This window comes from Salmo trutta, chromosome 13, assembly GCF_901001165.1.
Source record: "Salmo trutta chromosome 13, fSalTru1.1, whole genome shotgun sequence".
Lineage (NCBI taxonomy): Eukaryota > Metazoa > Chordata > Actinopteri > Salmoniformes > Salmonidae > Salmo > Salmo trutta.
Window position 1 is genome coordinate 31,232,327 of NC_042969.1, and position 71,597 is coordinate 31,303,923.

The 71,597-nt window shown below is 43.7% G+C and overlaps 4 protein-coding genes and 1 pseudogene across 4 annotated transcripts; 3 read left to right on the top strand and 2 right to left on the bottom strand.

Moving 5' to 3' along the window:
* The first annotated feature begins 10,004 nt into the window (after positions 1–10,004).
* On the top strand, positions 10,005–12,902 carry LOC115205635 (60S ribosomal protein L26). The gene is made up of 4 exons (XM_029771819.1): positions 10,005–10,092; positions 10,984–11,159; positions 11,302–11,442; positions 12,737–12,902. Exons 2-4 carry the CDS (start codon positions 10,992–10,994, stop codon positions 12,863–12,865), a joined length of 438 nt encoding a protein of 145 aa, XP_029627679.1. The 5' UTR covers positions 10,005–10,092; positions 10,984–10,991; the 3' UTR covers positions 12,866–12,902.
* A 5,555-nt stretch (positions 12,903–18,457) lies between these two features.
* Positions 18,458–22,896, top strand: LOC115205637 (V-type proton ATPase subunit e 1). The gene is made up of 4 exons (XM_029771820.1): positions 18,458–18,714; positions 19,304–19,351; positions 20,455–20,580; positions 21,872–22,896. Exons 1-3 carry the CDS (start codon positions 18,611–18,613, stop codon positions 20,546–20,548), a joined length of 246 nt encoding a protein of 81 aa, XP_029627680.1. The 5' UTR covers positions 18,458–18,610; the 3' UTR covers positions 20,549–20,580; positions 21,872–22,896.
* A 4,830-nt stretch (positions 22,897–27,726) lies between these two features.
* LOC115206751 (vesicle transport protein SEC20-like) lies at positions 27,727–32,139 on the top strand (annotated as a pseudogene).
* Positions 32,140–35,835: 3,696 nt separating this feature from the next.
* LOC115205638 (homeobox protein Nkx-2.5-like) lies at positions 35,836–37,901 on the bottom strand. Its single transcript, XM_029771821.1, has 2 exons — positions 37,456–37,901; positions 35,836–36,928 (listed from the first exon to the last, which is right to left on the bottom strand). The coding sequence occupies exons 1-2, from the start codon at positions 37,772–37,774 to the stop codon at positions 36,315–36,317; spliced, it is 933 nt and encodes a 310-aa protein (XP_029627681.1). The 5' UTR covers positions 37,775–37,901; the 3' UTR covers positions 35,836–36,314.
* Positions 37,902–47,666: 9,765 nt separating this feature from the next.
* On the bottom strand, positions 47,667–60,020 carry LOC115205639 (stanniocalcin-2). The gene is made up of 4 exons (XM_029771822.1): positions 59,637–60,020; positions 52,201–52,343; positions 49,075–49,286; positions 47,667–48,758 (listed from the first exon to the last, which is right to left on the bottom strand). Exons 1-4 carry the CDS (start codon positions 59,773–59,775, stop codon positions 48,392–48,394), a joined length of 861 nt encoding a protein of 286 aa, XP_029627682.1. The 5' UTR covers positions 59,776–60,020; the 3' UTR covers positions 47,667–48,391.
* Between the last annotated feature and the right edge of the window lie 11,577 nt (positions 60,021–71,597).

A 71,597-nucleotide genomic window follows, 5' to 3' on the forward strand; every position in this document is an offset into this window, starting at 1 on the left:
GATGGAGCGCATCAGATGACCTGGCCTCCACAATCCCCCGACCTCAACCCAATTGAGATGGTTTGGGATGAGTTGGACCACAGAGTGAAGGAAAAGCAGCCAACAAGTGCTCAGCATATGTGGGAACTCCTTCAAGACTGTTGGAAAAGCATTCCCAGTGAAGCTGGTTGAGAGAATGCCAAGAGTGTGCACAGCTGTCATCAAGGCAAAGGGTGGCTACTTTGAATAATCTAAAATCTAAAATATATTTTGATTTGTTTAACACTTTTTTGGTTACTACATGATTCCATATGTGTTATTTCATTGTTTTGGTGTCTTCACTATTATTCTACAATGTAGAAAATAGTAGTCTCAGGAGCTCCTGGTGTCTGTCTGGGCCGTAGTCTCTGGAGCACTGACAGTTTTACTCACCTTTTTACTAATAGCCTGGAAACCTAAACACTAACACACATTGCACTATACTCTACTTGACTATACTATCCTGAACTGAACTGAACTCTACTTGACTATATTATACTATACTATACTGAACTGAACTCTACTTGACTATACTGTATTGTGCTGTACTGAACTCTACTTGACTATACTATACTGAACTCTACTGTACTGAACTCTACTTGACTATACTAAACTGTACTAAACTCTACTTTACTTGACTATACTGTGCTATAAGGAACTCTACTCTACTGTACTTGACTATACTGTACTGGACTCTACTTGACTATACTGTACTGAAATATACCATTTAAAAAAAAAACACCTTTATTTAGCTGAGCAAGTCAGTTAAGAGCATTTTCTTATTTACAACCCGGATGACGCTGGGACAATTGTGCGCCGCCCTATGGGACTACCAATCACGGACGGTTGTGATACAGCCTGGAATCAAACCAGGGTCTGTTGTGACTAGGGTTGCAAAGGGTCGGAAACTTTCCGGGAAATTTTCCGGAAATTTTTCATGGGAAGTTAAGCCTGGGAATTTGAGGAATTTTGCTGAAATTCATCAAAAAAGTTAGCTTATAACAGTGAACCTTTTTTGTGGGATACACATAAGGCAATTCTAGGTCTTGTGGCATATTTTGGTTAAACTATATCCAATTCAATGGAATTGCAACCCTCTGCATGCACAGTGCAATCTTCCATCACATGTGCAGTGCACTCTTCCATCACATGTGCAGTGCACTCCTACATCACATGTACGGCTGATTCTCAAGATCTTGCACACTAATGAGATGCTATTGAGCCCACACTACTACACTGTCTGTGCCAAGGACTACATGCTTTCTGGTAAGTTTTGATTACAATACTGGTTGGGGTGAATATATTTTATACAACATACATGTTTTTCTGTTAACTAGTAAATAGTAGCCTACAGCAAAGTTTGTATAAATAATTTCTAACTTGTTAACAATTTCTGCTAGTTAGTTTTTGCTACCATGCATGAGTGTTAATTCACCTGTTTCCATACCTGTTTCTTTAAAAAAAAGTATCATTCAAATGAGTTGTTTAATCTAACTGCTTAACTATGTATCTGTACATGGAATTGTATTTGGGGTTTTTTACAAAAAAAATTCTAATCTTTACAGGAAATGCCACGGGCACTATCTGATGTGTGGAGACATTTCACTGCAGCTAATGTAGAAGGAAAAGCGGTGTACATTTGCAAATACTGTGCCAAATCATATGTGAAGAATGCAACAAAGGTGCAGAATCATCTGGCCAAGTGCATAAAGTTCCCTCGGCGCTGACAACAAGCAACCTCTTACAAAAGTCCCTCTACTTCTATGCGATAGCAACAACTCATGGTCCTCCTGGAATCAGAAGTTTTTTTGACTCAATGGAGGAACGTAGTCAGATAAATGCTGATGAATGTCTTGCTCAAGCTGTGTATGCAACTGGTTCACCTCTGATGCTCACAGGCAATGTGTATTGGAAGAGATTTCTGAATGTTCTTCGCCCAGCATACACCCCTCCAACCAGACATGCTTTATCTACTCATTTGCTGGATGCAGAGTTCAACAGAGTTCAAGTGAAGGTCAAGCAAATCATAGAGAAAACAGACTGTATTGCAATCATCTCTGATGGGTGGTCGAATGATCGTGGGCAAGGAATAATTAACTACATCCTCTCCATCCCTCAACCAGTATTTGACAAGAACACAGACACAAGGGACAACAGACACACCAGTCTCTACATTGCAGATGAGCTGAAGGCAGTCATCAATGACCTTGGACCACAGAAGGTATTTGCACTGGTGACAGACAATGCTTCGAACATGAAGGCTGCTTGGTCTAAAGCGGAGGAGTCCTACCCTCCCATCACACCCATTGGCTGTGCTGCTCATGCATTGAATCTGCTCCGCAAGGACATCATGGCACTGAAAACAATGGATGCGCTCTACAAGAGAGCCAAGGAAATGGTTAGGTATGTAAAGGGTCATCAAGGGTCATGGACTAGTGCAATGCTCTACTTTCCGGCTACCCGGATAAAGCACTAAACAAACTTCAGTTAGTGCTAAATACGTCTGCTAGAATCCTGACTAGAACCAAAAAATTTGATCATATTACTCCAGTGCTAGCCTCCCTACACTGGCTTCCTGTTAAGGCAAGGGCTGATTTCAAGGTTTTACTGCTAACCTACAAAGCATTACATGGGCTTGCTCCTACCTATCTTTCCGATTTGGTCCTGCCGTACATACCTACACGTACGCTACGGTCACAAGACGCAGGCCTCCTAATTGTCCCTAGAATTTCTAAGCAAACGGCTGGAGGTAGGGCTTTCTCCTATAGAGCTCCATTTTTATGGAATGGTCTGCCTACCCATGTGAGAGACGCAGACTCAGTCTCAACCTTTAAGTCTTTACTGAAGACTTATCTCTTCAGTAGGTCCTATGATTAAGTATAGTCTGGCCCAGGAGTGTGAAGGTGAACGGAAAGGCTGGAGCAACGAACCGCCCTTGCTGTCTCTGCCTTGCCGGTTCCCCTCTTTCCACTGGGATTCTCTGCCTCTAACCCTATTACAGGGGCTGAGTCACTGACTTACTGGTGTTCTTCCATGCCGTCCATGGGAGGGGTGCGTCACTTGAGTGGGTTGAGTCACTGACGTGGTCTTCCTGTCTGGGTTGGCGCCCCCCCCTTGGGTTGTGCCATGGCGGAGATCTTTGTGGGCTATACTCGGCCTTGTCTTCGGACGGTAAGTTGGTGGTTGTAGACATCCCTCTAGTGGTGTGGGGGCTGTGCTTTGGCAAAGTGGGTGGGGTTATATCCTGCCTGTTTGGCCCTGTCCGGGGGTATCATCGGATGGGGCCACAGTGTCTTCTGATCCCTCCTGTCTCAGCCTCCAGTATTTATGCTGCAGTTGTTTATGTGTTGGAGGGCTAGGGTCAGTCTGTTACATCTGGAGTATTCTCTTGTCTTATCCGGTGTCCTGTGTGAATTTAAATATGCTCTCTCTAATTCTCTCTTTCTCTCTTTCTTTCTTTCTCTCGGAGGACCTGAGCCCTAGGACCATGCCTCGGGACTACCTGGCATGATGACTCCTTGCTGTCCCCAGTCCACCTGGCCATGCTGCTGCTCCAGTTTCAACTGTTCTGCCTGCGGCTACGGAACCCTGACCTGTTCATCGGACGTGCTTGTTGCACCCTCGACAACTACTATGATTATTATTATTTGACCATGCTGGTCATTTATGAACATTTTAACATCTTGACCATGTTCTGTTATAATATCCACCCGGCACAGCCAGAAGAGGACTGGCCACCCCTCATAGCCTGGTTCCTCTCTAGGTTTCTTCCTAGGTTTTTGGCCTTTCTAGGGAGTTTTTCCTAGGGAGTTTGTCCTAGCCACCGTGCTTCTTTCACATGCATTGCTTGCTGTTTAGGGTTTTAGGCTGGGTTTCTGTACAGCACTTTGAGATTTCAGCTGATATACAAAGGGTTATATAAATACATTTAATTTGATTTGATTTGATCAAGTTATAGCAGCAATTTACCTCGCCAAGCAAAGTGAGAAGAACAAGAGCACCACATTATTTATGAGAGGTATTGACATGTTGAATGCACCGAGCTGTCTGTCTAAACTACTTGCACACAGCTCAGACACCCATGCATACCCCACAAGACATGCCACAAGAGGTCTCTTCACAGTCCCCAAGAATAGACTATGGGAGGCGCACAGTACTACATAGAGCCATGACTACATAGAACTCTATTCCACATCAAGTAACTCATGCCAGCAGTAAAATAAGATTTAAAAAAACACCTTATGGAACAGCAGGGACTGTGAAGCAACACAAACATTGGCACAGAAACATGCATACACACACATACACACTATATGTGTGGCTGCTCCACTGGGCTGCTCCACTGGGCTGCTCCACTGGGCTGCTCCACTGGGCTGCTCTACTGGGCTGCTCCACTGGGCTGCTCCACTGGGCTGCTCTACTGGGCTGCTCCACTGGGCTGCTCCACTGGGCTGCTCCACTGGGCTGCTCCACTGGGCTGCTCCACTGGGCTGCTCCACTGGGCTGCTCCACTGGGCTGCTCCACTGGGCTGCTCCACTGGGCTGATATTGAGGGTCAGTACCGGCAGGAGGGGATGGGAAAGGGGGGGGGGGGGTGTGAGGGGGGGGTTGGATGAGTGAATGAACAAGCTGGTGTACATATGTGCATGTGTATGCATCCCTGCGTGTCTTTGTGAATGAGTGAGGGATGGAGGGCCAGTGCGCTGTCTGCTCTCCCCATGCCCTGTATTCAGAACAGCTTTGTCTGCTCTGCTTTAGGAAGCATATGGAATGTGGCATACCCCTGTATAATACCAGACAAATTAACAAGAGAACATTGAAACACGGCTGTCACACTGTTCTAATGAAATAGAGGCCTTTTAGGTGTAGTAATATTGTTTACCAAGAAGTTCTCAGAATTATCAGGCTTCTCAGAATGAGCAGGCTTCTCAGAATTATCAGGTTTCTCTGAAGGCTTCTCAGAATTATCAGGCTTCTCAAAATGATCAGGCTTCTCTGAAGGCTTCTCAGAATGATCAGGCTTCTCAGAATGGATTGGTGTCACAGTGGTGCAGATCAGTTATAAACTTCTATCCACTTATGGAGCACAACCAGAGTAAAATCACATGTCAAATACTTTCCTATACTTCAGCTTTGCTTTAGTTTGCCAATAGAATAGTCCCAAACGTGCAAATTCGCGGCAAAATGAAGGCCAAAAGTAGGCCTGTTTCACCCAGGTCTGCGTTACAGTCAATGGTTACGTTTGCATTCATAAGTGTTGTCAGTTGTCCTGCCCTAACTAGACTACATCTTGCTATAAGATAAAACCACAGACTGGACACAGACCCTATATGACACCTCACAATGACAGCTCACACAGTTAAGGTCAGCAGCACGGATAAAGCATATAGGCCTATATGCAGTATAGTTCACCATATGATCAACAACATAACGAGATCTATACTAGACATCTAAACTCCCCTCCCCTATCGACCACAATACACACAGCTCCTGAGTCTCTACCTACCTTCGGTGTGGCATGTGGAAGATAGGATGGTGGTGGGAGGGCGGAAGAGGTACGGGAGATAACGGGAAAAACATTTCATCTTCTTCTCCGGTTAGCAGAAGGCAGTGGTGACTCTACATCCGAACTGCCGCAAGAGAGAGACCGGAGACCGGAGAGGGATGGAACGAGCTGGAACTGCTCGCGCTATGACCGCATCACTTTCACCCAGGCAGACAGTGCAAGCCGAGCATGGTCAGAACCCGTTATAACAGCGCGCTGATGTCCGTGATAACGCCTTTTGCTTCCGTGTTGATCACGTTTTTATCTGCATGGTGTCATTTCATCCCGTGTCGCGCAGGCCAGGACTGGAGGTTGTTGCGCCTCTTTTACCGGTTATCTGATGGGAGTCGGTAGGGAGGGGGCCGGAGAGGGGGGTACGGGGTAGTGTGTAGCGGAGTTGGAAATTGCCTGGTCTCGGCGTGATTCAAATTAACCTGTGCCCTCCGCCCCGTCTTCTTAAATAGCTTATATAATTGTATAATTTAGAGAGCGAAGTGAAGCGAAGTAGCCTGAATAATTGTATAATTTAGGGCGCGAAGTGAATTGGAACTCTTTCATAAAGACAGAGGTTGATAGCCTAACTTATATATAGTTAAAAGTAAAACCCCCGTGTTTCAGCCCTTCATGGGTTTTAGGCTAGGATACAGGAGAAAATATATATTTTTTTTGTTTTAATAAACTGACAAATGGCCTAGATGATGGTGATGAATACTTGTCAAGCAAGCCACAATAAACAGGCTACAATGTATACTGAACAAAAATATGAACGCAACATGCAACAATTTCAACGTTTTTACTGAGTTACAGTTCATATAAGGAAATACATTTATTTCAATTGACTTATTATGCCCTAATCTATAGATTTGACATGACTGGGCAGGGGTGCAGCCATGGCTGGGCCTTGGACGGCATAGGCCCACCCACTTGGGAGCCAGGCCCAGCCAAGCAGTTTTTCCCCACAAAAGGGCTTTATTACAGACAGAAATACTCCTGAGCACCCCTCAGACGATCCTGCAAGTGAAGAAGCCGGATGTGGAGGTCCTGGGTGGGCGTGGTTACACGTGGTCTGTGATTGTGAGGCCGGTTGGATGTACTGCCAAGTTCTCTAAAACAATATTGGAGGCGGCTTATGGTAGAGAAAGGAACATTCAATTGTCTGGCAACAGCTCTGGTGGGCATTCCTGCAGTCAGCATGCCAATTGCACACTCCCTCAAAACTTGAGACATCTGTGGTGTTGTGTGACAAAACTGCACATTCTAAAGTGGCCTTTTATTGTCCCCAGCACAAGGTGCACCTGTATAATGATAATCCTGTTTAATCAATTTCTTGATATGCCACACTTGTCAGGTGGATGGATTATCTTGGCAAATGAGAAATGCTCACTAAAAGGGATATAAACAAATTTGTGCACAACATTTGAGAGAAATAAGCTTTTTGTGCATATGGACATTTTTGGGGATTTTTTTTCAGCTCATGAAAGATGGGACCAACACTTTACAAATCAAATCAAATCAAATTTGATTGGTCATATAGACATATTTAGCAGATGTTATTGCGGGTGTAGTGAAATGATTGTGTTCCTAGCTCCAACAGTGCAGTAATATCTAACAATTCAACAATACACACAAATCTAAAGTAACAATAATGGAATTAAGAAATATATAAACATTTGGACGAGCAATATCGGAGTGGCATTGACTAGAATACAGTAGAATAGAATACAGTATATACATATGAAATTAGTAAAGCAGTATGTCAACATAATTAAAGCCACTAGTGTTCCATTATTAAAGTGACTAGTGTTCCATTATTAAAGTGACTAGTGTTCCATTATTAAAGTAACCAGTGATTCCATTATTAAAGTGACTAGGGTTCCATTATTAAAGTAACCAGTGATTCCATTATTAAAGTGACCAGTGATTCCATTATTAAAATGACTAGTGATTCCATTATTAAAGTAACCAGTGATTCCATTATTAAAGTGACTAGTGATTCCATTATTAAAGTGACCAGTGATTACATTATTAAAGTAACCAGTGATTCCATTATTAAAGTAACCAGTGATTCCATTATTAAAGTAACCAGTGATTCCATTATTAAAGTAACCAGTGATTCCATTATTAAAGTGACCAGTGATTCCATTATTAAAGTGACCAGTGATTCCATTATTAAAGTGACTAGTGATTCCATTACTAAAGTAACCAGTGATTCCATTATTAAAGTAACCAGTGATTCCATTATTAAAGTGACTAGTGATTCCATTATTAAAGTAACCAGTGATTCCATTTTTAAAGTAACCAGTGATTCCATTATTAAAGTGACTAGTGATTCCATTATTAAAGTAACCAGTGATTCCATTTTTAAAGTAACCAGTGATTCCATTATTAAAGTGACTAGTGATTCCATTATTAAAGTGACTAGTGATTCCATTATTAAAGTGACTAGGGTTCCATTATTAAAGTAACCAGTGATTCCATTATTAAAGTAAACAGTGATTCCATTATTAAAGTGACTAGTGATTCCATTATTAAAGTAACCAGTGATTCCATTTTTAAAGTAACCAGTGATTCCATTATTAAAGTGACTAGTGATTCCATTATTAAAGTGACTAGTGATTCCATTATTAAAGTGACCAGTGATTCCATTATTAAAGTAACCAGTGATTCCATTATTAAAGTAACCAGTGATTCCATTATTAAAGTGACTAGGGTTCCATTATTAAAGTAACCAGTGATTCCATTATTAAAGTGACCAGTGATTCCATTATTAAAGTAACCAGTGATTCCATTATTAAAGTGACCAGTGATTCCATTATTAAAGTGACTAGGGTTCCATTATTAAAGTAACCAGTGATTCCATTATTAAAGTGACCAGTGATTCCATTATTAAAGTGACTAGTGATTCCATTATTAAAGTAACCAGTGATTCCATTATTAAAGTGACTAGGGTTCCATTATTAAAGTAACCGGTGATTCCATTATTAAAGTGACCAGTGATTCCATTATTAAAGTGACTAGTGATTCCATTATTAAAGTAACCAGTGATTCCATTATTAAAGTGACTAGTGATTCCATTATTAAAGTAACCAGTGATTCCATTATTAAAGTGACTAGTGATTCCATTATTAAAGTGACCAGTGATTCCATTATTAAAGTGCCTAGTGATTCCATTACTAAAGTAACCAGTGATTCCATTATTAAAGTGACTAGTGATTCCATTACTAAAGTAACCAGTGATTCCATTATTAAAGTGACTAGTGATTACATTATTAAAGTAACCAGTGATTCCATTATTAAAGTGACTAGTGATTCCATTATTAAAGTTACCAGTGATTCCATTATTAAAGTGACTAGTGATTCCATTATTAAAGTGACTAGTGATTCCATTACTAAAGTAACCAGTGATTCCATTATTAAAGTGACTAGTGTTCAATTAATAAAGTGACTAGTGTTCCCTTATTAAAGTGACTAGTGATTCCATTATTAAAGTGACTAGTGATTCCATTATTAAAGTAACCAGTGATTCCATTATTAAAGTGACTAGTGATTCCATTATTAAAGTGACTAGTGATTCCATTACTAAAGTAACCAGTGATTCCATTATTAAAGTGACTAGTGATTCCATTATTAAAGTGACCAGTGATTCCATTATTAAAGTGACTAGTGATTCCATTATTAAAGTAACCAGTGATTCCATTATTAAAGTGACTAGTGTTCAATTAATAAAGTGACTAGTGTTCCCTTATTAAAGTGAATAGTGTTCCATTATTAAAGTGACTAGTGTTCCCTTATTAAAGTGACTAGTGTTCCCTTATTAAAGTGACTAGTGTTCCATTATTAAAGTGAACAGTCATTCCATGGCTTACATGTTGCGTTTATAATTTTGTTCAGTCAGGTTTGTTTGTATTAGGTCTCTTCTCGGGAAATTTAGCCTACTAATTGATCGTCAGGGTGTCAGTCGAGATGGAAAGTCCTATAAGGTCCAGGAGATCCGACTAAATTACATGATGCTTTATGATGCTTTATGGCGACATCTCCTGGTCAACATCCATACTGCTTGTATTCTACTCTAGTATACTTCCATACAGTTCAAAGCCCGCCCTGACGAACACACACACATACACTGACCACCAACCTGTAACGATGCCTCCTCATGAAACGATATGCTTTTCTGTTGTTGGCGTCGGCGTCCCGTACTGGACTTAATATTTTCATGAAATTGTAGGCCTAATCCATAAGCAGTCCAAATACATTCCATTGACTAATGTGAAACTCCAAAGCACAATAACAATCTTGTAGGAACAAATAAACATTTCATATTTGTCAATGTACTACATACACATTTGTACATTTTTATTGCTGATTAATATGGATTATTTTTGATTGATGTAACTTCCAGCTACGAAGTATAAACAGCAGTAACTCTCATTCTGTGTATGTACTTCTCGCGGGACTCATGTGAGAACTAATGCGAGCGGAAGTACAATGAGAGTCTCTTTTCCGCCGGTCATAGAGGAGTAATCGGCAGGGTAAGAATTCCTTGTTGACATTTTCACCAAAGTTATCAACATCCATCCTATGTTATACACTTTTGTTGGTCCCAAAAAGTACTCGTAAAGTCAGGTACCGCTCATATATTTCTATAGTGATCACTATTGGAGCCACATTTTATATTGATTGCTAAATCAAACGTATTGTAATCTTCATCCCTCGACCGGTGCTGGCTTGCTAGCTACCCGTTAAACCCCAGAGGATGGCAGACAGGCTACGAATTGAACTGGGCCTGAACATTCATTTCACGATATGTTTTCATAGTGTCTCATATTTTAGCGAACCCCATGGCATTGAAATGTGTAGTTTGTATGTCTCTAACACTGAAGTGCACTGCGCTTGACAAGCATCAAACATAGCATTTGCAACCTTGCTAGGTAGCTATCTGTGTACCCATGCTATGTTGAAAGCATGGATGTGACGCGTACATAGCAGCTCATAGATTTTTGTGTGAACTTGTAGGTGGTGGTCTCTGATTATCTCTGAACTGTTAAACGTTATTTATGCAGTTGTTGGGTGGATAGCTTGTCTAGCTAGCTAAATGTTGTAGCTATTGACATGATATCCTGAAAATGACTAGCTACCGTTACCCAGCTAACGTTAGCTATATAGCTAACTAGCTTCACCTTAACAACAGTATATTACTTGAGGTGCTCGCTAATAAGGCTAGCGGACAAACGTTACCTTTTAGGTCGAGAATATCTTGGCTTTGGCTTTGTACATTAGCTATGCAGTTGTGTGGGTTTGTTACTGGTAACAAACACATGTTGCCTAGACGACAAATGATTGACATGTAGCAAGTTGTGCTTGATCTGTCGGGCCATCCTTCCGCTCTAGTCTGAATGTTGTCTATTGTGTTTGCCCTACAGTCATCAACATGAAGCTGAATCCATTTGTGACATCCTCGCGGCGTAAGAACCGCAAGAGGCACTTCAATGCACCCTCACACATCCGGAGGAAGATCATGTCCTCCCCCCTCTCCAAGGAGCTCCGTCAGAAGTACAATGCGAGGTCCATGCCCATCCGCAAGGATGACGAGGTCCAGGTAAAGACCCCAGAACCACATAGTTTGACCAGACTTGATACTAATTTTGAGGTTGCCTTACTAGTTGTTACTAACATGCATGAGGAACTACATAAAACTTCACGTGGTTATTAATGATATTTTCCATGTTTGTGCTGTGCAGGTTGTCCGTGGCCACTACAAAGGTCAGCAGATTGGCAAGGTAGTGCAGGTCTACAGGAAGAAGTACGTCATCTACATTGAGCGCGTGCAGAGAGAGAAGGCCAACGGCACCACCGTGCACGTCGGCATCCACCCCAGCAAGGTGAGGCACTAGCATCTACCTGTAGTCACACACCTGTACCTTTTGATGCATACATGTGTATAGATGTATTATACATTGTTGATAATGATTGTTTTAGTGTCTCAACTAAATTTGAGTGGTCCACGATGGTTTTTCAAAAATCACTATTTTCTGTTGTTGTGGAGTGACACACACACAAAAAACCTGGCTTTAACACCATCTAAAGAACTACCATTCTCAGCAGCTACCTGTTGGTGTTGCATACCTGTAGGAATTTCTAAATGCATGCAGGTTTATCAGTGTGTCCAAGCTCAGTGGTCACCACACCTGGGTCATGTTCACCTAGACAGACTATCCACCCAACAAAATAGCATATTTCTGTTGGACAAGCCATGGTAACACATCCGTTTCTAGATGTTTTTCTTATTGATTTTCTCCAATGCGCTTTGACACAGTGTGGAATAAAGGAACGTTTACTTGAGAAAATGTAAATGTTTCCGTAGGGTGCCTGGGTAAACTGAGCCAATGTACAGTTATTTTCCATTCACCACTTGTTTCAGCCTTCAGATGTCATGGCAATGGATGTTTTCCTGTTATGAAGGAAGATTAGTTGACTGTAGTCAGCCTTACTGTAAGTCACTGGACATTTTGACTGATTTGAACATGTCATGTGGCAGCAGGCACCTCATGTATGCTTTGTACTGGGGAAGAAACATTGACTACCAGCTAGTACTCCGCTTAGTGCAGTTACCTGACATGTAAGCTTAGGATCAATGTTAGAATGTGAGACTAGCCTTGGTTACTGATTTTTGGTGGTCAATGCATTCCTACTTGGCTCCAGTCGGTCTTGGACATCGGTGATATTACTTGTAGTAACACATTTGATATAGTTCCCCCCAGTCTTGTGTCGATTTGAGGGCTCTTCTCGTTTGTCTAATAGAATGGCTCTCCGTGTTATGTCTAAGCATGGATTTGTCATTTCTGATTGGGATTGCAGATAAAGTCCACTGTTTTGTAGAAACTCACAATTTAGCTTCTCAAGCCTAGCCTACTTCTGGTGTAGCTAGACTAGTATTGTGGCAGAGATGTTTCTCCATGGCGTAGCTGGACTAGTATTGTGGCTGAGATGTTTCTCCATGGTGTAGCTAGAATAGTATTGTGGCAGAGAAGTGTTTCGTGAAGAGGAAATTAGTTTGGGCTTCAGGAATCATTTTTTTCACCACACTGTTTATATTGAAGTTGACCTAGAACCAATCCTCCTCCTGCTCTAAATGATTGTGCCAATCACATCTCTCTTTTCCCTCTTCCCTCCCAGGTTGTGATCACCAGGCTAAAGCTGGACAAGGATCGCAAGAAGATCCTGGAGCGTAAGGCCAAGTCCCGCGCTGACGGAAAGGAGAAGGGCAAATACAAGGAGGAAACCATTGAGAAGATGGCAGAGTGAAAATGTATTGTTTACAATAAACTGTTGTAAAAATCAATTTCATTGTCGTAAATGGTTTTATCACAGTAAAGTGCTGCACGGTGGGCAAGCTGCGAGTATGGGGATGTTTTTGTTTTGCCTAATACTCTGGTTTCACCTGGTGGAACCAGCCTAATCGCATGATGGTTCACGTTCAAAACAAATTTTATTGGTCACATACACATGGTTAGCAGATGTTATTGCGAGTGTAGCAAAATGCTTGTGCTTCTAGTTCTAACAGTGCAGCACAGAAGTGTCAAAGGCTTTTATTGACAATTACATGAAGTTGATGCAAAGAGTCAATATTTGTAGTGTTGACCCTTCATTTTCAAGACCTCTGATGGCAGCCCATTCTTGCATAATCAATGCTTGGAGTTTGTCAGAATTTGTGGGTTTTTGTTTGTCCACCCGCCTCTTGAGGATTGACCACAAGTTGTCAATGGGATTAAGGTCTGGGGAGTTTCCTGTCCATGGACCCAAAATATCGATGTTTTGTTCCCCGAGCCACTTAGTTATCACTTTTGTCTTATGGAAAGTTGCTCTATCATGCTGGAAATGGCATTGTAGGTCACCAAACTGTTCCTGGATGGTTGGGAGAAGTTGCTCTCGGGAGGATGTGTTGGTACCATTCTTTATTCATGGCTGTGTTCGGCAAAATTGTGAGTAAGCCTACACCCTTGGCTGAGAAGCAACCCCACACATGAATGGTCTCAGGATGCTTTACTGTTGGCATGACAGGACTGATGGTAGCGCTCACCTTGTCTTCTCCGGACAAGCTTTTTTCTGGATGCCCCAAACAATCGGAAAGGGGATTCATCAGAGAAAATGACTGCCCCAGTCCTCAGCAGTCACATCCCTGTACTATTTGCAGAATATCAGTCTGTCCCTGATGTTTTTCCGTGAGAGAAGTGGCTTCTTTGCTGCCCTTCTTGACACCAGGCCATCCTCCAAAAGTCTTCGCCTCACTGTGCGTGCAGATGCACTTACACCTGCCTGCTGCCATTCCTGAGCAAGCTCTGTACTGGTGGTGCCCCAATCCCGCAGCTAAATCAACTTTAGGAGACTGTCCTGGCGCTTGCTGGACTTTCTTGGGCGCCCTGAAGCCTTCTTCACAACAATTTAACTGCTTTCCTTGAAGTTCTTGATGATCTGATAAATGGTTGATTTAGGTGCAATATCCTTGCCTGTGAAGCCCTTTTTGTGAAAAGCAATGATGACGGCACGTGTTCCCTTGCAGGTAACCACGGTTGACAGAGGAAGAACAATGGTTCCAAGCACCACCCTCTTTTGAAGCTTCCAGTCTGTTATTCGAACTCAATCAGCATAACAGAGTGATCTCCAGCCTTGTCCTCGTCAACACTCACACCTGTGTTAACGAGAGAATCACTGACATGATGTCAGCTGGTCCTTTTGTGGCAGGGCTGAAATGCAGTGGAAATTGGTTTTTTTGTGATTCAGTTCATTTGCATGGCAAAGAGGGACTTTGCATTTAATTGCAATTCATCTGATCACTCTTCATAACATTCTGGAGAATATGCAAATTGCCTTCATACAAACGGAGGCAGCAGACTTTGTGAAAATTAATATTTGTGTAATTCTCAGCTTTTGCTCACGACTGTACATCGACCAACTGTATTTCTCCGGGATGGATTACATCTGAAAAGGTATGGTACAAGCAAGTAGAGGTGGAGGTATTGCCATATATGTTAAATGCAACCTAGATGTCACTGTCCATTTTAACTTCTGTTCCGAAACGGTATGAATGCTTAGTTCTAAATGTGGTCCTTGGTCATAATGCACTATTAACGCTAGCGGGAGTTTATCGCTCACCCTCAGCTCCGGTATCTGCTCTATGCAAATTGTTTGAGTTAATGTCTAATTATGCAAACTCTGAATTATTGATTATCGGAGATCTCAATCTGGACTGGCTGATGCCAGCATCGTTTAAATTAAGACATTTGTAACGAACTAAATCTTACTCAACTAATAACTATACCTATCCGTCCTAATCCAAAATACCCCCAAAATCTACATTAATAGACCTTATCTTTACAAATACACCACAAATATATAGCTAGTGGGTTATTTGCTAATGACATCAGTGATCAGTGCACTATTGCATATATCAGAGTTACTAGGCTAAAAACCCTGACCCCCGTACTAAAGAGAAACTATAAACACTTCTCAGAGCAAGCCTTTATCCATGACCTTTTATTATTCCGAGTTTTTATCCGTAAACTGCATAATGGACACAGTTTTAGCGTTCTCTTTCTTTTCACCAATTTTTACCTTCATGGCTGATAAACACACCCCGTTAAAGCGACTTAGGGTTAAAAAAAATCCAACTAATCCTTTGTTCTCCTGTGATTTGAAAATCATTTTTCTGCAAAAGAATCAAGCATGAGCCTTGTCGAGGAAAACTGGTGAAACAGCTGATTGGCTGTGTAACCGATGTGAAATGGCTAGTTAGTTAGCCGTGGTGCGCACTAATAGCGTTTCAATCAGTGACGTCACTCGCTCTGAGACCTGAAGTAGGGTTTCCCCTTGCAACGTTGCAAGGGCCGCGGCTTTTGTGGCGCGATGGGTAACGATGCTTCGTGGGTGTCAGTTGTTGATGTGTGCAAGGGTCCCTCGTTCTAGCCCAGGTTGGGGCGAAGAGAGGGACGGCACCTACACTGTTACAACTGCTTTTTAGGCAATTAAGAAATAAATGGACCGGGGAATAAAAAAGGCAAAATCTAGGTATTTTCTTGATGCTATGATCCCGCTAAATTCTGGAAAACTGCCAATTCGCTTAAACGAGGAAACTCCTTGACTTCCCTGCCGAAGCAAATTACATCGGAATCTGGGATCATCAGTGACCGAACTGAAATTTGTGATGTTTTTAATAAGCATTTTATTTCTGTTGGTTTTCTTTTTGAAAGAAAAAATGGCCAACCTGATCCTGACCGGTCTATTGTTTCAGTCCCTCGGTCTTTTTAACAGGAAGCAGGTTTTTAATTTTCAAAAAGTCACAGAAGATGAGGTCTTATCTTATCTGCACTATCTGCTATAGATTCTAAGAAATCATTAGGCGCTGACGATCTGGATCCATATTTACTCACGTGTGCGGCACCTATTATTGCTGGTGCAGTGACGCATATCTTTAATCAAACATTTGTCATAGGAAAGATTCCTAAATCTTGGAAAACAGCTTTGTTTTATACCACTCCTCAAGGGAGGTGATGGTAGTGAATTTTTTAACTGTTAACAATACTCTTTCTAGTAATCAATCTGGCTTCAGACCTAAACACAGTACTATTATGGCCACTGTACATGTTGTAAATGATATCGCTAATGCCCAAGATAATAGAAAGCATTGTGCTGCCTTGTTCATAGATTTGTCTAAAGTTTTTCACACTGTAGACCCTGCAATACTTTTGGGTAAGCTGTCGTCAATAGGACTGGGATTGGATGCCTGTCATTGGTTGCATGACTATCTAAAGGATAGAAATCAGGCTGTTGGAGTCGACGGCATCCAGTCGGAGCCATTGCAGTTGGTTAAAGGGGTCCCACAAGGTTCTATACTTGGTCCATTACTGTTCACTCTCTACATAAACAATATCGGTGATGAGATAAGAAAGTGTCAAATTAATGTATATGCTGATGACACTGTCATGTACTCTATCGCTTCAACGGCTGACCAAGCATTATCACTATTGTAGACAGGTTTTAAGATATTACAAGGGTCTTTTATACAGCTAAAACTTGTTTTAAATGCAAAGAAAACACATTTTAGGATTTTTAATAGGTTCAAAAAGTTGGTTGAAAATACACTTGCACTTACGAGCCTAGATGGTTGTCAGTTAATCAGGTTCTGCATATAAATACTTAGGGATATGGTTGGATGATAAACTGTCTTTTAAAATGCATATTGACGAACTTTGTAAATGGCTAAAAATGAAGCTAGGTTTCCTCTATAGAAACAGGACATGTTTGTCCTCTACAAATAGAAGACAAATTGTGCAAGCTACTTTTATGTCTGTTATAGATTATGGGGATATTATCTACATGCATGCTACGGCATCAACACATCACTGGATGCTACTTATCATTGCACACTTAGGTTTATTACGGGTGCTAGCTACAGAACTCACCACTGTGTTTTATATCAAAATGTGGGTTGGACTTCGCTGTCCATGAGACGAGAACAACATGCTCTCGTGTTTGTCTATAAAGCACTTCTGAATAAACTACCTTCTCATTTATCATCACTCATCAATATTATAATTATAATTCCTAACACCAGGTCTCAAGCATGGATTACACTTGAGGCCCATGTGATTTCCACAGAGTTGGGTATGGACTGCCTTTTCCTGTTACACTCCTTGCTTATGGAAGTTATCTGTGATCGATTTGTTTTGTATTGTGTAGTTTCTTAATCATTGTACCTAAACTGTATGTGTAAACATGTATACGCAGGGCCCAGCTGTAAAAGAGACCTTGGTCTCAGTCTGTGTTCCTTGTTGAAATAAAGGTATGTGTATATATATATACACACATCTAAGTAAAGGAATGGAATAAGAATATATACATATGGATGAGCAATGACAGCGGCATAGGCAAGATGCAATAGATGGTATAAAATACAGTATATACATATGAGATGAGTGATGCAAGATATGTAAACATTAAAGTGGCATTATTAAAGTGACTAGTGATCCATTTATTAAAGTGGCCAATGATTTCAAGTCTGTAGGTAGGCAGCAGCCTCTGTGTTAGTAATGGCTGTTTAACAGTGTGATGGCCTTGAGATAGAAGCTGTTTTTCAGTCTCTTGGTCCCTGCTTTGATGCACCTGTACTGACCTCACCTTCTGGATGGTAACGGGGTGAACAGGCAGTGGCTCGGGTGGTTGTTGTCCTTGATGATATTTTTTGGCCTTCCTGTGACATCGGGTGCTGTAGATGTCCTGGAAGGCTTTTTGTTATTACATAAATGCTTCAAAATTCACAAAAAGTGCCTTTAGCTGATGATGATTTTATACAACAAAAGGTATAAGATCTCTATATTTTGGCCATGTATCCAAAAACTCCATTCATTTCCCCATTGGATCAATTTTTCAAGGATCAGTTTATGAACAACTTTTGGCACCATTACCCCACAGAACAATGAGACAGATATTTCACTGGATGTATGAAGAAAATATGGTAGTGAGAGGAAGTACACTGGTGGGCAGTGGGAGAAGCTGGAACGAGATGGATTTTGGCCTACATTTAGCACATTTTCTCATCGATTAAACATTTGATCTCAATACAGTTTGCTGTTCCAAAAAATATAATCTGTTATGAACAGAGTGGACTAAGTTTTGTAGACTTTCGCCTTTGCTAAAGTTGTAAAAAATCGCGTTGTTTAGGAGTAAAAAATCGAATTGAGTTAATGCACACGCGCATTTCACATGCATGCTAGAACGGACCAATAGGATATCGCAAGCTCGTGCTTGGCTCTGCCCACCCGCTTGCTTGTTCTGCCCACTATGACTCATCTGTTCCCATTGGAAACGAAGGCTGTGGTCTATCTTGGTTTAGTTATAAAAAAATCTTCGACTACCAGCCCAGTTTATTGTGGCGACGTCATGTGATCCATACTTCCTAGTCTGGTAGCAGTTCGCTACTTCGAGGTTGTGTAGCCTTGTCAAGCGCATAAGTTTACTTTGTCTACTTTTAAAAGTCTATAACCAAAGACAGACATGGCGGAGCTTAGTTTTGTAATTCCTATGTCGGTAATGACTCTGTTTTGGGGGATTATTGGTGGAGTTGTGCCGTGGTTTGTCCCCAAGGGACCGAACAGAGGGTGAGTAAATTAACTAACATGATAGCAAGATATTGTTTTTTTTCTAACTATAAAAGTTTGCAAACAAAGGACATACTTCATGCTAGACCTCAAATGTCTCTTGTATTCATATACGTGGAAAATGTGAAACCTATTTTATGTGTATGCGTCCAATAACTTTTTATTTGCTTTTGACTAAGCTGACTAAGCTGCTAAATGATCATACTTTTTGGCAGCTGGTTCTTTTGTCAACAATATTGCTCATCATGGCCAACAATAGCTGAGTTGACTTTAAAGTACTAATAAGCTTTAGTATTTGACAAATTTAGTTTTGTTGGATAAAAAATTATGGAATATAGACGAATTAAGATGTAATTTTGGAACTTCCCCAGTCCATTTCTAGTTCTCGTCTGCTCTGTCACTTGCATGTGACTGAAGTTGGCATAATGACGCCCTATCTGCATGAAGAAGGCCTAGTAGTACGTCTGAGAGATGAGCACTTGCCATAATAAACCACAGATATAGGACTAACAGTTGGTTTGTTGGTGTACAAATCTATAGCCTAATGTCTTGGCCCAGTGCAATAATGCCTCTCTCTCCCCCTCCACAGAGTGATAGTTACCATGTTGGTGCTAACTGCTGTCTGCTGCTACCTGTTGTAAGTACAGTCCTCCTAGGAATGTAGCAGAATATTTAACAGTATCACTGAGGGCCCTTCTTATATTAATTTGTCTGTTGGTTGGAACAGGGCGCAGGCAGGCAACAGCAGGGGTGTATTCATTACGGAAACCCTTTACCGTTTTAAGAATCAAACAGAGCAAATGAAACTGGGAGGGACCTACCTGAATATATAAACTCTCTTTTGAGTTTTCTGTTTGGCGTAAATAGTTTTTGTTGCTAAACGTTTTGAAACAGAATCGGCGTAATGATTACAGCCCAGTGTTGTGTTTTTAATCTTGCATCATGCATAAGTGTTGCTTTCACAAAAGTGTGAAACTGGACTATTGGCCTATATTTGGAGCTAGGGAAGTGTTAAGCATCTGTCCCACATACAGACACAGAGAGGGAACACCATTCTCCCTTAGGTCATTTGCCATTAACATTGATTGGGCCGACTGCAGCTCGATTTCAATGTCCCAACATCAGTACATAATGATTACCAGTCATTTACAGATGTAGACATGCTCAAAGTTCATCACTTCGGTTTTTCCGATAGAGAAAATAAATCTACCCCTAGAGTACTGTTGGTCAATGATCCGAGAGTATGGTGTGGTCAATGATCCGAGAGTATGGTGTGGTCAATGATCCGAGAGTACGCATATTGCTTGTATTGTACGTAATCATTCCATTCAATATAACCTGGTAGTCCTGAGATACCATTTAATTTCATAGTTAATTATTTAGCTTCTGAAGTTGAGGCTAGCAGATAAGGCTGTCATGTTACTTTGTTACATGTTACATATGTCCACCAGGGTGCAGTACAGGCCACATAATGGGGATGGTGTTCACGGTAGCAGAGGGAAGTATCTAGTGATAGGTTGTCTGCTGAGCGCTTAGTTGGATTCCTCTATTATAGCTGACCCAGCTGTCATGTTCATCCATTACTATAGGGTAGAACAAGGTATCTTTATTCCTCATTTAGATCCCCATCAGATGCCTTAGTTACTGCTATTCTTCCACAAAGAAAGCCATTAGACATAACCGAAGCCATGACAGACATATGTAGATGTGTAATCATTAGTATGTGTTGTATGTTTTCAGCTGGCTGATAGCGATCCTGGCCCAGCTCAACCCTCTGTTTGGACCAGCTCTAAAGAACGATACCATCTGGTACATGTACTACCACTGGCCCTAGTCTACCAGTCCTCGGCCCCTCTCCTGCTACAGGTAAACCCACTGGCCCTAGTCTACCAGGCCTCGACCCCTCTCCTGCTACAGGTAAACCCACTGGCCCTAGTCTACCAGTCCTCGGCTCCTCTCCTGCTATAGGTAAACCCACTGGCCCTAGTCTACCAGGCCTCGGCTCTTCTCCTGCTACAGGTAAACCCACTGGCCCTAGTCTACCAGGCCTCGGCCCCTCTCCTGCTATAGGTAAACCCACTGGCCCTAGTCTACCAGGCCTCGGCTCCTCTCCTGCTATAGGTAAACCCCCTGGCCCTAGTCTACCAGGCCTCGGCTCTTCTCCTGCTACAGGTAAACCCCCTGGCCCTAGTCTACCAGGCCTCGGCCCCTCTCCTGCTATAGGTAAACCCACTGGCCCTAGCGGCTCCTCTCCTGCTATAGGTAAACCCACTGGCCCTAGTCTACCAGTCCTCGGCTCCTCTCCTGCTACAGGTAAACCCACTGGCCCTAGTCTACCAGTCCTCGGCTCCTCTCCTGCTATAGGTAAACCCCCTGGCCCTAGTCTACCAGGCCTCGGCTCTTCTCCTGCTACAGGTAAACCCCCTGGCCCTAGTCTACCAGGCCTCGGCCCCTCTCCTGCTACAGGTAAACCCACTGGCCCTAGTCTACCAGTCCTCGGCCCCTCTCCTGCTACAGGTAAACCCCCTGGCCCTAGTCTACCAGGCCTCGGCCCCTCTCCTGCTATAGGTAAACCCACTGGCCCTAGTCTACCAGGCCTCGGCTCCTCTCCTGCTATAGGTAAACCCACTGGCCCTAGTCTACCAGTCCTCGGCCCCTCTCCTGCTACAGGTAAACCCACTGGCCCTAGTCTACCAGTCCTCGGCCCCTCTCCTGCTACAGGTAAACCCAGTGGCCCTAGTCTACCAGTCCTCGGCCCCTCTCCTGCTACAGGTAAGCCCAGTGGCCCTAGTCTACCAGTCCTCGGCCCCTCTCCTGCTACAGGTAAACCCACTGGCCCTAGTCTACCAGCCCTCGCTCCTCTCCCGCTATAGGTAAACTCAGTCGGATGCCTCGGCTCCTTACGTCGTCTGTAAGTCTAAGGCAATTCAGCCTTTTAGCTGCAAATGTGTAGGCCACAAGATTAAATGAATCAATGAACAAATAAACCGCTCTCTGTCAATAGTAGTCTGTATTTGTGGCTTCCGCTCCTTATCTATTTTAATCTGTACTTTTTATGAAAATGTCTCCTTTCCATCATCTGCACTGATCTGAAAGCAATGCCCAGATGGAAAAAGCAATACATAATTAACTTTGACCTTAAACATTTTCTCTGTAGGAGAGGACCTGACTCACTGCTGTACACCAATGAAGCACTCGATCACCTCCTCACAAAGGGAACTGTTCTTGTAAATCTAAAGCCTTACCCAGCCTTTGACGCCCGACCTTAGAGAGTGTGGAGAGATGCCTGCAAAGGTGCTTCGTACAAACTGATCCCCAAAGGACTTTTCTGAAAATATCCTCTTTACTACTTTAAGAATGGAAGTATCAACCTTTTCTTTGATTTGTATGGTATGTTCTGTATATTGTGCTGTGACTTTGATTCTCTAATACTGATATATGATCTTGCCAAGGCATGGTACTAGTTACCCTAGGCCATTCGGTGTTGGGTTAAATGTGGAAGACACATTTCAGTTAAATACATTCAGTTGTACAACTGACTAGGTATCCCCCTTTGCCATTCATAGATGCTAACTAACTTTAGCGCCTATTGACTATACTAACTTCTGGCCAGAGGAGCCCCGATGCTTGCTCTAAACATTAACAAGCATCGCTTGCGGTAAGGTTTTGGAAACATAGGAACGTATCTTTCATATCAGCTAGGAAAAAAATGTTAAATTACTACTTTTTTTTTTAATAGGGTAAGGGTTCCCAAACGGCCATATTTCCATTTTACAGCGTTTGTTTACGGAAGACAGAAGCGACTAGCTGCTAATTCTCTTTCTGCGACTAAGAACACCTGCGTGTACACGGAAGACAGGCGCCACAAACGTGTCACTGTAAAATAACCGGTTAAAACCGCATTAAGTATATTTAGCATTTGCGAAATTTATTTTGATGTGGTATGAAAGTAGAGGGCTTTATGTTTCTAGAACCGTACCGCAATGAATAATCGATTCATACTGGTTCGCCTGCCGGAGCCAATTCGCCTCTAAACAATAACGTTAGGCTCCTTTTTATTGGACTATAGCTACCCCATATGTTAATGTGTTGCACGTAATGTGGCCTTTTGATTCTATGTGTTTGTGATGGCTTTCATTCGTTGTCTTAGAAATTATAGGTATTAAACCATCAATCAATCCACCTATTGAGTTACACGTTTTTTGCATTTTGTTAAACCGGTTCTTGTTGCTCAACACCAAAATACCCTCTTTGTTGTGTAAGTAAAGAGGTGCGCTCTTTTTACCAAGTGTTATTCCTTGCGGTTTGTTGTCGAGCATGGTGTCCTCTGTTGTCAACGTCCGAATATGCAAGCAAGAAATCATCAAACATGACTTGGAAGTAAAAGCGATCGATTCAGTAAGTTCTTGTTCTTTACGATATTGTATGTTGTTCTTATTGTGGAGAATAACCTTGTTTTCTGTCGCAGCTGTTTGGGCTCTTTATTCAGCATTGGCCACTTACCCATTTTGGTACAATGGCCGGGAGTTAGAATAGATTTTGACTTATCTTTTTGAAGTTGTGGATATATCACATAAAGATAAAATCTGACAAATGTATTTTATCTAATTGAAATTAGGATGTCAATGATAGTACATGATCTCGCGTCAAGCTGACAAAGTTGATTGCCGAAGTGAAAACAAAACCTTAGGTTACGAACAGTGGTGGAAAAAGTAACGTTATCCAACTGTCATAATTGAGTACAAGTAAAGATACCTTAATAGAAAAATAATAAAGTAAAAGGCACCCAGTAAATTTCTACTTGAGTAAAAGTCTAAAAGTATCTGGTTTAAAAATGTATAAATCATTTCAAAGTCCTTATATTAAGCACATTTTCTTGGTTTAAAAAAAATATATATATTTACGGAAAGTCACGGGCACACTCCAACATTCAGACAATTTACCAACGAAGCATGTGTGTTTAGTGAGTCTGCCAGATCAGAGGCAGTAGCGATGTCCAGGGAAGTTAGTTTGATAAGTGCGTGAATTGGGACTCTTCCTGTCCTGCTAAGCATTCAAAATGTAACGAGTACTTTTGGGTGTCAGGAAAATGTACGGAGTAAAAAGTACAATATTTTCTTAAGGAATGTAGTGAAGTAAATGCAGTCAAAAATATAAATGGTAAAGTACAGATACCACTTAAGTACTTTACACCTTTGGCTACGGATTCACATAAGAGACATAGTTAATCCTCCTGTCGCCAATACATCTCAGTGTATATATATATACACACACACACGCATACACACACACGTGTGTGTGTATGCTTCATTCCTCATTTCCTGTCCTTCAACTGCCTGGTGCAGATTTCACCTGTCCAAATCTATCAGTGAAAAGGAGACTGAGCAAGCCTCTTTCGACTTGATATTCAACCCTTTCGTACATCAGGTATATTGAGCTGTATCCATCAGTGTTTGTAGGACACAACTGCGTGTTTGACAGCTGTGCAAATATTGGCAGTTATTTTAGTCTTAGTCACATTTTAGTCATTTTGGTCACTTTATTTGGATAGTATGACCATATGTAGAGCAAATCCAGACTATCTGTTGATAAGCAACTGCTTTCAAGGGTTAGGTGAAATAGTCTGTATAGCATCAGTAATATCTACAGATGGACTATCCAAATAAATCCAATTTTAAATGCTCAGACACCGGTAGGATTGGCAAACATTTGCCTGCCGACAGTACTTAAATCAAATCAATTTTTATTTGTCACATGCGCCAAACTCAACAGGTTACCATGAAATGCTTACCTACAAGCCCTTAACCAACAATGCCGTTCAAGAAATAAACTAAAGTATAAAATTAAAAGTAACACAATAAAATAATGAGGCTATATACAGGGGGTACCGGTACCGAGTCAATGTGTGGGGGTACAGGTTAGTCAAGGTAGTTTGTACATGTAGGTACTGGTAACGTGATAATAAACAGCGAGTAGCAGCAGTGTAAAAACAAAGGGGGTTACCTACCACCTCTTGACTGCTGGCACTGTTCAATCTCTTTAGAGTTCACACAGCAAAGACCTTGGAAGTCAACCACTCAGCCTTGTTGAAACACTCCACCACAAGGTGGCAGTAGCGTTGTTCGGGTATGCATATCCGTGCATATTGCTTATGGTCTATTATCCAAGCTATCTGCGCTAACACAGATGGAGTAATACAAGTCTTTGGTGCTGATGTTGCTATTTAGTAGAAAACTCTTGTTACTAGCCAGATGGCCACAGCTAGATAACTAACTAGCAAGATAACAAAGAAACAATTTAATTCACTCTTCATAATCTCTTACTGCCAATGCCAACCCATAGACAAATGTTTAGCTAGCTAGTTAATGTTAGCATATTCCAGATGGCCACAACTAGATACAGTGCCTTCAGAAAGTATTCACACCCCTTGACATTTTCCACATTTTGGTGTTACAGCCTGAATTTAAAGTGGATTACGTTTATATTTAGTCTCTGATCTGCACATAATACCCCAGTGTCAACATGGAATTACGTTTTTAGAAATGTTTACAAATGAATAAAAAATTATAAGCTGAAGTGTCGTGTCAATAAGTATTCAACTCCTTTGTTATGGCAAGCCTAAAGTTCAGGAGTGAAAATTTGCTTAACAAGTCAGATAAGTTGCATGGACTCACTCTGTGTGCAATAAGGGAGTTTTCCATGATTTTTTGAATCACTACCCCATCTTTGTAGCCCACACATACAATTATCTGTGAGGTCCCTCAGTCGAGCAGTGAATTTCAAGCACAGATTCAACGACAAAGACTAGGAAGGTTTTCAGTGCCTCGTAAAGAAGGGCACCTATTGGTAGATGGGGGTAGAATAAAAAAATGGCCATTGAGAATCGCTTTGAGCAGGGTGAAGTTACATTTTGGATGATGTATCAATACACCCAGTCACTCCAAGATACAGGCGTCCTTCCAAGTTCAGTTGATGGAGAGGAAGGAAACCACTGAGGGATTTCACATGAGGCCACTTGTGTCTTTAAAACAAGTTTTTAATGGCTGTGATTGGAGAACTGAGGATGGGTCAACGACATTGTAGTTACTCCACAATACTAACCTAAATGACAGTGTGAAAAGGAAGCCAGTACAGAATAAGGCACTAAAGTAATACTGCAAAAAATGTACTTTTGGTCCTGAATACAAAGCATTATGTTTGGGGGCAAATCCAACACATCACTAAGTACCACTCTTCATATTTTCAAGCATGGGGATAGCTGCATCATGTTATGGGTATGCTTGTCTAGAGTTTATGTTTTTGATCAAAAGAAAAGGAGTAGAGCTAAGCACAGGCTAAATCCTAGAGGAAAACCTGGTTCAGTCTGCTTTCCAACAGACACTGAGAGACAAATCCACCAAATATTAGTGCTGAGTGATTTTTCTGTTTTTGAACAACTAATTAATTTTTTTTATTAAATTAAAGTGAACAAATTATGGTTGATAAGTGATAAGCAGCAATGAGGAGTCACTACCATCATGGGTGGGACTTTAATTAATTGTTTTATTCAGTGTTACAGCTTTCAACCCACAATGCATAGTGAATTTAATGTCTAAAAAAAATGATCGAAAACCATTATTTTGTAATAACCTAGCCAAATATTTTTTTAAAGAATAAGGGGCAAATATTGTACAATCCAGGTTTGCAAAGATCTTAGAGACAGATTTATCCAGAAAGACTCACAGCTGTAATCGCTGCCAAAGGTGATTCTAACATGTAGTAACTCAAGGGGTTGAATACGTATCTAATCAAAACACTATATTAGTGTGTTATTTTCTATAAATTAAAATTTAAAAAATGAATTTTTCTTCCACTTTGACAGAGTATTTTGTGTAGATCGATTACAAAAAATTACAATTAAATACATTTGTAACATAACAAAATGTGGAAAAAGTCAAGGGGTGTGAGTACTTTCTGAAGGCACTGTAACTACCTAGCATGATCACGAAGAAACAATTTAATTCACTCTCCATAATCCCATACCCCATAGCCAAATGTTTAGCTAGCTAGCTAACATTAGCATATTAGCACAACATAGCAAAGGACACTGCACTAATTCGGCAGCTAACACAAGCAGCTGTTTCATGGAAACTAGCGAATCCATTGTGATATATTGTCAATACTAACTACAGTGGTTAGCTAGCTTGGAGGAAGTGTTTAGTGTTGTGGGCATTGCGTCTATCACTTTTTTTTACCATCCCATAGCCTTCACTCCATATGAAGTGCGACTGGCTCATCGTGGATGTACAGAGATAATGCGCTTTTTTAGACTCCCCCTCATGGAGGCTTGTGCTCTCTGATTGGCTCAAAGTCCAGTTGTTGGCCGCTGACAACCATCGCTGTAGGTTCGTTGCTACCGGGTTGGCACGCAGCAGGTACCGCTTTTGTTCTAGCGAGACAAGAAACGGCTTCCTACTGTAATAAGTACATATTGGCAGTCTATCAGTAAATTGACTGAGAAAACATTCTCATTTACAGCAATGACCTGGGTAATAGTTACAGGGGAGAGGAGGGGGGATGAATGAGCCAATTGGAAGCTGGGGATGATTCATCCTTCGTTAGTTTTAGTCATCAGTTGTCTAAAACTCTGGACAATTTTAGTCTAGTTTTAGCCACTTAGTCAGTGGATTTTTTTATATTAAATAGTGAATATTTAGGCTACCTCTAGCTTCCACTATGTGCCTTGTCCAACTAGACATACTATCCCCTCGTATACCTTAGCTGGCAACATTTGATATTGTGGCAGATTATAACCAATGCCAGCTATAATTAACCATATAGGCTATAAAGGCTTGGCTACAGGTTAAACAATTTACAGCTCTAATTTTCTTCCCATCGTAACTGTTAAGGGGTTAAATAATAGTGGTTTCATTGAAAAGGGGATTTGAGCTTTACAAAAATGCCAGAAGTATTACTGTACTTTTAATAGTCAACAAATAGCATTCGTTTTTCCCATATGAAAAAATGAACCAGATGTCGCATTTCCTGACTGCGGCGTGAGAGCGGCAACACAGATGAATGAATAACAGCGCACATGGGGAAATAGAGTTTCTGATGTGATCAAAGAGTGACGGAAGTGACCGCCTGGTGGCTGTGTGGCGGAGCCGGGCAGATCAGCTCAATCACACCGCGCAACTGAAAGATGGCAATTCTGCCAATGAGAGGATTGCATGAAATATTCTGCTTACATGTTTCTGATTGTAAAAAATGGATGAAAAGATGCTTCATGTCAAATTAAATGTCCATTATTCTCTTGTCGAATTCTCGTCTCGTCACATTTTTGTCGACTAAAATGAAAAGTAATAGGTTTTTTTTGCACAGGGCATCACGTTATCGTAGTTTTATTCAGGAAAAATAGTTACTTGACGAGTATTTTTCGTCATTGTTATTGTTGACGAATTGAACAGTGTTTGCCTGGACCTAGATCAGATGGGGAGGGAGCAGGACAAGGAGTCAGACAAGCTGGCTCTACTCGGTGAGGTGGACAGACACCGTAGGCACATGCTCAGGTAAAAGAGCATGGTAAGAGTGTGGATTAGCATGGTAGGAATGTGGATTACCGCTTTTGCTTCAGTACTGAATCCAGTCTGTATTAGTTAGTAGGATGTACATTTCCATCAGTATGGTTTTCTGGTATTTTTCTTAGACCTTTACATATAGTACTGCGTAAACTATACAAAATGTATGTTTTCTATCCCTGCAGTAACCATACAGCATGGAAGAAAGCCAACCTGGCCACTAAACTGTCACTACAAAACCTGGAGAAGGAATCTCTTCTCTATGAATTTAGACAAAGGTAAACAGATATTGCCTGTTTCTAGATACTCTTCTGGAGTGTTTCATTGTCATTCCCTTATTTCACCCACTGTGTGTTTATACTTTGTCTTATTGTTGTCTGTTACTATGAAGATTTAGAATGTATTTGTTATTTTTTTCCTCCAATCAGAAAGGTGACCAAAGAGGGCCTGGCCCAGACGTCCAGTGACATCACAGAGAGCCCGATGAGCATCAGCCAGATGATGTCACAGCAGGTGATGCAGAGCGAGGAATCCATAACCATTCTGGGTGAGTGGCTCCACCTAGAGTACAGAGAGTGAATCATATCGGAGTCTGTGTTTCTGAGAGGACAGTAGTGTTTATAATTTCGAACCCTAACCCCATCCCCTAGCTCCCTTTTCCTTCAGTGTTTACACATCTGTAAGAACTAGATGAATGAGAAGCAGTGATGTAGTGGTAAAAAGTGGGTAAACACTGATCGCCTTTCACAGTGAATAAAGTAATACTCCCTATATTTACAATGCATTTGTTTGCAATAAACGTTTGAGCAACATAAACAAAAGTGTGTAAATGCCATTTTCTGTGTTTACCTTCCATTACACCACTGGTGAGAACAATATTGAGATGGTTCCACCAAAAGCCCTGAAATTGGAGGACCCAAGGACTGTTTCTTTCTCAGTTGCTTTATTTAAATAAAAGCAAACAGCTGGCAGTAACAGCTGGCAGTATTTGATACAGTTGAAGTCGGAAGTTTACATACACTTAGTTTGGAGTCATTAAAACTCGTTTTTCAACCACTCCACAAATATCTTGTTAACAAACTATAGTTTTGGCAAGTCGGTTAGGACATCTACTTTGTGCATGGCACAACTCATTTTTAGAAGTTTCTGATAGGCTAATTGACATAATTTGAGTCAATTGGAGGTGTACCTGTGGATGTATTTGAAGGCCTACCTTCAAACTCAGTGCCTCTGCTTGACATCATGGGAAAATCAAAAGAAATCAGCCAAGACCTCAGAAAAAAAGTTGTAGACCTCCACAAGTCTGGTTCATCCTTGGGAGCAATTTCCAAACACCTGAAGGTACCACGTTCATCTGTACAAACAATAGTACGCAAGTATGAACACCATGGGACCACGCAGCTGTCAAACCACTTAGGAAGGAGACGCGTTCTGTCTCCTAGAGATGATGTGGTGTGAAAAGTGCAAATCAATCCCAGAACAACAGCAAAGGACCTTGTGAAGATGCTGGAGGAAACAGGTACAAAAGTATCTATATCCACAGTAAAATGAGTCCTATATTGACATAACCTGAAAGGCTGCTTAGCAAGGAAGAAGCCACTGCTCCAAAATCACCATAAAAATGCCAGACTATGGTTTGCAACTGCACATGGGGATAAAGATCATACTTTTTGGAGAAATGTCCTCTGGTCTGAGAAACAAAAATATAACTGTTTGGCCATAATGATCATCGTTATGTTTGGAGGAGAAAGGGGAGGCTTGCAAGCCAAAGAACACCATCCCAACTGTGAAGCACAGGGGCGGCAGCATCATGTTGTAGGGGTGCTTTGCTGCAGGAGGGACTGGTGCACTTCACAAAATAGATCATCATGAGGGAGGAAAATGATGTGGATATATTGAAGCAACATCTCAAGACAGTCAGGAATTTAAAGCTTGGTCGCAAATGGGTCTTCCAAACGGGCAATGACCCCAAGCATACTTCCAAAGTTGTGGCAAAATGGCTTAAGGACAACAAAGTCAAGTTATTGGAGTGGCCATCTCAAAGCCCTGACCTCAATCCTATAGAAAATTTGTTGGCAGAACTGAAAAAGCACGTCCGAGCAAGGAGGCCTACAAACCTGACTCAGTTACACCAGCTCTGTCAGGAGGAATGGGCCAAAATTCACCCAACTTATTGTGGGAAGCTTGTGGAAGGCTACCCGAAACGTTTGACCCAAGTTAACCAATTTAAAGGCAATGCTACCAAATACTAATTGAGTGTATGTAAACTTCTGACCCACTGGGAATGTGATGAAAGAAATTAAAGCTGAAATAAATCATTCTCTCTACTATTATTCTGACATTTCACATTCTTAAAATAAAGTGGTGATCCTAACTGACCTAAGACATGGAATTTTTACTAGGATTAAATGTCAGGAATTGTGAAAAACTGAGTTTAAATGTATTTGGCTAAGGTGTATGTAAACTTCAGACTTCAACTGTATGTCCAAACCCGAAGTCTTTGCCCAGTGTGGACTCTCTCCTCCGTAGCAACCTCGTCTTAGGCGGTCCTGGAGACGAATGATGAGTTTAAGGCCATGACTGGAACCATCCAGCTGGGGAGAAAGCTCATCACTAAGTACAACTGCAGGGAGCTCACTGACAAACTGCTCATCTTCCTCACTCTCGTACTCTTTCTCACCACGGTCTTCTACATCCTCAAGAAGAGATTATTTTTCCTCCAGACCAGACACAACTAACTTACTCAAAGTTGCTTTAAAAGTTACTTAGTTTAACTATGATCATATAAGCTAATTTATGACATAAGTGAGTCGTATGAGATAAGTATTGTAAGATTAATATACTGCTTATTAATGTAAATCAATATCAACATTTTAAAGACTTGTGCACACACACACACAGTAGTAATGGCTTTGGGGATAAGCCTTTTTAAACCTTATTTGTTCGTCATGGAAGGAATATCAGCTGTTTGCAATACTTAGAGGAAAGTTTGATGGTTAATGTAACCAATTGTTATGATTATCATGTTAATGTATTATTCCATCGCAGGAAGTTTAAGCTGTTGCCCAGTTATTTATATCCTGCTCTGAAAGAGAAATAAATGGATTTTAGTAGTGGCCTTATTTAATGCAGATTACATTTCGCCGGACCATTATTTAAAGTATAGGGATTCATGTCAATGTGTAACACATTCTCTGTAATGTAATCAGTTTTTGAACAAAACGTTGACATTATTAAATAGTGTAAAAAAGAATAAAATGAATCTCCAAGCAGCAGCGTGGACATATAGGATGTACATATCACCCACACAAGTTTCAGTTACTCTGGTCTAGCATCTGGTCGTCAGTATTTCTTTACAGAGCTAGCTGGCTTGGCTTGGCTCAGCAGTGGTGAGGCCTGCTCTCAGTAGCTGGCAGCAGGGTGAACAGTACTGGGTACAGTGCTGACCAACCAGCGCAGAAAAGCTAGCAGCAGGGGGAACTGAGCAGCCCTGGCACCAGGGCAGAAACAAATCTGAAAAGCTGTGGCAGTAATCACATAGTCACCGATAAGGAACCATGCATCTCTGCCTTTCTTCAGATAAGACCCATAAAAGCAGATTATTCTGACCCGTTTCCCTCTCCTGCTCCCTTTCTTTCCACCGGGGGTGGAGGGTGGGGGGGTATTTTTAGGTTTGCGTGGACCTGTTATCTGACATTGCCTTTTCAACACTTTGGAAGGGATGTGTGTAGAGGGGGGCTGGTAACTGTATGACCTCTCTACCCTCTTTATGGTGATGGTCTCACATGTAATTTTGGAAATATAAATCTGTTTTCATGTTGATGTTTCTGTTCAGTATACCAATAAAGGCCTCTGACTTTGTCTACCTGAGTTGTCTCAGTTGCGTGTGTTATGGATCATATCTGACTCCGAATCAGTGGGGACAGACTGTGCAGATAGCCTAGTGGTTACAGCGTTGGGCCAGTAACCGGAAGGTTGCTGGTTCGAATCCCCGAGCTGACAAGGTGAAAAATCTGATGTGCCCTTGAGCAAGGCACTAAACCATAATTTGCTCCAGGTACTACGGTTGACCATATATAACCACAGATTTTACTGCAGCTTTGTGAAAATACAACATTTTTAAAAACACATTTTTACAGTGACACGCATTAGTGAGTACATGTGGAGGTCAATAGACCTAAGAGAAGGCTAAGCGGTTCTTACTTGTTTTAAAGTGGCAGCCATTGTGCTCTTCCAATTCCTCATCCTGTCCCTCTAGCTGCACACTTATAGCAGGGCCCCGGCTCTATGTCAAGCAAATGGATCTATTCTTACATAGCACCGTGATAGTGTCAATCAAGAGGAGAGGTGTGCATGATCTTGAAATGTGAATAGGTCCTGTTTAGTGGCAGGCCCTGAACTGTGTTCTACACTGAGTACCACAGAGTGAGGGGAAGTGGGCTCCCCCACACAATGTTGCCTAAAGGGCTTAATGTGCTACAGGGCCTTCAGAAAGTATTCACACCCATTAACTTTTTCCACATTTTGTTGTTACAGCCCGAATTTAAAATGGATTAAATTGAGATGTGTCACTGATCTACACACTCTACTCCATAATATCAAAGTGTGTCTTTAGAAATGTTATTAATTAAAAATGAAAAGCTGAAATTTCAGTTTTCCACCCCTTTGTTATGGCAAGCCTAAATACGTTCAGGAGTGAAATAGTGCTTAAGTCACATAACAAATTGCATTGTCTTTTTGATTAACTACCTCATCTCTGTACCCCACACATACAATTATCTGTAAGTCTCAGTCGAGCAGTGCATTTTTCCAATGCCTCGCAAAGAAGAGCACCTACAGTATTGGTAGATGAGTAAAAAAAAATTAAATGCAGACACTGAATATCCATTTGAGCATGGTAAAGTTATTAATTACCTTTTGGATGGTATATTAATACACCCAGTCACTACAAAGCTACAGGCTTCCTTCCTAACTCAGTTGCTGGAGAGCAAGGAAACTGCTTAGGGATTTCACCATGAGGCCAATGGTGACTGTAAAACAGTTGCAGAGCTTAATGGCTGGGATGGGAGGACTGAGGATGGATCAACAACATTGTAGTTACTCCACAAAACTAATCAAATTGACTGAGTGAAAATAATGAAGCCTGTACAGAATAAGAGTATTCCAAAGCATGCATCCTGTTTGCAACAAGGCACTAAAGTAATACTGCAAAAACTGTCGCAAAGCAATTCACTTTTTGTCCTGAATACAAAGTGTTATATTTGAGGCAAATCCAATTCAACACATTACGTACCACTCTCCATATTTTCAAGCATAGTGGTGGCTGCATCGTGTTATGGGTATGATTGTAATCATTAAGGACTGGGGAGTTTTTCAGGATAAAAAAATGAACGGAATGGAGCTAAGCACGGGCAAAATCCTAGAGGAAAACCATGTTCAGGCATGTGAATAACTATGTCAATGTTATATTTCTGTATTTCATTGTAAATAAATTTGCTAACATTTCTAAAAACTGTGTGTTCACTTTATCATTATGAGATATTGTGTGTAGATGTGTGAGAATATATTTAATAAATTTTAAATTCAGGCTGAAAGGCAACATGTGTAATATGTCAAGGGGTATGAATACTTTCTAAAGGCACTGTACATAAATCCGTTTCATCAGCATATTTTGTAAGACACTGGATAAGTGTCTGCTAAATTACTAAAATGTAATTCTCATATAGGCATATTAATGACAGGTATCAATAAATATTATGGCTATTACTTGTCCACTGTACAGGCACATTAAACAAGGCTGTTTTAATTTAGGGCCTGCATGTGGAGTGATGGTTTTTAGGTTATTCGGTGCCGTTTCAAAATACATTTGTCAGTGTATTTCTAGGGGCCTGTGGGCGATTTCAGAATTTGACTGTGGATCAGCGGTAACTGTCTGATTAATGATGAGGACGATGAACGCATTTCCCCAAACCCTGAACTGTTTCTACTGACGACACGTCTGATGGACTTTAAACACAACCCTTCTGAACGGTCACAGACCTTTCTGTAAATATTTAAATTATATCAGTGATGCTATCTCACGACCTCGCCTAATGGGGACTGACATGCACCTGTAGAAGGGCTAACTGGATGTGACCTTGTAGGCCGGACCTATAGACTTAGCCTATATACAAGAAACGTTTAAAGCCCTCTACATATTTGTCTTATTTAGTCAAAATTGCGTGACATGCTCCAAGCATGTTTTATGGAGAGGCCGGTAAGTCGCTGTGTTAAAAAAATAACTCTAGAGAGATTTCCGGTTATAGTAGATTGAAGGTCTCTAATAGCCACTTGGAGGGTTTAACCTGACGTTAAACATACGTGAACCGCTGCACGGGTAGGGGGTGAGATTGTTTGACATGGATTACTGGTAATGTGTGCTGGCTATAGACAATGGCAATTACTATAGGCTACCGTGATGGACGATTTTCCTAATATTAAAACACACTGACATATGGTATCTTTATGTGCTAGGATAGTCCTGGTGTTTGCTCAATTTGTAGGCTAGTGAGTCGTGAAACTGAAGAAAAAATACTGGAGATTTAATGGTTGTAAAGTTAAGAATTATTTAAATGCATAGATTGTGTGATCTTGAACATTATTCCCTCATCGATTTGACAATTGTTGTCGTCTAGGCCTATTGTAACGATTTTAATGTAGGCTATTATTAAATATGATTAATAATACAATACAATTAGGCGAGTCCATGTTTTATTAAGCATAATAGTAATGAATATTAGAAATAAAATATTACATTTATCCTTTTAAATAATTAATGGTCGATAGAATTCGTAGTGATAGGCTATAGTTTTATGAAAGCACTAGGCCTAAAACTATAATTGGTCGATAGGTTACATTTCATATTTAAAAATAATTTCTAAGCAATTGAAGATGATTAGAAATAATCAGGTGATATAATTGTATCCCATTCTAGTTGTTTGTTCATATGAATTAATTAAAAAAATGTCCTTCAGGACAATGGTGTAAAGTACTTAAGTAAAAATACTTTAAAGTACTACTTAAGTCGTTTTTTGGGGTATCTGTACTTTACTATTTATATTTTTAACAACTTTTACTTCACTACATTCCTAAAGAAAATGATGTACTTTTTACTCCATTCATTTTTCCAAAAGTACTCGTTACATTTTGATTTCTTAGCAGGACAGGAAAATGGTCCAATTCACACACTTATCAACCCTGGTCATCACTACTGTCTCTGATCTGGTGGACTCACTAAACACATGCTTCGTTTGTAAATGATGTCTGAGTGTTGGAGTGTGCCCCCTGGCTACCTGTAAATAAAATAAAACAACTACAAAATGTGGCCGTCTGCTTTGCTTATTATAAGGAATTTGAAATGATTTATACTTAAGTATCAAAAGTAAAAAGTACATTTTAGTAATTATATTTACTTTTGATACTTAAGCATATTTTAAACCTTAGGATTTTACTCAAGTAGTATTTAACTGGGTGACTTTTACATTTTCTATTAAGGTATCTTTACTTTTACTAAAGTATGACATTTGGGTACTTTTCCCACCACTGCCTCAGAATATGTCCTGTAGTCCGCCCCCGTGAAATAGCCTATCAAAATCATGCAGGAAAATTATAATTTACATAAAAGAAAAGCTTTATTTAAATATAATACGTATATTAAGTACCTACAAACATAATTGCCTTACAGTACATTTGTGATCTAAAAGAAAACGGTGATAGTGACGGAAAGATGTCCACTGACAAATTGTATTCATATTGATCCTTCCCACTGAAGTAGTAACATCTCCTATGCAACTTTACAATTAACTCCCTATTCCATCTCAGAAACTAGTAACCTAATGAAAATAAAATCAATTTAGTTTATGCATCCATCAAGAGTTTGCCAGTCGAAGTACAGTACATGGAATATATCGACATAACACTCAAGTAAGCCTATGCATCCATTGCAAAAGCGCATGCAATTTAAAACAAGTTATCTGACAATAATGTTATATTTCGATCCTTCGTTCACCACGCTCTGATTCCATGTAAAGAAGACACTCCATTGCTGGACGGAAACGTGTTTTGAACGTTATTTAACTCCCCAACGCCGAAGTTCATGTAATTCCCGTTGTTTGGTGAGGGCTGGATAGACTGCACCGCAGTGGTGGGATAGTTACACGCATGATTCATATTACAGCCAGGACTGTGATAATTACTGAACGCTGGATAACTATTATACGTGAAATGGTTAAGGCCCACATTATATGAACTATTATAGGTCGTCGAGTCTCCAAGGCAGGGCTTCCCATCTCGGACCAGTACTGGGACTGAGATGCGTCTCGGCGGCGGGATACCGACCATCTCCAGGCTCTGGTCCTGTCGTTGTCTCTTGCACTTGTAGCGGCGGTTCTGGAACCAGATCTTGACCTGTGTGGGGGTCAGTTTGAGCACTCCGGCCAGGTGATCTCTCTCCGGAGCCGACAGGTATTTCTGCTGCTTAAAGCGACGCTCCAGCTCATACACTTGCGCCTGTGAGAACAGCACGCGCGGCTTCCTGCGCTTCCGGGGTTTGGCGGACAGATCCGGGTCCTCTGACTTCAGGTCCTCCACCGGCTCGCTCTGAGAGATGTAGGACATGTCTAGTGGAATAGAAATAAACAAATACATCAAGACATATTTAATTGAATTCTAGTATGTTAAATTGTATAAAGGACCCAACAATAGGAATTCAGCTCGGAGACTTTTACGCAAGACTTGGTTCAAACAAACTTTCGAGGTCTGCCCTACATCCTAGAGTCCAAAAAGTAAAATGGGTTCAGTCGATTATGATTGATTCAATGTAGAAAATATCGCAAACTTCCATGGAACTGTTTGGTATCCCGACGAGAGAATTCAATCTAAACCTCAATTACAACTTTCCTTTATTTTCTCCTTTATTGTAAAATAGTAATTGTAAAAATTAGGCCTCTTTGACTGTTCTTATTCCAGAATAATTGTGTACTATAGGAGTAGCATTACTATTACATCACTTGTGAAATATCTTATCCTTAGCCTACACATTTTAGATTGTGTCTGACGCGAATCTGTTTAGTTACTTACATAATTATACAGATTTCTACATAGGCCTACTTAGGGCTATTTCGATACTAATATCATAAACTGTTACCTTTTCTGTATTTCCCCTCACATCTGTCCGTCTTGCCATCCTTGATGTCCATTTCTAAGAAAGATTTCCCATAGAAGGCAGCGGCGAAGTTGAGGGCAGTATTTGTGTTGGCCTCCTCTCCAAACAGCGAGCCTCCAGACGACATCTCCCGGAGCGGCTCCTGTTTCAGGCGGCCCAGCATGCAGGAGGAGGTCGGTAAGGCACAGTCCATCCGTGGAGAGATGTCCAGTGAGACCAGATCTTCAGCACTAGTGTGCTGCTCCAGGTTTAATATATCCTTAACCGAGAAGGGTGTGGACGTACTGGGGCTGGATAACATTGCCAAGGAACAGTTGATCTGACATATAAAGGGCAACAAACCGATGATTCCAAAATCTCCTCTTCTTGGTAATATTTACTGAGCTCAAGTACTCGTTTGTTTAACCAAGGGGGATCTTGACTATCAACTCGAGTCCCGAACTTTTCTTGGCCTCTTTTCTGCTATGCATGGGGGGGGGGGGGGCGAAGGGGGAGGTTAACTCTCTCATTGGACGTTGTTAGGGGGCTTTTGGTGTTGCCAGTTCCGGTGATGTTGAAATAATAGCTAGTAATATAACCCTACATGTCCGTGGTGCATCTGAATCCAGAATGCTACTTCAACCCCATTACGCACCGTCACACGCCTTTTGTCCATAATAGATGGTTGGAATTGATTATCTATTTTTATTCATATTTCCCTGTGAAATGTATATGGTTGAAGGCAAAAAAGAATAGAATAAGTACTGGAACCTTTTTCTATGTGTGCACGAGCCCGTTGAGCGGTTGTTGTTTGTTAACTGTCTTGCTCAAGGGCAGAACTGCAGATTTTTCCACCTTGGGGATTCGAACCAGTGACCTTTTGGTTACACGCTTAACCGCTAGGCTACCTGCTTCCCTACATAAAAACAAGTGCAGTACATAAGATCATACAATCGATTACATGAATGAAAGCAACATTTAAATCAAAGGACCAGACGAAACAGGATGGTTGGGTAGAGGATACGAACCTGGTTTAAGGTCAAGATTTAGGTTTCGGGGGTAAGGTTGGTAATAGGGTATGAACCCGGTTTAGGGTAAGTGTGTTGGTTGGGGGACACATAGGGATGGATAGGTACACTGACAATGCACAAAGGGGTGGGAATAAGAGCAGACAGGCAGAAAAGCGTCTAAGTGGAGGGAACTTCCCTGGCAGCAAGACCATAGGGACCAACATGTCTCTTCCTCCGCTGGCCTGACTTTCAGGAAGTGATAACCGACGACAACAAACCAGTATCCTCCCACCCACGCAGCGCAGCCGGGCCAGGAGTGTCACACATGCCATAACATTTCTGTAGTCATGCCTTATGACACATTCGTCTAGACCTACTGGCAGCCATTATGTACAGGCAATGTACAGGCTATGTACCCTACAAATGTACACTAGGCCCTGCTTTTGTACACTACAAAAGTAGGGCCTATCATATGCCTAGTTATTCGATAAGTCATGTTATTCTCTAAAAATGCATCCAATAAAATATCAGTAGGACAAGGCTTTTAGGGAGAATTGGTGTGCGTAAAGATTGCAGGACGCACTGAGGGGACCTCGCACAGGGTTGGCATCACACCCATTATTAATGCTGGTGGAGACAGCGGTGCGGAGACAGACAGTATTATCGTTTGTTTTATCTCCAGCAGCGTTTAACACAGACCCCGGGAACTAAATGGGTCCCTCTGTCTCCGACCCGGCTCGCGGTGTTTATAGTTTATAAGACTATTTGCGCTCCTCGAAAGCTGATGAATGGTCGCGAGGAGTAGAGCGTCAACACTGCCGTGTCTCGCGCAGCAATAATTGGTGAAATAAAGTAAACGAACGGATCTCAGACGAGCCTCGGTGTAGCGCATGGAAACCGTTTCATTCTTCATGTCAGATTCTTTCCTCTTAACGTTCGCAAACAATTAACATTGAGTTGGCTGCAGTCTGTTGTGACGAATCTCAATAAAAGTTTGAAGGCTATTCACAGTTGGTGACAGACAGGCCTGTTTTAGGACCTTCAGGCCTATCTGACAGAGTTTGAGTTAATTCCATTTCAAGCTTAATTCATTTCATAACATGGAATTTCAGTTAAATTGACTTCAATTCTGCAAGACCGACTGCAAAGCACTCTCTGTGTCAACTGCCCAAATTGAACATGACAGCCCTATTAGGCGCATGGTTCATATCCCTAATGCACTCTCTCTCTCTCTCTCTCTCTCTCGTTCTCTCTCTCTCTCTCTCGTTCTCTCATTCTCTCTCTCGTTCTCTCTCTCTTCCTCTCTCTCGTTCTCTCTCTCTCTGTCTCTCTCTCTCTTCCTCTCTCTCTCTCTTTCTCTTTCTCTCTCGTTCTCTCTCTCTCTCTCGTTCTCCTCTCTCTCGTCTCTCTCTCTCTCTCGTTCTCTCTCTCTCTCTCTCGTCTCCTCTCCTCTCTCTCTCTCTCTCTCTCTCCTCTCTCTCCTTCTCTCTCTCTCTCTCTCTCATTCTCGTTCCTCTCTCTCTTTCCCTCTCTCCCCAGTTCTCTCCCTCTCTCTCTCTCTCTCGTCTCTCCTCTCTCTCTCTTCTCTCCTCTCCTCTCTCTCTCTCTCTCTCTCGTCTCTCGTCTCTCTCTCTCTCGTTCTTCTCTCTCTCTCTCCTCTCGTTCTCTCTCTCTCTCTCTCTCTCTCTCTCTCGTTCTCTCTCTCTCTCGTTTTCTCTCTCTCGTTCTCTCTCTCTCTCTCTCGTTCTCTCTCTCTCTCTCGTTCTCTCTCTCTTCCTCTCTCTCGTTCTCTCTCTCTCTCTCTCTCTCTCTCTCTCTCTCTCTCTCTCTCTCTCTCTTTTTCTCTATTACTCTTTCTCTCGATGAAAAAGTACGAACATGAATGCACTCACTAGTGTAAGTCGCTCTGGATAAGAGCGTAGTACAATGTATTTCTCTCCCTCCCCGACCAGTCTTTCTTTAGCACCAGTTAGATAAAGCGATAGATAAGGCTGCTTAAAAACTTCCGCTGGACTGGATATTTGAGGATATTCTGGGGCGCTGCGTGTGTTTAATCTAATGAGTCTGCGACCGTTCCCGTGTGTGGACTGTGGGGAAAACGGCACGAGCATTAGCACCAGGGTCTGGCGTCTTTCCGCCGTCCTCGAGACCTGTCAATCATCCTGGTGATCTCGACACCTTTCTAATGGCGCTGACTAATTACCTCAGAAAGATAAACAGGTTTAATCGTTGATCTGATAAATAATCAGATTAAATATCGTCGATCATTGATTTTTAGCCTAACGGATGTCGATATTGTTATGCAGTGTTCAATTGTAGCCCATCTTTAGGTCTACTCTATTGTGGATCTTAGTTTCAATTAACTTGCCCTCCGAGATAAAGAATGTATTAGTGCGTGACTTAGACAAACCACTTTTTAGTCTTTTTTGTGACTGATTATGTGACAAACGTAGATTTTTTTTTTTGTCTTGGGATTTAATTTAGATAAATTAAATTGATCAGACAATATTGTTAGGTGTGATGCAGTTAAATGTTCGTTCTAAAAGAAAAATAAGAAATCATTATTTGATCATGAATTAGCTTTTAGGCCTACCACATTTCCATATTGTCATTTACTCAATGCAAAAAATAATTTATCTAGATTTAATACATTTGTTCATCAGTCATCTGAGAATGCCGCCAATATGCCTTTATGGCCTACTAAAATACACATTTATCACATTTGAATTGTTAATACTTAATTTTAAATCATCCATATGAAGTTGACCTATTTAGGTTGTTTACAAACACTTATGGATTTGTTATGTCAATTACAAACACAAGTTACTGTTTGGTAGTCTGAGAGCCAACGGATGTTATGTGTAGGCTAGACCTAAATAAAGTGGGATAACATAATAATTAACAACTAACACATTACCTTATCATGAATATACATGTTGTAATTGTAACATTAACAAATCATACATTTGATTCAAATATGAACACGATTTAAAAATCATAGTCCTAAATGGTTTAATCTTGTCTGGCTTTATTGTCCCAACACAGGGAACAAAGTCCCCTAAAGTATTTTTTTCACTCCCAACACCTGTTTAAGGTTGATGAGTTCATCTGTTCCCCTTCATATAACTCTATTCCCCCCTGTATAAATTAATCCTCAGACACAATACTGTACAACTCTCTTTCTTCTCTCATTTTCTTTCTTCGCTCTCTCTCTTTCTTGCTCTCTCTTGCTCTCTGTGTCCTCTCGCTCGTTCTCTGTCTACCCTCTCACTCTCTGTCTCCTCTCTCTCTCGCTCGCTCTCTCTCTCTCCATCTCTGTCTCCTCTCTCGCTTTCTCTCTGTCTCCTCTCTCTCTCTCTCTCTCTCTCTCACTTGCTCTCTCCATCTCTGTCTCCTCTCTCACTCTCTTTCTGCCTCCTTTTTCGCTCTCTCTGTCTCTCTCTGGCTCCTCTCTCTCGCTGTCTCCTCTCTCTCGCTCTCCTCTCTCTTGCTCTCACTCTCTTTCTGTCTCCTTTCTCGCTCTCTCTGTCTCTCTCTGGCTCCTCTCTCTCGCTGTCTCCTCTCTCTCTCTCGCTTGCTCTCTCCATCTCTGTCTCCTCTCTCACTCTCTTTCTGTCTCCTTTCTCGCTCTCTCTGTCTCTCTCTGGCTCCTCTCTCTCGCTGTCTCCTCTCTCTCTCTCGCTTGCTCTCTCCATCTCTGTCTCCTCTCTCACTCTCTTTCTGTCTCCTCTCTGTCTTTCTCTGTCTCTCTCTGTCTCCTCTCTCTCTCTCTCCTCGCTCTCGCTGTCTCTGCCTGCTGTCTCTGCCTTCTCTCTCTGTCTCCTCTCTCGCTCTCTCTCTTTCTCTCTTTTGCTCTCGCACTCCATTCCAAGGCCGGACAACATGTGGTGACTGGTCTGTCACCCAGATGTCTCTCCATCTCTCCAACACCCTGATTAATTCCATATAATATTAGCAACAGCTGGATCCAGATAAGACTGGATCATCTTTAGTTTTTCTGACATAGCTGTGGCCAAGACAGAGGCTGTTCCTTGCTGTGTAACTGGCACCCCTCTGGACAGGTAGGTCAGATTAGGACACAGACAGGCCCAGTCTCTCTCAGAATACTTGAATGTGCTTTATTTATATATATATCCCTTTATTTAATGTATCTGTGGATTTTGTCTCCCAGAATTGTGTTTTGTTTTTGGTGGCTGTCACATGACATCTTTGTCAGTAGTCCTAGTACACCACCATGTGGTCATTACTGTAGTTGAAGTAGTGTGTATTGTGATGTGTGAGCAGCCATGTCAAGTGTCTTCTGTCTGTGCACCATTGAATTCAATTCTCCTTCCCTTCCTCTCCTGTCATCTCATCTCCATAGACCTTCCCCCCCTCTTAGCTCATGTTCTGAGGCTTGGCCGGGGATCAGTGAGTGTGTTACTGAGTTCAAGGTAGTGTGATGGTCCCTATGGGGGGCTGGGATGATATGTGTTCTGGCCTGTATTATGTGCTGTGATAGTTTGGTCTACAGCTTTTTCCAGCTGATGTTGGGCCTCTTAGGTCTCAGATCTCTTCTCAATTAAAACGTAGAAGATAATCAATCATTGTCAAGATGGTGTAGTACAGGGCTATTCAAATCTTACCATATGACACGTGCCAAACTCATTCCACAGAGGGCCAAGTGTCTGCAGGTTTTCTCTCCAACCTTGTACTTGATTGATGGATTAAGGTCACTAATTAGTAAGGAACTCCCCTCACCTGGTTGTCTAGGTCTTCATTGAAAGGATAAACCAAGGGGCCTCCCAAGGGGCGCAGTGGTCTAAGGCACTGCATCTCAGTGCTTGAGCCGTCACTGCACACCCGGGTTCGATCCCAGGCTATGTCACAATCGGCTGTGACCGGGAGTCCCATAGGGCGGCGCACAATTGGCCCTGTGACTTCCGGGTTAGGGGAGGGTTTGTCCAGGGGGGGCTCTGCAGGCGACTCCTTCTGGCAGGCTGCAGGCTGACTTCGGTCGTCAGTTGAATGGTGTTTCCTCTGACACATTGGTGCGGCTGGCTTCCGGGTTAAGCGGGCGGGAGTTAAGATGTGCTGTTTGGCGGGTCATGTTTCGGAGGACGTGTGACTCGACCTGCGCCTCTCCCGAGCCTGTAGGAGAGTTGCAGCAATGAGACAAGATCGTAATTCGATCGCAATGGGATATCACGAAGAAAAAACTCATTCCTCCGTGGAATGAGTTTGACACCCCGGCCCTACGATGTCCGGAGCCTACTGGTTTTCTCTTTTACCTGATCATTTATTGCATTCGCCTGGTGTCCCAGGTCTAAATCAGCCCCTGGTTAGAGGGGACCAATGAAATAAAGCAGTGGAACTGGCTTTGAGTTCCAGATTAGAATTTGAGGGTGGTAGTGCGGTGTAGGCTGATAGTTAGGTGGTTTGTATTGCCCATGACAAAGATATTTTCACAGGCTTACATTTTTCAGTGTATTTGTGATAAATATTAGAAAGTGAAATGTAAGTTGATTTTCTTGTGTACATGAATATATTTTGAAATGTGAGACAGCTAGTTTGTTTGTTTCTGTAGTTCTGGTACTGTAAAATCTGCCATGACAGCCTGTTCTTGTTATATAGTGATCATTGTAACTTCACAATAACATTTTAAAGGTGTAAGGGGGTATTTAAAGGTGTAATGAAATCACAGATGGTCGCATTTCTGTGTGATATGCCTCTTTTCACAACAATGTGTCCAACTGATTCTGAAAAGTATGATTGTGCAGTATGTGGTTTGCCCTGAAGGAGGCGGTATCACACAATATTACACTATAATGATCAGGGGCACGTCCAGCATGACACAAGTTTTAAAACGTTCAGATAGAAATATGTTATGTAGAACAAACATGCCTCTCTGACCTGTAGAACAAGGAATCATGTCTGCTCTATTCATGGCGTTACTATCTGCAATGTTTAACAACATTTGGCAACTAAATGTTGACCTGGTGTTGAAGAAAACATTAATTGTAGCTAAGAAAGTCCACCCTCAGTCTCTTGTGCATTCAAATAATTCCTTGTCTTATCTGTGGTATGCATGTTTTTCAATGTCTCTTTCTGGATATTGTGTCAATATTATCTAAGTAGAAATAATTCCTCTGAATTGTTGTCATGCCATGCAGTTCATGATCAGAGCTACCTACTGAACACACACAACCTTGATGACTAAACACAGTGTACAAAATATCCACAAAAAAAGTCACTTTTAATGATAACAAGATACATTTCTGTTGATTTTGATTTCATGAGTCCTTAGAGTTTCATAGTGCTGTTTGTATACACGTTATCAGACACGTGAAGTAAAACCATACAAGACTATGTTCTGCAAGGTCATTCTGATGCCCAACTGGGGGTGTAGAGGAAGTGATGCGCTGTATGGAACACTGAGAAACAGGAAGTAGGAAGCACTGTCAGTCTATTTCTCCTGGAACACAAAATGGAGAAGATAGTGACAGAGTATGGAACAGATTGTCAGTTACAGTCATTTACATTCTTAATGGAGTTACACACCTGGTGCCCAAAGATAAGTCAATTAACTGCAATAGGTTGTCACATCATCTGAGTAGAAATAGAGGGGCAGGATAGCATGACTGGCCAACAGACACCTCCGAACTATAAGAAGAGGTGGAAGAAGGAACAGGGGAGGAGGAGGAGGAGGAGGGGGAGGAGGACGAGGAGGAGGACGAGGAGGAGGAGAGATATCGAGAAATTGTGTCTCCTCAGGAACCGTTGAGTGTAGTTCTCGTCCTCCTTTCCTCCTCCATCTCTCTCCCTCCTCGTGCGGCCGGCCAGCTCTTGGCTGTAGCCCAGAGGAATTCTCTGGTGGCCTTGGTAAATATACAATTTAGAATAACAGCGGACTGCAGCCGGAGCTCCAAAGTGTGGACTTGCTGGGGATGCGTTCCAATGGCACCCTATTCCCTATATAGTGCACTACATTTGACCAGGGCCCATAGCACTACATTTGACCAGGGCCCATAGTAGTGCACTATTTAGGGAATAGGGTGCCATTTTAGCATAGGACTCTGGCAAGGAAGAGAGAGAGGTAAGAACAGAACACATTCATACCTACTCCTCTACCACCTCCTCCTCCTCTACCTCCCCTGGTCTGACCTGGTGATTATACAGGAAGAAACTGTTGATTGACTGCTCCCAGTTACTTGATTGCATGAAACGCTTTGACGGCAGAAAGCTCAATATTTGTGTTATCTACCTGGGCTAATGCCTGGGCGTTTAGCTCAGTGGGCTTTCATAGTCTTGTGGTGTCACGTTAGTGTACAGACTGTCTTCAGTTAGAGTGGTGAGTCTGGAGAAGGCTTCAGCTGTACAGCGCTCAGTGGTATCATCAGAAACACACCTGTCAATCAATCAATCAATCATACTAATCAATCATACTAATCAATCAATCAATCATACTAATCAATCAATCAATCAATCATACTAATCAATCATACTAATCAATCAATCAATCATACTAATCAATCATACTAATCAATCAATCAATCAATCAATCAATCATACTAATCAATCATACTAATCAATCAATCACACTAGTGATGCTTGCTGAGATGCAGTTACTGGGGTGCTACTGTCTGTAGGACTGTCTGTAGGGTGTCTGTAGGACTGTCTGTAGTGTCTGTAGGAGTGTCTGTAGCGTGTCTGTAGGAGTGTCTGTAGCAGGTCTGTAGGACTGACTGTAGCGTGTCTGTAGGACTGTCTGTGGCGTGTCTGTGGGACTGTCTGTAGGACTGTCTGTAGCGTGTCTGTTGTGTTTCTGTAGGACTGTCTGTAGGACTGTCTGTGGTGTGTCTGTGGGACTGTCTGTAGGACTGTCTGTGGCGTGTCTGTGGGACTGTCTGTAGCGTGTCTGTAGGACTGTCTGTGGCGTGTCTGTGGGACTGTCTGTAGGACTGTCTGTAGCGTGTCTGTTGTGTCTGTAGGACTGTCTGCAGGACTGTCTGTAGTGTGTCTGTTGTGTGTCTGTAGGACTGTCTGTAGCGTGTCTGTAGGACTGTCTATAGTGTGTCTGTAGGACTGTCTATAGCGTGTCTGTAGGACTGTCTGTAGCATGTCTGTAGGACTGTCTGTAGCATGTCTGTAGGACTGTCTATAGCGTGTCTGTAGGACTGTCTGTAGCATGTCTGTAGGACTGTCTGTAGGACTGTCTGTAGCATGTCTGTAGGACTGTCTGTAGCATGTCTGTAGGATTGTCTATAGCGTGTCTGTAGGACTGTCTGTAGCATGTCTGTAGGACTGTCTGTAGCATGTCTGTAGGACTGTCTGTAGCGTGTCTGTAGGACTGTCTGTAGTGTGTCTGTAGGACTGTCTGTAACGTGTCTGTAGGGCTGTCTGTAGTGTGTCTGTAGGACTGTCTGTAACGTGTCTGTAGGACTGTCTGTAGTGTGTCTGTAGGACTGTCTGTAGGACTGTCTGTAACGTGTCTGTAGGGCTGTCTGTAGGACTGTCTGTAACGTGTCTGTAGGACTGTCTGTAGTGTGTCTGTAGGGCTGTCTGTTACGTGTCTGTAGGACTGTCTGTAGTGTGTCTGTAGGACTGTCTGTAACGTGTCTGTAGGACTGTCTGTAGCGTGTCTGTAGGACTGTCTGTAGTGTGTCTGTAGGACTGTCTGTAACGTGTCTGTAGGGCTGTCTGTATGAATGTCTGCGAGTCTGTTCCCACAACAACAGAAACGTTTGTACCTAAGAGTCCAATAAAAGTTTAAATAATTCATCTTTAAACCTAATCAATTGAAAATCACCTTTGAATCGTTCTAGTGCTACTTACTGTACAACATTGTGACCCCAGTTGAGAGCACTCTAGTAAACCTCAGCCTCACAGAGAGGAGTCACTACAGATGGAACCACCGTGTTGAGGCACCTGGATGCATTAACACATTAGCTGAGATCAGAGGAGGGTTTTCTGAGAGAACTAAACCTAAGCTATGTCTGCATGCCAATTAGCCCATACGGCCCTGGTCAAAACCAGTGCACTCTGTAGGGAATAGGGTGCTATTTGAGACACACATGAATGTGCTGCTACAGACAGACGCTGTGTCCTGGTTGCCCTAATAGTAGGAATCCTAACGATGGAAGCTGGCCATCAGAGAATGTACCAGTTTGTTTACTTTGCCATGGTAACCCAACCTCATGCACTACAAGCTTTATGTGCCAGAACTGGACTTCAAAACCTGTACAGTTTGTATTTAATCATCAAGTATCTAGAATTATAATACTAACAACACATTCCCACTTTGAAACAACAATGCTGTATGTTATATATCTACAGATGGATGGTGATGGAGTATGGTGTGGTATACAACAGAACACACCATGCACTATAATCCTATATGACATCAGTACTGCATATGGTGACTATATTTATACATGTTCGTACTGTATAAATATAGATACGTATATTTCTATGTACATTTGGATATTTAAACATTGCATAAAGAATAAAATAAATAATACAAATATAATCAGATGTTACAGTGAGTATGATTTGAGAAACGCTATATTAGAGCCCAAAAAGGCCTAACACTTAAAATAAAAATCAGGATAATAATACTTATTATTATTCAATAATAAACAGAAACAACATCGTGGACTACAATCTGGAGTAACTGATCGAGCTACACCACATTACCCTGCAAATGTACCATTTGGGAATTCTGGAATGACTGGAGAGGAGAGGGGGAGAGAGGGATAGAGGACGGAGAGAGAGAGAGAAAGAGAGAGTGAGTCTGTGTATGTGTGTAGATGTGTGTGTTCTTGCATGTACAGTATCTGTCTATGTGTATGTCTGTCTGTGTGTGTGTATGTGTGTGTGTGTGGGGGGGGGCGGCTATGATGGTGACACAGTCAGGGAGAGCTCTGGATAGTTTGGGTCCAATGTTTCTTTCACCTCCGGATGTCTGTGGCCTCAGGGCCTTCCTGCTCCGCCACCACCCCAGCCTCGGGGCTCTGTCGACGGGGACCCTGGCTGCGGCTGCGGGGGTGGGCGTTGAAGCCGCCTTTACTGGGCTTGTCCTTGTCCCCCTGTCGGGGGGGTCTGGGGTGGTCTGGCTCGGAGTGGGGGGACCTGTGGCGGCGGTGGTCGGGGGAGGCAGGGGCCTGACCGGGAGGGGGGGTGAGGGAAGAGCAGACACTCAGGCTGTCACAGAGAGCCCCCCAGTTCTGCTCACACTGCAGCCGGACGCTTCTGGTTAAGGCCTCCTTCACCTCCTCCCCACAGCTCAGTAGGATGTTGACCAGCTCCACATACGGCCTGCGGGGAGGGGGGGGTGATAGACCGAGAGAGAGAGAGAGAGAGAGATCATGGGATTATTATACTATTATATGAATATAGGGCTGGACATCTACAGCTTGGTATGGGTGGTTTACCTTCTAGGTAAGTCAAAATGGGAAGAGGCAGAGAGAAGAGTAGAAAGAGTTAGAGAAAGGCAGGGAGAGGGAGGAAGAGACAGACAAAGGGTCAGAGAGAAAGAGAGACAGAGTTCTCCTCACCCTTTAGGGAAGAGAAGAAGGGATGATACGGACAGAGGGAGAGAAATAAACACACTGATGAATGCCTACATCCTCACCCTTTAGGGAAGAGGTCCTGGAAGTGGATCATCTCCACCATGACAGCAACATTCTCCTTGGCTGCAGAACACAGGTTGTGTCTGAGGTAACACTCTCTCTGCAGCTGGAAAACCATCTCTTTAATGGCCAGGCACTTCCTGCTGATGCAGCTGAACTTGTGTCTCAAGCCGTGGGCCATGCACTTCAGAGCATCCTTGATGAACGACTTACCCTAAACACACACAGACATATAGAACACTCAACCCTAACCCTAACAGACATATAGAACACAAAACCCTAACCCTAACAGACATATAAAACATTCAACCCTAACCCTAACAGACATATAGAACTCTCAACCTAACACTTACAGAACTATAGAACACTCAACCCTAACACTAACAGAACTATAGAACACTCAACCCTAATCCTAACAAAACTATAGAACACTCAACCCCAACCCTTACAGACACATAGAACACTCAATCCTAACCCTAACAGACATATAGAACACTCAACGCTAACCCTAGCAGAATTATAGAACACTCACCCCTAACCCTTACAGAACTATAGAACACCTAACCCTAACAGACATATATATAACTCTCAACCCTAACCCTAACAAAACTATAGAACACTCAAACCTAACCCTAACAGAACTATAGAACACTCAACCCTAACCCTAACAGACATATAGAACACTCAACCCTAACCCTAACAGACATATAGAACACTCAACCCTAACACTTACAGACATATAGAACACTCAACCCTAACCCTAACAGACATATAGAACACTCAACCCTAACACTAACAGACATATAGAACACTCAACCCTAACCCTAACAGAAATAGAGAACACTCAACCCTAACCCTAACAGACATATAGAACACTCAACCCTAACCCTAACAGATATATATAACTCTCAACCCTAACCCTAACAAAACTATATAACACTCAAACCTAACCCTAATAGAACTATAGAACACTCAACCCTAACCCTAACAGACATATAGAACCCTCAACCCTAACCCTAACAGACATATAGAACACTCAACCCTAACCCTAACAGAACTATAGAACACTCAACCCTAACCCTAACAGAAATATAGAACACTCAACCCTAACACTAACAGAACTATAGAACACTCAACCCTAACCCTAACAGACATATAGAACACTCAACCCTAACCCTAACAGACATATAGAACACTCAACCCTAACCCTAACAGAAATATAGAACACTCAACCCTAACCCTAACAGAAATATAGAACACTCAACCCTAACCCTAACAGACATATAGAACCCTCAACCCTAACCCTAACAGACATATAGAACACTCAACCATTATGATTGTATTTAGCATGTATTTTACCAGTTAGATTGATTGAGAACACATTATCTTTTACAGCAACGACCTTGGAAATAGATGCAAGGGAGAGGAGAGGGGTTGAATGGACCAATTGGAAGCTGGGGATTATTGGATTGGTTGATTGTGCTGAACCAATACAAATCTGCTAACTCCTGAACATACAGTGCATACGAAAAGTATTTAGACCCCTTGACTTTTTCCACATTTTGTTACGTTACAGCCTTATTCTAAAATGGATTTAAAAAAAAATCCTCATCACTATACACACAATACCTCATAATGACAAAGCAAAAACTGTTTTTTAAATATTTTTGCAAATGTATTAAAAATAAAAAACTGAAATATCACATTTACATACAGTACCAGTCAAGGTTTGGACACTTATACTCATTCAAGGGGTTTTCTTTATTTTTACTATTTTCTACATTGTAGAATAATAGTGAAGACATCAAAACTATGAAATAATACATATGGAATCACATAATAACCAAAAAAGTGTTAAACAAATCAAAATATACTTGATATTTGATATTCTTCAAAGTAGCCACCCTTTGCCTTGATGACAGCTTTGCACACTCTTGGGATGTGTGCTTAGGGTCGTTGTCCTGTTGGAAGGTAAACCTTCGCAACAGTCTGAGGCCTGATTGTTAGAGTGCTGTAGAGATGGTTGTCCTTCTGGTTCTCTCATCTCCACAGAGGAGTTCTGGAGCTCTGTCAGAGTGATCATCGGGTTCTTGGTCAGCACCCTGACCAAGGCCCTTCTCCCCCAATTTCTCAGTTTTGCCGGGTTAGCAGCTCTAGGAAGAGTCTTGGCGGTTCCAAACTTCTTCCGTTTAAGAATGATGGAGACCACTCTGTGCTTGGGGACCTTCAATGCTGCAGATATTTTTTGGTACCCTTCCCCAGATCTGTGCCTCGACTCAATCCTGCCTCTCAGTACTAAGGACAGTTCCTTCGACCTCACGGTTTGGTTTTTGCACTGACATGCACTGTCAACTGTGGGACCTTATATAGAAAGGAGTGTGTCTTTCCAAATCATGTCCAATCAATTGCATTTTTTTATTTATTTTTATTTCACCTTTATTTAACCAGGTAGGCTAGTTGAGAACAAGTTCTCATTTACAACTGCGACCTAACCACAGGTGTTCTCCAATCAAGTTGTTGAAACATCTCAAGGATGATCAATGGAAACAGGATGCACCTGAGCTCAATTTCGAATCTCATAGCAAAAGGTCTGAATACTTATGTAAATAAGATATTTTTAAAATATTTTTTATACATTTGCTGAAATTTCAAAAAACCTGTTTTCACTTTGTCACTATAGGGTATGGTGTGTAGATTGATGAGGATTTGTATTTATTTAATCTATTTTAGAATAAGGCTGTAACGTAAGAAAATGTGGTAAAAGTGAAGCGGTCCGAATACTTTCCGAATGCACTGAAGATGTTCTAGTTGTAGGATGGTTAGAACTCATTCTGATGGCCCAGTGAGAGGCCGGGACAGAGCCTGTTCTACCCGTCTGAAAGGGGATCTGGCTCGGCATGGTGCCAGCTGGCTACTCCTGGCCCTGGAGCCCTCTGCCCTGACACACAGAGACCTGACCTCCGTGGGAGAGGGAAGGGAACTGGGGCACACAAACACATACGAACGCACATGTTGGCAAACACACTCAATAAATCCACGTGTGCACTAACATACATGCATGTACACACATACACATGTAGACTTAAACACAAACACACACACACACACATACATGCAGAGTGCCTTACCTGGGAGTCGAACTTTCCGGCGTTGTGTAGGAAGGTCAGACAGATCTCCTGCAGGCCTCTGATCTCACAGGAGTTGTTCTCAAAACACTCAAACACACCGCAGCCCACGTCTCCTGCACTCACCAGACAGTGCTGGATCTCAGCTGGAGGGAGACAGAGAAGCAGAGAGAGTTGTCACTGACACTTACAGTCGACTATCAAGCATCAATCCCCATTACATGTAGTGATACAAGCCATGGTCTTAAGCATGGTCTCAGAGTTGTTATTTTCTTGTTATCCCTAAGCTGTTATTTCCTTGTTTTTTCAAAGTTGTTATTTCCTTGTTATCCCTAAGCTGTTATTTCCTTGTTATCCCTAAGCTGTTATTTCCTTGTTGTCTCAGAGCTGTTATTTCCTTGTTATCCCTAAGCTGTTATTTCCTTGTTGTCTCAAAGTTGTTATTTCCTTGTTATCCCTAACCTGATATTTCCTTGTTGTCTCAGAGCTGTTATTTCCTTGTTGTCTCAGAGCTGTTATTTCCTTGTTATCCCTAACCTGATATTTCCTTGTTGTCTCAGAGCTGTTATTTCCTTGTGGTCTCAAAGCTGTTATTTTCTTATCTCAGAGCTGTTGTTTTCTTGTCCTTTCCAAGAGCTGTTATTTCCTTGTCTCAGAGCTGTTATTTAGTTGTTGTCTGAAAGCTGTTATTTCCTTGTAATCTTCTTTTTAACTTTCTAACCTATGGTTCTGTTAGTAGAGTAAGAGTTCTAGGCCCCTTTTCTCAATTACAGCCCCCCCTTGTTTCGTGGTCCATGTGTAACAAACAAAACATGTATTTCATGTTTTCATCATTTCCCACCAGGTGACTCTCTGGCCAATCAGAAACATTAATCATTCAGTTAGGGAGAGGAAAAAAGGAATAGTACTTAGGTCTGGACCTCCAGGCTGAGATTTTAATTCCCATGGCAGAGAGACTGGCTCCTATGTGGACCCTGGTCCAAAGTAGTGCACCATATAGGAAACAGGGTGTCTTTCTACTGTCAGTGTAGTAGATACATACTAAACCAGCCTCCAGGCTTCAGCGTCAGAGATAAGAAAACAACATCTCTCCTCTTCTCTCCACAGAGAGAGACAGACCAGAGGGGTGTGCAGATGAATGCAGGGTGACAGAGAGATTATTACAGTGTCATTCTGCGTCAAAATACATCTGCATTGCCTGGCGTGAGGATAGGAGGGGATGCTGCACTGCAGATACAGCGCTGGGTACTAGAGGAGAACATACAAACGTGCCTTTAGTTGTGCCTTTAGTCAACCGGTGTCAGTTTTCCTGCTATTAAACAATCATGTAGATGAGTGACTGTGTATTAGTTGATATATAATTAGTCTTTCCTGTCTGTGCTGCCAGGTACACATAATTGACCCCCTTCAACTTTTCACAGGATCTTTCTAAGTGACTAACTGGCCGGGCTGCTGTGGAGAGATGGACTGGACTGGTGACTGGTGACTGGACTTGACAGATGACTGAACTGGATAGGTGACTGGACTGGAGCGGACAGGTTATTGGACTGAAGTAGACAGGTGACTGGACTAGACTGGTGACTGGACAGGTGACTGGACTGAAGTAGACAGGTGACTGGACTAGACTGGTGACTGGACTGAAGTAGACAGGTGACTGGACTAGACTGGTGACTGGACTGAAGTAGACAGGTGACTGGACTAGACTGGTGACTGGACTGAAGTAGACAGGTGACTGGACTAGACTGGTGACTGGACTGAAGTAGACAGGTGACTGGACTAGACTGGTGACTGGACAGGTGACTGGACTGAAGTAGACAGGTGACTGGACTAGACTGGTGACTGGACTGAAGTAGACAGGTGACTGGACTAGACTGGTGACTGGACAGGTGACTGGACTGAAGTAGACAGGTGACTGGACTAGACTGGTGACTGGACTGAAGTAGACAGGTGACTGGACTAGACTGGAGCGGACAGGTTATTGGACTGAAGTAGACAGGTGACTGGACTAGACTGGTGACTGGACAGGTGACTGGACTGAAGTAGACAGGTGACTGGACTAGACTGGTGACTGGACAGGTGACTGGACTGAAGTAGACAGGTGACTGGACTAGACTGGTGACTGGACTGAAGTAGACAGGTGACTGGACTAGACTGGTGACTGGACTGAAGTAGACAGGTGACTGGACTAGACTAGTGACTGGACAGGTGACTGGACTGGACTAGACAGTGTTCCTGTCCCTATACTGCACTATAGAAGATAGAGTGGGACATATACAACGTTTCATAATGCAGCCCAATGTGACATGACTCTGGTAAGACCAGTGGTTGATATTTACATTGAAACCAGAGTATCCAAATATACAGAGGAGAAGATATATGTAACATTCCAGTCCAGGGCTGTAGTAGGTTGGCAGTTGGCATCACCCTTGGGCCTCTCGCTGTCTGTGTAACTCAGTTGGTAGAGCATGACGCTTGCAACGCCAGGGCTGTGAGTTCAATTCCCACGGGGGATAGGTATGAAAATGTATGTACTCACTCCAGTAAGTGGCTCTGGATAAGAGCGTCTGCTAAATGACTAAAATGTAGATGTTATACAATCTTACACAACGCCTGGCCAGTGGCAGCCAAGGAGGACAGGAATAAAACAAATGATAGTGGACCGAAATGAAATGACCAGGAGAGTGGGAAAAGTCTGCCTGTAAACCCCAAATGGTAGGATATTTAGAGAGGCCTTCCTAAATGGTAGGATATTTAGAGAGGCCTTCCCTTTGGCTCCCGAGAGGCGCAGCAGTCTAAGGCAACCATCTCAGTGCTAGAGGCGTCACTACAGACCCTGGTTCGATTCCAGGCCGTGATTGGGAGTCCCATAGGGCGGTGCACAATTGGCCCAGCGTCGTCCGGGTTAGGGTTTGGCAGGGGTTGTTCTTAACTGACTTGCCTAGTTAAATAATGTACAGTGTACATGGCACATGGTGTTAGGCTACACATGGGCCTATATAAGTGTTTATTTTGGACTATATGGGTTCAAACAAAAATGTATTTTCAAAACTTCTGTAATCAGTCTTGAAGACCCACAGAGAGAGTGAGTCCCCATCAGTTGGGAGATGAAAGGTTCTTCATCCCCCTCTCCTCTCCTCCAGTTCTCCTCTCCTCCAGTCATCCCCCTCTCCTCCAGTCATCCCCCTCTCCTCCAGTCATCCCCCTCTCCTCCAGTCATCCCCCTCTCCTCCAGTCATCCTCCTCTCCTCCAGTCATCCCCCTCTCCTCCAGTCATCCCCCTCTCCTCCAGTCATCCCCCTCTCCTCCAGTCATCCTCCTCTCCTCCAGTCATCCCCCTCTCCTCCAGTCATCCCCCTCTCCTCCAGTCATCCTCCTCTCCTCCAGTCATCCCCCTCTCCTCCAGTCATCCCCCTCTCCTCCAGTCATCCCCCTCTCCTCCAGTCATCCCCCTCTCCTCCAGTCATCCTCCTCTCCTCCAGTCATCCCCCTCTCCTCCAGTCATCCCCCTCTCCTCCAGTCATCCCCCTCTCCTCCAGTCATCCCCCTCTCCTCCAGTCATCCCCCTCTCCTCCAGTCATCCCCCTCTCCTCCAGTCATCCCCCTCTCCTCCAGTCATCCCCCTCTCCTCCAGTCATCCTCCTCTCCTCCAGTCATCCCCTCTCCTCCAGTCATCCTCCTCTCCTCCAGTCATCCCCCTCTCCTCCAGTCATCCCCCTCTCCTCCAGTCATCCCCCTCTCCTCCAGTCATCCCCCTCTCCTCCAGTCATCCCCCTCTCCTCCAGTCACTGCCACTGAGGCATTTGGTTCACATGGGATAGAACCAATAACTCTACTGCTATGGTATTCCATATGGGTCATTGAGAAAGGGTTAGCATGTTCTAGACATCATAGGATATATGAGTGTTGGACATACAGTATGTGTCTTAGTTGGAGATATGCATTAATATACCTAGAGCAAATCACTGGAAGTGTCATATTTGATAGCCTAGACAGATTAATCTCACAAGCCTTCTGGTCAGAGTAAATAACGAATTAACAACATATTTACTTGAGAGATGATGCTTGTCAACAAGGACTGCTCTGTTGGTGTGTGTGTGTGTGTGTGTGTGTGTGTGTGTGTGGTGTGAGAGAGAGAGAGAGAGAGAGGAGAGAGAGAGAGAGAGAGAGAGAGAGAGGAGAGAGAGAGAGAGAGAGAGAGAGAGAGAGAGAGAGAGAGAGAGAGAGAGAGAGAGAGAGAGAGAGAGAGAGAGAGAGAGAGAGAGAGAGAGAGAGAGAGAGAGAGAGAGAGAAAAGGGTATGTAGTCACTGGGTTTAACTTTGGTCCGCTGCAGGAAAATGAGCTGCTGTCGGCAGCGAGTGCTTGTGTTGGCGTTTACACGGGAATGTGCCTGGCTCGTCCGAGCTGGCCGCAACGTGCATTGAATTACACAGTGGTGTGGTGTGGTGTGGGACTCTGACTGACTGAGGGACTCTACTGTGCAGATCTGCATTAGAGCTGTCCCTGCAACTACAAGGATTAGAAACCCTTACATTCTCATGATTTTTATATTGAATAATGGATATAAGTATTTCTTTCATAACATTGTTTATTTTGAATAGACAGTAGGCTTTTCCTAAGGGACTGGGATTCCTGTTAAGAATGCGGAACAACAGCCCTGCATGAGGCGATTGCATCATTCCCTATCAGCATGCTTTGTAGGAGCCTAACAATCAACAGTTAACGCCTGGAGTCCACTGTAAGGGCTCAGACACCAAAAGCGTTTGCTGGATAAGAGTACTTAACATCTTTGAACGTAATTGGCGAACCGATTTTACATGTAGACTCGTGTGAAAAATGTCGGCAGTCAGACGTTTGTAGCGGGTGTCCCTAAAACACAGCGCGCTGAATGATCGGCAGCGGAACGCTAGATCCGCAGGTGCGCTAGATCCGCATTAGGTGCGCTGAATGATCGGCAGCTGAACGCTAGATCCGCAGGTGCGCTAGATCCGCATTAGGTGCGCTAGATCCGCATTAGGTGCGCTAGATCCGCATTAGGTGCGCTAGATCCGCATTAGGTGCGCTAGATCCACATTAGGTGCGCTAGATCCGCATTAGGTGCGCTAGATCCACATTAGGTGCGCTAGATCCACATTAGGTGCGCTAGATACTCATTAGGTGCGCTAGATCCACATTAGGTGCGCTAGATCCACATTAGGTGCGCTAGATCCGCATTAGGTGCGCTAGATACTCATTAGGTGCGCTAGATCCACATTAGGTGCGCTAGATCCGCATTAGGTGTGCTAGATCCGCATTAGGTGCTCTAGATCCGCATTAGGTGCTCTAGATCCACATTAGGTGCGCTAGATCCACATTAGGTGCGCTAGATCCACATTAGGTGCGCTAGATACTCATTAGGTGCGCTAGATCCGCATTAGGTGCGCTAGATACTCATTAGGTGCGCTAGATTCGCATAGGTGCGCTAGATCCGCATAGGTGCGCTAGATCCGCATTAGGTGCGCTAGATCCGCATTAGGTGCGCTAGATCCGCATTAGGTGCTCTAGATCCGCATTAGGTGCTCTAGATCCGCATTAGGTGCTCTAGATCCACATTAGGTGCGCTAGATACTCATTAGGTGCGCTAGATCCACATTAGGTGCGCTAGATACTCATTAGGTGCGCTAGATCCGCATTAGGTGCGCTAGATCCGCATTAGGTGCGCTAGATACTCATTAGGTGCGCTAGATCCACATTAGGTGCGCTAGATACTCATTAGGTGCGCTAGATCCGCATTAGGTGCGCTAGATACTCATTAGGTGCGATGTGTGCGAGCCTTAAAGCGGTTACCATGAATTTTACAGTATCTTACAGACAGCTAGGTGGCGAGTAAAATGCTGTATGTCATATTACATTACTGTAATACTATTGACTGCATTATACTTAAGCAATAAGGCCCGAGGGGATGTGGTATATGGTCAATACACCACAGCTAAGGGCTGTTCTTAGGCACAACACAAAGTGGCCATATACCACAAACCCCTGAAGTGCCTTATTACGATTATAAACTGGTTACCAAAGTCATTAGAGCAGTAAAAGTACATGTTTTGTAATACCCTTGGTATAGTCTAATATACCACGACTGTCAGCCTATCAGCATTCAGGGTATGCTACTTTAATCAGAATGAATGAATGACTAAATTAATTAATGAATTCATGGATGAATGAAATTCATTGAGGGGAGGGGTTTGTATTTCACAGTGTTTACTGTAATTACAAGGGATTTGTGCAAGCAGGTTGGCCACTTGATAAAGTGTCTACACATTACACCATATTAATGAATATTTTGTGTTTTATATTAATTGCACTTCTGGAAGCCTTAAGAAAGGCTTCCAAACTGGCAACAACTACAGGGCAAAACAGACCAAAAGGACGTGGCAAAATGCTCAACCATTTCATTTAAGACTTACTGCCACTCTAATATGTCACCTATACATTTAAAAATGATTTGCCACTATAACCACATAGGAGTTAAATTGGTACAGCATTCTCACTCACAGGTGCAACAAATATAGCATGTTACAAGGCACGACTCAAAATATGTTAATGAGCCAGAAACAACAATACCATTCCCCCACTAGAGGTCAAAGGTGTTTGGAGCTCCAAAGATACAGTATGGCACTGTATTATATGGGGTGAAATTACAGTACCATTCGAAATACAGCAAATTTTCACATAATGCACCATAATTTACATTATTCTGCAGTTAAACGTTTCAGAGTTGTATTTTATTTTACTGTTTATAATACCGAAAATTACCTTATAAATTAGTTTTCCATTACAGTGTAGCCTAGGCTGTATTTTAGCCACATGATAATCACTCAACTGTGGTAGCTTGCTCATAGGCTAAGTCATTTTGCCAAGTTTGTTTCATTTAAATGCAAAGCGCATACTGGTTGCCAATGGATCGGCTGGATGTTGGCTAACTTTTAACCAATCACGCTGTATCGAGCATACGCGGAAAAAAACTACACAAACAAACACACACACACACACAAACACACACACACACCTAGAGGCGCTGCCATATACATTATCTATCATGACCTACCTTGTGCCTGTCTATTAATAGTTTACTAACATATTGCATTTCGGTCTCCCTGTATTTACAATATATCCCCTTTCTGGATCATCTGAAAAGGTAATATTATCCATGATAAAGCCAGTATTTCGGTCAAGAAACAGATGAATGCAGAGGGAGAGAGATAACGTGTTCTTTGCTCTAAAATACACCGCGCGGAGAGCACGTGCACACAAGCATGCGGTCCCGCTCGCGCAAATGTATCCCACTGATCTGTATTCTGATAACATAATTTCAACACCGACCCACTTCCCATACCAAATCCGTCAGCATTCTCTCTCTCTCTCTCTCTCTCTCTCTCTGCGCGTGCGTGCACTTTCTTACCTGTGTTCTGCAGAGACATCCGTCCTTTCTGGCTTGCCGGTTTCTCTGACGGGTTGTCATGAACATCAATATTATCCAATCCCACCACTTGCTCCAAAACTGACAAAACCAGCAACACTATTGCAAATTTAAACAACATGTCTGCCTGTATCTGTGAGGACCAGTATGTACCTGTGCTAAAGTCTGCCTTCCCTCTGCTCTGAGACAATGATGCAGTGTTGTATCGGAAACGCGCCGGTCCAACCAGCCAGTCTGCTCTCTGTCTGTCTGTGGTAACTCAGTTGCACTCACGGCTGTAGACTGTATTCAGGCGGGCAGCTCAGAGAGTGAGACAGAAAGAGAGAGTGAGCGCTGGGACCGCAGGGATGCTGCCTATATTTCCCAGAGCCCGGGCGGGTCGTCAATTTAGATGGAGTCAAGCAGGTGTTGTCAGCCAAGCTCAGCGACCAATCAGAGACGCAGACATCCACGTCCAAGGTTGAGAGGGGAGTGTCCAGTGAAAGTCCCGTCTTGCCATAAAAGCTCCTCTTGTAAAAAAAAAGTGTGTATGAGTAGGTGGTTATTTACTAGTGTTTGGCTAAGAAACCTGTCTCTTGTTGTTGCTTGCATCTGAGGAAAGAAAACATTTGTAAACAGACTTGTCAGAATCATGTCGGCATGCCAACAGCTATTAGCCTACAATGTAATAACATATAATGCTATTAACAGGACACATCTGTTGTGGTTCGATTTATGTAATACTTTGAATAACATATTGGTGGATACAAGGTAAAACATTATTCGCAAATATATTTCCCCATAACATATGAGGAAACAGTGTATTGATTGGTATTATATTGTTCCCATTGCTAACCTTGCTCTATTTTGGCTATAATATATTTGCTGTGTTATTACATGTTTCTGTTTATGAATTTGTTGTTAATTGCAGTTGCACTATCCACTATGCCTATATGCATGCACGTTTCCTAATGAATCAGTAAAGTATTAACTTGTGCATGTGCCCACTGTCAGTGCTTCCTCTCCAAGAGAAACTGTAGCTTAGTAAGAGTCAGGCTGAAGGATTCTCAACAGATTGTCATAGTACATGCATACAGTACAGGGCAGACTCTTCTTGCCCCACTTTCACTGAATTCCCTCCTTTTATATACAGTCAATCAGTGGACTCCTGGTCCATGCAGGTGTTGGTGTTGTCCTGGAGACATGCATGAACTGGAGAGGTATGATGGGATTCTCATCAAACACACACACTGAGAGACCCATATCTGAGACTGTCTGGTATGGTGCACCATCATGCCAGGGCCAAGACAATAAGGGAAGTGAAGAGAGGAGGAAATGAGGAGGAGGAGAAGAAGAGGGGGAAGAGCAGGAGAAGAGAGAGGTGAGGAGAACAGAAGAGGATATAAGAAAAGGAACGGGGGGAGAGGATAAGAGGAACGGGGGAGAGGATAAGAGGAACGGGGGAGAGGATAAGAGGAACGGGGGGAGAGGATAAGAGGAACGGGGGAGAGGATGAAAGGAACGGGGTAGAGGATGAAAGGAACGGGAGGAGAGGATAAGAGGAACGGGGGAGAGGATAAGAGGAACGGGGGGGAGAGGATAAGAGGAACGGGGGAGAGGATAAGAGGAACGGGGGGAGAGGATAAGAGGAACGGGGGAGAGGATGAAAGGAACGGGGTAGAGGATGAAAGGAACGGGAGGAGAGGATAATAGGAACGGGGGAGAGGATAAGAGGAACGGGGGAGAGGATGAAAGGAACGGGAGGAGAGGATAAGAGGAACGGGGAGAGGATGAAAGGAACGGGAGGAGAGGATAAGAGGAACGGGGGAGAGGATAAGAGGAACGGGGGAGAGGATAAGAGGAACGGGGGGAGAGGATAAGAGGAACAGGGGAGAGGATAAGAGGAACGGGGGGAGAGGATAAGAGGAACGGGGGAGAGGATAAGAGGAACGGGGGAGAGGATAAGAGGAACGGGGGAGAGGATGAAAGGAACGGGAGGAGAGGATAAGAGGAACGGGGGAGAGGATAAGAGGAACGGAGGGAGAGTATAAGAGGAACGGGGGAGAGGATGAAAGGAACGGAGGAGAGGATAAGAGGAACGGGGGAGAGGATAAGAGGAACGGGGGAGAGGATAAGAGGAACGGGGAGAGGATAAGAGGAACGGGGGGAGAGGATAAGAGGAACGGGGGGAGGAGAGGATAAGAGGAACGGGGGGAGAGGATAAGAGGAACGGGGGGAGAGGATAGAGAACGGGGGAGAGGATAAGAGGACGGAGAGAGGATAAGAGGAACGGGGGAGGATGAAAGGAACGGGAGAGAGGATAAGGAACGGGAGAGGATAAGAGGAACGGGGGGAGAGGAATAAGAGGAACGGGGGGAGAGGATAAGAGGAACGGGAGGAGGATAAGAGGAACGGGGGAGAGGATAAAGGGAACGGGGGAGAGGAAGAGGAACGGGGAGAGGATGAAAGAACGGGAGGAGAGGATAAGAGGAACGGGGAGAGGATAAGAGGAACGGGGGAAGGATGAAAGGAACGGAGGAGAGGAGAAGAGGAACGGGGAAGGATAAAAGGAACGGGCGAGAGATAAGAGGAACGGGGGGAGAGGATAAGAGGAACGGGAGGAGAGGATAAGAGGAACGGGAGGAGAGGATAAGAAGAACGGGGGGAGAGGATAAGAGGAACGGGGGGGAGAGGATAAGAGGAACGGGAGGAGAGGATAAGAGGCACGGGGGGAGAGGATAAGAAGAACGGGGGGAGAGGATAAGAGGAACGGGGGAGAGGATAAGAGGATCGGGGGAGAGGATAAGAGGAACGGGGGGAGGGATAATAGGAACGGGGGGAGAGGATAAGAGGAACGGGGGGAGAGGATAAGAGGAACGGGGGGAGAGGACAAGAGGAACGGGGGGAGAGGATAAGAGGAACGGGGGTAGAGGATAAGAGGAACGGGGGGACAGGATAAGAGGAACGGGGGGGAGAGGATAAGAGGAACGGGGGGAGAGGATAAGAGGAACGGGGGAGAGGATGAAAGGAACGGGAGGAGAGGATAAGAGGCACGGGGGAGAGGATAAGAGGAACGGGAGGAGAGGATAAGAGGAACGGGGGGAGAGGATAAGAGGAACGGGAGGAGAGGATAAGAGGAACGGGGGGAGAGGATAAGAGGAACGGGAGGAGAGGATAAGAGGAACGGGGGGAGAGGATAAGAGGAACGGGGGAGAGGATGAAAGGAACGGGAGGAGAGGATAAGAGGAACGGGGGAGAGGATGAAAGGAACGGGAGAAGAGGATAAGAGGGACGGGAGGAGAGGGAACGGGAGGGAGAGGATAAGAGGAACGGGGGAGAGGATAAGAGGAACGGGGGAGAGGATAAGAGGAACGGGAGGAGAGGATAAGAGGACCGGGGGAGAGGATAAGAAGAACGGGGGGAGAGGATAAGAGGAACGGGGGAGAGGATAAGAGGATCGGGGGAGAGGATAAGAGGAACGGGGGGAGAGGATAAGAGGAACGGGAGGAGGGGATAAGAGGAAAGGGAGGAGAGGAACGGGAGGAGAGGATAAGAGGAACAGGAGGAGAGGATAAGAGGAACGGGAGGAGAGGATAAGAGGAACGGGGGAGAGGATAAGAGGAACGGGAGGAGAGGATAAGAGGCACAGGAGGAGAGGATGAAAGGAACGGGAGGAGAGGATAAGAGGATCGGGGGAGAGGATAAGAGGAACGGGGGGGAGAGGATGAAAGGAACGGGAGGAGAGGATAAGAGGAACGGGAGGAGAGGAACGGGAGGAGAGGATAAGAGGAACAGGAGGAGAGGATAAGAGGAACAGGAGGAGAGGATAAGAGGAACGGGAGGAGAGGATGAAAGGAACGGGAGGAGAGGATAAGAGGAACGGGGGAGAGGGATAAGAGGAACGGGGGGAGGGGATAAGAGGAACGGGAGGAGAGGATAAGAGGAACGGGGGAGAGGATAAGAGGAACGGGGGAGAGGATAAGAGGAACGGGGGAGAGGATGAAAGGAATGGGAGGAGAGGATAAGAGGAACGGGGGAGAGGATAAGAGGAACGGGGGAGAGGATGAAAGGAACGGGGGGAGAGGATAAGAGGAACGGGGGGAGAGGATAAGAGGAACGGGGGAGAGGATAAGAGGAAGGGGGGAGAGGATAAGAGGAGCAGGAGGAGAGGATAAGAGGAACGGGGGAGAGGATAAGAGGAACGGGGGAGAGGATAAAAGGAATGGGAGGAGAGGATAAGAGGAACGGGGAGAGGATAAGAGGAACGGGAGGAGAGGATAAGAGGAACGGGGGGAGAGAGGATAAGAGGAACGGGGGAGAGGATAAGAGGAACGGGAGGAGAGGATAAGAGGACCGGGGGGAGAGGATAAGAGGAACGGGAGGAGAGGATAAGAGGAACGGGAGGAGGGGATAAGAGGAAAGGGAGGAGAAGAACGGGAGGAGAGGATAAGAGGAACGGGGGAGAGGATAAGAGGAACGGGAGGAGAGGATAAGAGGCACAGGAGGAGAGGATGAAAGGAACGGGAGGAGAGGATAAGAGGATCGGGGGAGAGGATAAGAGGAACGGGGGGAGAGGATGAAAGGAACGGGAGGAGAGGATAAGAGGAACGGGAGGAGAGGAACGGGAGGAGAGGATAAGAGGAACAGGAGGAGAGGATAAGAGGAATGGGAGGAGAGGATAAGAGGAACAGGAGGAGAGGATAAGAGGAACGGGAGGAGAGGAACGGGAGGAGAGGATGAAAGGAACGGGAGGAGAGGATAAGAGGAACGGGGGGAGAGGATAAGAGGAACGGGAGGAGAGGATAAGAGGCACGGGGGGGAGAGATAAGAAGAACGGGGGGGAGAGGATAAGAGGAACGGGGGAGAGGATAAGAGGATCGGGGGGAGAGGATAAGAGGAACGGGGGGAGAGGATAATAGGAACGGAGGAGAGGATAAGAGGAACGGGGGGAGAGGATAAGAGGAACGGGGGAGAGGACAAGAGGAACGGGGGGAGAGGATAAGAGGAACGGGGGGAGAGGATAAGAGGAACGGGGGGACAGGATAAGAGGAAACGGGGGAGAGGAATAAGAGGAACGGGGGAGGGGATAAGAGGAACGGGGGAGAGGATGAAAGGAACGGGAGGAGAGGATAAGAGGAACGGGGGAGAGGATAAGAGGAACGGGAGGAGAGGATAAGAGGAACGGGGGGGAGAGGGATAAGAGGCACGGGAGGAGAGGATAAGAGGAACGGGGGAGAGGATAAGAGGAACGGGAGGAGAGGATAAGAGGAACGGGGGGAGAGGATAAGAGGAACGGGGGGGAGAGGATGAAAGGAACGGGAGGAGAGGATAAGAGGAACGGGGGGAGAGGATGAAAGGAACGGGAGAAGAGGATAAGAGGGACGGGAGGAGAGGAACGGGAGGAGAGGATAAGAGGAACGGGGGAGAGGATAAGAGGAACGGGGGGGAGAGGATAAGAGGAACGGGAGGAGAGGATAAGAGGACCGGGGGGAGAGGATAAGAAGAACGGGGGGGAGAGGATAAGAGGAACGGGGGAGGGAGTAAGAGGATCGGGGGAGAGGATAAGAGGAACGGGGGGGAGGGATAAGAGGAACGGGAGGAGGGGATAAGAGGAAAGGGAGGAGAGGAACGGGAGGAGAGGATAAGAGGAACAGGAGGAGAGGATAAGAGGAACGGGAGGAGAGGATAAGAGGAACGGGGGGAGGAGAGGATAAGAGGAACGGGAGGAGAGGATAAGAGGCACAGGAGGAGAGGATGAAAGGAACGGGAGGAGAGGATAAGAGGATCGGGGAGGAGAGGATAAGAGGACGGGGGGAGAGGATGAAAGGAACGGGAGGAGAGGATAAGAGGAACGGGAGGAGAGGAACGGGAGGAGAGGATAAGAGGAACAGGAGGAGAGGATAAGAGGAACAGGAGGAGAGGATAAGAGGAACGGGAGGAGAGGATGAAAGGAACGGGAGGAGAGGATAAGAGGAACGGGGGAGAGGATAAGAGGAACGGGGGAGGGGATAAGAGGAACGGGAGGAGAGGATAAGAGGAACGGGGGAGAGGATAAGAGGAACGGGGGAGAGGATAAGAGGAACGGGGGAGAGGATGAAAGGAATGGGAGGAGAGGATAAGAGGAACGGGGGAGAGGATAAGAGGAACGGGGGAGAGGATGAAAGGAACGGGGGGAGAGGATAAGAGGAACGGGGGGAGGAGGATAAGAGGAACGGGGGAGAGGATAAGAGGAAAGGGGGGGGGAGAGGATAAGAGGAGCAGGGGAGAGGAGAGGATAAGAGGAACGGGGGAGAGGATAAGAGGACGGGGAGAGGAAAAGGAATGGGAGGAGAGGATAAGAGGAACGGGGGAGAGGATAAGAGGAACGGGAGGAGAGGATAAGAGGAACGGGGGAGAGGATAAGAGGAACGGGGGAGAGGATAAGAGGAACGGGAGGAGAGGATAAGAGGACCGGGGGAGAGGATAAGAGGGAACGGGAGGAGAGGATAAGAGGAACGGGAGGAGGGGATAAAGAGGACAGGGAGGAGAAGAACGGGAGGAGAGGATAAGAGGAACGGGGGAGAGGACTTAACGAGGAACGGAGGAGAGGATAAGACGGCACAGGAGGAGAGGATGAAAGGAACGGGAGGAGAGGATAAGAGGATCGGGGGAGGAGAGGGGAGACGCGATTAAGAGGAACGGGGGGAGAGGATGAAAGGAACGGGAGGAGAGGATAAGAGGAACGGGAGGAGAGGAACGGGAGGAGAGGATAAGAGGAACAGGAGGAGAGGATAAGAGGAACGGAGGAGAGGATAAGAGGAACAGGAGGAGAGGATAAGAGGAACGGGAGGAGAGGAACGGGAGGAGAGGATGAAAGGAACGGGAGGAGAGGATAAGAGGAACGGGGGGAGAGGATAAGAGGAACGGGGGGAGGGGATAAGAGGAACGGGAGGAGAGGATAAGAGGAACGGGGGAGAGGATAAGAGGAAACGGGGGAGAGGATAAGAGGAACGGGGGAGAGGATGAAAGGAATGGGAGGAGAGGATAAGAGGAACGGGGGAGAGGATAAGAGGAAGGGGGAGGGAGAGGATGAAAGGAACGGGGGGGAGAGGATAAGAGGAACAGGAGGAGAGGATAAGAGGAACAGGAGGAGAGGATAAGAGGCACAGGAGGAGAGGATAAGAGGAACAGGAGGAGAGGATAAGAGGAACGGGGGGAGGATAAAAGGAACGGGAGAGAGGATAAGAGGAACGGGGGAGAGGATGAAAGGAACGGGAGGAGAGGATAAGAGGAACGGGGGAGAGGATAAGAGGAACGGGGGGAGGATGAAAGGAACGGGGGGAGAGGATAAGAGGGACGGGGGAGAGGATAAAAGGAACGGGAGGAGAGGATAAGAGGAACAGGAGGAGAGGATAAGAGGAACAGGAGGAGACGATAAGAGGAACGGGGGAGAGGATAAAAGGAACGGGAGGAGAGGATAAGAGGAACGGGGGAGAGGATGAAAGGAACGGGAGGAGAGGATAAGAGGAACAGGAGGAGAGGATAAGAGGAACGGGGGAGAGGATAAGAGGAACGGGAGGAGAGGATAAGAGGAACGGGGGAGAGGATGAAAGGAACGGTGGGAGAGTATAAGAGGAACGGGGGAGAGGATAAAAGGAACGGGAGGAGAGGATAAGAGGAACAGGAGGAGAGGATAAGAGGAACGGGGAGAGGCTGAAAGGAACGGGAGGAGAGGATAAGAGGAACAGGAGGAGAGGATAAGAGGAACGGGGGAGAGGATAAGAGGAACGGGGGGAGAGGATGAAAGGAACGGGAGGAGAGGATAAGAGGAACGGGGGAGAGGATAAGAGGAACGGGGAGAGGATAAGAGGAACGGGAGGAGAGGAACGGGAGGAGAGGATAAGAGGAACAGGAGGAGAGGATAAGAGGAATGGGAGGAGAGGATAAGAGGAACAGGAGGAGAGGATAAGAGGAACGGGAGGAGAGGAAAGGGAGGAGAGGATGAAAGGAACGGGAGGAGAGGATAAGAGGTACGGGAGGAGAGGCTAAGAGGAACAGGAGGAGAGGATAAGAGGAACGGGAGGAAGGGATAAAAGGAACGGGAGGAGAGGATAAGAGGCAGAGGAGGAGAGGATAAGAGGTACGGGAGGAGAGGATAAGAGGAACAGGAGGAGAGGATAAGAGGAACAGGAGGAGAGGATAAGAGGAACGGGAGGAGAGGAACGGGAGGAGAGGATAAAAGGAACAGGAGGAGAGGATAAGAGGTACGGGAGGAGAGGATAAGAGGAACGGGAGGAGAGGATAAGAGGGACAGGAGGAGAGGATAAGAGGTACGGGAGGAGAGGATAAGAGGAACAGGAGGAGAGGATAAGAGGAACGGGGGGAGAGGATAAGAGGAACGGGAGGAGAGGATAAGAGGAACGGGGGGAGAGGATAAGAGGAACGGGAGGAGAGGATAAGAGGAACAGGAGGAGAGGATAAGAGTAACGGGAGGAGAGGATAAGAGGAACGGGGGGAGAGGATAAGAGGAACGGGAGACGAGGATAAGAGGAACGGGAGGAGAGGATAAGAGGTACGGGAGGAGAGGATAAGAGGAACGGGAGGAGAGGATAAGAGGGACGGGAGGAGAGGAACGGGAGGAGAGGATAAGAGGTACGGGAGGAGAGGATAAGAGGAACGGGATAAAAGGAACGGGGAGGAGAGGATAAGAGGTACGGGAGAAGAGGATAAGAGGAACAGGAGGAGAGGATAAAGGAACGGGAGACGAGGATAAGAGGAACAGGAGGAGAGGATAAGAGGAACGGGAGGAGAGGATAAGAGGAACGGGAGGAGAGGATAAGAGGCAGAGGAGGAGAGGATAAGAGGAACAGGAGGAGAGGATAAGAGGTACGGGAGAAGAGGATAAGAGGAACAGGAGGAGAGGATAAGAGGAACAGGAGGAGAGGATAAGAGGAACAGGAGAGGATAAGAGGAACGTGGATGGAAGGAAAGTGACAGGCTGGTAACGTTTGTTGTGTTTAAGACCAGAAGTCCCCACAAGAATAGTAAACAAACAAACATTTGACCAACTGGGGGCATTTTGCTAGTTCCCACAAGGTCAAAGGTTATTTCTAGGTTAGAATTAGTGTTAGGGTTAGAATTAGGGTTAGTAATTTATGGTTAGGGTTACGAGTTAGGGTTAGGGAACATACGATTTTGAATGGGAATCAATTGTGTTAGGGCTAGGGACTTTTTGACAGCACCCCTTTTGATTTTAACGAAACCTTCCATACATATTTGCCCATTGTAGAAGTGCTCAGAACATGACTTTTTGGACCTGAATGACAAAACATTCAAGAGATAAAGGTGTTCAAAGTTGACCCATTTTGCATACCCCACCATACCATGAGACATCCGTGTCTTTATCACTGGAAAAAATAAATATCATTTAAAAGCTTACGAACAGGGTTTTCAAACTATTTTAATATAAAAAATAATAATAATGTTTTTTAATAAAAAAAAATCATATTTTCTAAAACTTTTAACGTCAATTAAATGCATAAACTCTGATTTTTCTCTTCTTATTAGCATATGTTGTAGCTTAGACCCTATTTTACATCATTTAAGGTTTCTGTGTTGTGCCCACCATCAGTTGAGACACAACATGCACTTGAATACAAGGTGGATGTCATGTTTTAGCTGATAAATGTACTAAAATGGGAATTGAAGTATCAATTTTCACATGGTACCACACATATGGTTTGAGGTCCACACATCAGAGAATGTTGACTTGAATGGGAATATCTGTTGTTTTAAATTACACTGTCAATCCTCCATAGGAAACCTATTGAAATCATTGAAATATATATCACAGAATAGCCATGACCACGACATTCGACGTGGGTTGACTGGCGGTCATCTTTGTGGTAGTAATTAGAAGTTAAACATTCAACTAAAGTCAATGTCAATGGTGTACCAGCTAAATTGCAGTGGTCTGAATGGATAGGACCATTCTGTAAATTATATTTCTATGATTGATTGACACCCACCCTGAATGGATAGGACCAATCTATGAATTATATTTCTATGATTGAAATAGCACCCACCCTGAAGGGATAGGACCAATCTATGAATAATTTTTCTATGATTGAAATGGCACCCACCCTGAAGGGATAGGTTCATTCTATGAATTATATTTGTATGATTGAAATGACACCCACCCTGAAGGGATAGGTCCATTCTATGAATTATATTTCTATGATTGAAATGACACCCACCCTGAAGGGATAGGTTCATTCTATGAATTATATTTCTATGATTGAAATGACGCCCACCCTGAATGGATAGGTCCATTCTGTGAATTATATTTCTATGATTGAATTGACACCCACCCTGAAGGGTTAGGTCCATTCTATGAATTATATTTCTATGATTGAAATGACACCTACCCTGAAGGGATAGGTTCATTCTATGAATTATATTTCTATGATTGAAATGGCACCCACCCTGAAGGGATAGGTTCATTCTATGAATTATATTTCTATGATTGAAATGACACCCACCCTGAAGGGATAGGACCATTCTATGAATTATATTTCTATGATTGAAATGGCACCCACCCTGAAGGGATAGGTTCATTCTATGAATTATATTTCTATGACTGAACTGACACCCACCCTGAAGGGATAGGACCATTCTATGAATTATATTTCTATGATTGAAATGACACCCACTCTGTATTCAAGAGCAAGTTCTGTCTCAACCAATGATGGGCACAACACAAAAAACTCAGATTAGGTGAAATAGGGTCTAAACTACAACATAGGAGTTTATGCATTTTTAGATAATTTACATTAATGGTTTAAAAATGCTGATTATTATGTATTTTTTTTAAACAATAATAAAATAGTTTGACAAGCTTTTAAATGATATCAAACTCATGGATGTTTCATGGTAGGGTATGCAGAATGGGTCAACTTTGAGCACTTTTATCTTCTGAATGTTTTGCTATTCAGGTCCGAAACATCCCTTTCTGACCACTTCTTCCAGGGACAAACATGTATGGAAAGTTTTGTTTAAACCAAAAGGGATGTTGTCAAAAAAAGTGATTGAATTCAAATGGATTTAACCATGAGGAATGTTGGTCCAAAGTTGCTACCAGCTATATGCCAATATGCTCCAGACCACTTGGCAGAGGCAGTGATGTGATCTTATGTAAGCTGCAGTGATAGGCTACTGACACTAGCCTATAGGCTACTCAGCCCACCACTTTGACTAGCCCCAAATATAATAAACATGTAATTGAGATTTATATTGCACTGCGTGCTATCTGTTGTTTTTGCCAAATGTGTCAAGCAACGTTTTATGCGTGGTTTTGGCACGGGTTCGGATTTGCCTAATAAGCTCCTATTTTTAGTCTGGCCATGCAATCACATGCACATTTAGATTATACCGCATAGTCTTCTAATTGTTAACCAAAGTTATGATGGTCATGCCACGACTCGGAAATATTCCCGTCTAGTTTGATTATTTATCGTTTTAAATTGGCCTGCAGTGCAGCGAGCGGGATGAATCGTGCTAAATTGACCACATCTGTGGAAAAAACGGAACGAGATGCAGCCTGGCCATCTCGAGGAATTCAGAGCCGCTGAGAAATAGTCGTTTTGGCGAAGTTCCTGCTAAAGCTGAAAATAGCCCGGAGAGACTCACAGACAGAGAGAGCAGCGGTAAGGTTTTACTCGGCAGCCACACGAATCGGAACGGAATGAGATGAGCAAGCGGAATCCGAGAGTGTTATCATGATAAATAGATGAACGGAATAATCTACATCACCGCTTTAAACAACAGTGTGCTTATTCTTTCTCTCTGAAAACAAAACATTGCACCCACGGATCACTTTTCGAAGCAGTGTAGGTGTTGTGTATGTAGTGTTTGTTGCCATACTCGGCTGGCCCGCTGCCTGTAGGTTGGCTGTACCTACCAAGGTTTGGAATCTCCTTCTGAATC

Excerpts from the sequence above, each read along its gene's own strand:
- LOC115205635 (XM_029771819.1), top strand. The coding sequence starts at position 10,992 with ATGAAGCTGAATCCATTTGTGACATCCTCGCGGCGTAAGAACCGCAAG. Across the intron at positions 11,160-11,301 it reads GCAAGGATGACGAGGTCCAG|GTTGTCCGTGGCCACTACAA; the intron begins GTAAAGACCCCA and ends TGTGCTGTGCAG. Across the intron at positions 11,443-12,736 it reads TCGGCATCCACCCCAGCAAG|GTTGTGATCACCAGGCTAAA; the intron begins GTGAGGCACTAG and ends CTTCCCTCCCAG.
- LOC115205639 (XM_029771822.1), bottom strand. The coding sequence starts at position 59,775 with ATGTTGTTTAAATTTGCAATAGTGTTGCTGGTTTTGTCAGTTTTGGAG. Across the intron at positions 52,344-59,636 it reads GATGTCTCTGCAGAACACAG|CTGAGATCCAGCACTGTCTG; the intron begins GTAAGAAAGTGC and ends GTCTCCCTCCAG. Across the intron at positions 48,759-49,074 it reads CAGGACCTCTTCCCTAAAGG|GCCGTATGTGGAGCTGGTCA; the intron begins GTGAGGATGTAG and ends CCCTCCCCGCAG.
- LOC115205638 (XM_029771821.1), bottom strand. The coding sequence starts at position 37,774 with ATGTTATCCAGCCCCAGTACGTCCACACCCTTCTCGGTTAAGGATATA. Across the intron at positions 36,929-37,455 it reads TGAGGGGAAATACAGAAAAG|ACATGTCCTACATCTCTCAG; the intron begins GTAACAGTTTAT and ends CTATTCCACTAG.
- LOC115205637 (XM_029771820.1), top strand. The coding sequence starts at position 18,611 with ATGGCGGAGCTTAGTTTTGTAATTCCTATGTCGGTAATGACTCTGTTT. Across the intron at positions 18,715-19,303 it reads CCCAAGGGACCGAACAGAGG|AGTGATAGTTACCATGTTGG; the intron begins GTGAGTAAATTA and ends CCCCCTCCACAG. Across the intron at positions 19,352-20,454 it reads GCTGTCTGCTGCTACCTGTT|CTGGCTGATAGCGATCCTGG; the intron begins GTAAGTACAGTC and ends GTATGTTTTCAG.